General features: G+C 39.7%; 3 protein-coding genes and 1 long non-coding RNA gene across 5 annotated transcripts; all 4 read right to left on the minus strand.

Moving 5' to 3' along the window:
* Window positions 1–619: 619 nt before the first annotated feature.
* Window positions 620–24,208, minus strand: slc6a2 (solute carrier family 6 member 2). 2 transcript variants are annotated; one of them, XM_056400695.1, is made up of 15 exons: window positions 23,519–24,208; window positions 22,629–23,100; window positions 20,658–20,789; window positions 18,674–18,911; window positions 12,731–12,869; window positions 12,335–12,469; window positions 11,635–11,738; window positions 10,117–10,241; window positions 9,836–9,948; window positions 7,872–8,000; window positions 6,959–7,058; window positions 5,878–5,978; window positions 4,155–4,322; window positions 2,673–2,744; window positions 620–2,408 (listed from the first exon to the last, which is right to left on the minus strand). In XM_056400695.1, the coding sequence occupies exons 2-15, from the start codon at window positions 22,918–22,920 to the stop codon at window positions 2,385–2,387; spliced, it is 1,872 nt and encodes a 623-aa protein (XP_056256670.1). In that variant the 5' UTR covers window positions 22,921–23,100; window positions 23,519–24,208; the 3' UTR covers window positions 620–2,384. The 2 variants fall into 2 exon arrangements, with proteins under 2 accessions (XP_056256670.1, XP_056257455.1); XM_056401480.1 differs by having other exon boundaries at window positions 23,469–24,208.
* Window positions 24,209–29,437: 5,229 nt separating this feature from the next.
* Window positions 29,438–38,870, minus strand: lpcat2 (lysophosphatidylcholine acyltransferase 2). The gene is made up of 14 exons (XM_056381459.1): window positions 38,420–38,870; window positions 37,881–38,023; window positions 35,749–35,966; window positions 35,220–35,332; window positions 34,801–34,861; window positions 34,316–34,374; window positions 33,883–33,917; window positions 33,634–33,688; window positions 33,179–33,261; window positions 32,946–33,071; window positions 32,648–32,801; window positions 31,820–31,918; window positions 30,983–31,124; window positions 29,438–30,776 (listed from the first exon to the last, which is right to left on the minus strand). Exons 1-14 carry the CDS (start codon window positions 38,528–38,530, stop codon window positions 30,598–30,600), a joined length of 1,578 nt encoding a protein of 525 aa, XP_056237434.1. The 5' UTR covers window positions 38,531–38,870; the 3' UTR covers window positions 29,438–30,597.
* A 1,914-nt stretch (window positions 38,871–40,784) lies between these two features.
* On the minus strand, window positions 40,785–56,199 carry mmp2 (matrix metallopeptidase 2). The gene is made up of 13 exons (XM_056374192.1): window positions 55,838–56,199; window positions 55,421–55,647; window positions 54,270–54,418; window positions 53,278–53,406; window positions 52,349–52,522; window positions 51,452–51,625; window positions 50,519–50,692; window positions 49,657–49,812; window positions 49,382–49,508; window positions 45,423–45,559; window positions 44,651–44,810; window positions 44,271–44,380; window positions 40,785–42,456 (listed from the first exon to the last, which is right to left on the minus strand). The coding sequence occupies exons 1-13, from the start codon at window positions 55,991–55,993 to the stop codon at window positions 42,353–42,355; spliced, it is 1,977 nt and encodes a 658-aa protein (XP_056230167.1). The 5' UTR covers window positions 55,994–56,199; the 3' UTR covers window positions 40,785–42,352.
* Window positions 56,200–62,092: 5,893 nt separating this feature from the next.
* LOC130167730 (uncharacterized) lies at window positions 62,093–65,406 on the minus strand. Its single transcript, XR_008827324.1, has 2 exons — window positions 65,141–65,406; window positions 62,093–62,653 (listed from the first exon to the last, which is right to left on the minus strand). It is a non-coding gene; the product is annotated as an uncharacterized LOC130167730 (long non-coding RNA).
* Window positions 65,407–72,089: the final 6,683 nt, after the last annotated feature.

A 72,089-nucleotide genomic window follows, 5' to 3' on the forward strand; every position in this document is an offset into this window, starting at 1 on the left:
TAAAGGGGAGCACCACTGATTTTACACATCAAAGTGTGTTTGCAGCTCTTGGGTAGTATTACTATATGGAAAAAAGGTGTACAAAGCTGTTTGCGGCTCCAGAGGGAGCTGTGAAAAATCTGAAAAAAACTGCCTCAAGTGATCGGCTATGTCTCTTGAGGCAAAGTCAGTTGTGGCTGAAAACACAACTCTGAAAGTAGAAAATATCTGAGGGGGGGGTGGAGTTTAACAGAATTGAGCTCAACAGAAATCTGTAGCCTGCTCCTCATCTCTGCTTGACGCTAGCAGCTCAAGGTGACATTAGCTGCTACTATAATACACCCGAATCACCAGCCAAACTGTCAGCAGTTAGATTTGCATTGTGGGTAATGCAGGTGCCAGGTTTTGACAAGGGAGAAGAATATATGGAATAAAAAAAGTGGGCATCTCTGGCCTTGCTGCATCGATTGTGATCCTTCTTTTTTTGTTCACTGTCTATTAATATTTTGTTGTGTGTATAATATAAAGATCAAAGCAATGACATCTGCAAAGGTGATCACAAAATCAAGAAAAGACTGAAAGTCTCTGAAAAATGATGTAAAATCACAACATATGGCCTTCAAGTTTGTGTGTAGAAGAAATTCTTTATTATCATAGTGTGAATACTCCAGACTTCTTCATAGATAGTTGTCACTCACGTTCAACAGGACATTGGTATTGTACACAGTATTTTTGTAAACATAGTCCAGGAAAGCCCAGGTGTTTTTGTTCACATTGGTATGTGACAAAGTAACCCAGGGTTACACTGAAGAATATTTTTTCTAAATAGTTAATCTTAGCTATACATCAAACACGATGTTATGACTGTGGACAGTTACGTTTAAAATACTTTACATTCACGTTTTGTTATAAACAATTTGATAAATACAAGATTAGATATAACAAAAGAATATATTTATATATTTTTTATATCTTCTTACATACTCCACATATATTTGTTTTTTTCTTTGTGGCTTTATTCCTTTCAGTAAGGGTGTTCTGTTATGATTCAAGGTTAAAATTCAACTTCAACTTCATTCAAATAAATAAAAAAAAAGAGAGAAAACAGAAGAAGATAATTAAAAACATTCCCGAAGGAACATATTGGCACTACTATGGTGATGAAAAAGAGGAACATCACAAGATGTTGATGAGTTGTTGTCATGCACTTAACATAATAGTCAATATAGAGTGCAGTGAAAGAGGCATTTTACAGCTGTCACTCTTCCATGTGCTGTACTCTAACAGCAACACTGTATGGCTGGCAACAAAATCTGAATACACGCACACACGCACTCTCTCCCTCTCTCTCTCTCTCTCTCTCTCTCTTTCTGTCTCCAGAGGAAAAGCCACATATATTCCTTAGAAGCACTGAACAGACGGAAATTTGGAAAGTAAAAGCCACACAACAATAACACAAAACTGTTTGTAACAGTTACGCCATTTGTTTTGCTGAATTTTTCCCCCTTCATCTTAAGTGAGCAGCCAGACACCAACCAGGTTCAGGCTTAATCTTTCTTTTAGATCAAGGCCTGGCTGTGAGAGGTGAATGAAGCCTGCCTCAGTTTTTTTTTTTTTTTATTTTTATTTTAAAGCTTTGGAGTGATGCATGCATTATTCCCTTTTCTGTAACACAATGTGACACAAAAGCATTATATAAGGCCTGTTTTCTCTTTGCTCAGAAGCTTGACCTTGATGGTCTGTTGACTCCCAGCTCTCTGATTTGAATATCAAAGAACAAGGTCAAAGCCGAGCTTAGCCATCCACAGTCTGTGGTTTGATTTAGTGGGTTCCTGAGTCAACGCAGTTCTTTTATGTAAGAAACATGGAGTGTCTCGCTTGATAAGGCACTGACACAAATAAGCCACTCAGCCAACAGAGTGACAGCAGGTGACACTAATAATAAATAATCACAGGCTTAAAAATAAGCTTAAAAATGGAAATATCTTGGTCTCCTGTATAGTAACACACAGGGACAAGGGATTGTTTTGGTTTTTATTTTAGTTTCTATCCCTTCTAAGAGATAAATCTCACATCACAAACTATAAAAAATTAAATAGTATTATAATAACTAAAATAGTATATAAAAACCATAATGATGTCCATGGGCAAATAACAGTACATTTTCCCCATGGGATGCCCCTCCCTTATGAGCCAAAGCTGTAGAATTATTTTATAATGCTAAGGGGCATAACTCTGAAATCAAAGTGCTTGAAGCCGCTGTTGACAACAAAGGCCTTGGGTGGTAAATGCACAGGAGAGGGGACTGCAGAGAGAGGTTGAAGTCTGTTGCTCTCCTTGTGTGGCGGCACACAGGTCCAAACACCAGATGTGAGGATGGATGAGGGAATTCTTTGTATTTGTCATCAGATGGCCAACCAATGACTGAGCTGGAAAACAAAAGGAAGCCTTGAGTATGTTTTGTGACTTGATTTCAAATGTATTTTATTCCAGTTTTTTTTTTTTTTAAGAGAAGTTGTTATCATAAACACATACACCCAAAAGTATCATCACTGTCTTTTTGCCTACTCTTCAAATTAGCAGTAGTCAGTCACGGTGCACAAATCACTTCACATGTTAAAATCCAGATTCATTGTGGCCTCTCAGCCAGTTCAAATTACCACTGTTAGAAAAGATGAAAAATTTGCCCTTACTTTAAACTGCCGCACATTTCCTTCAGCCACCAAATGATGTTCATGTTCTGGAGTGATGCAATAGGCTATCCTCTGCAAAAACAAGTCATTATAACACATCACATTCTCAACACTTAGCTCACAACATTGTGCATAAATCTTAAAAAAAAATCTCAAAACTGTTTATGATACATTTATGATAGCTCAGGTTTTACAGGTTTTTAAGTTTTGTCATTATGTCCTTATCTTGCTGTAGGATGAATCCCTGACCAACCAGTCTGTCTGCCCTTGTTACCAGTCTTTTTCTCACCATGCTGATAGCAACGTACAGTACTACTTCCTGCAGTGCAGTGCTGTCCTGATAATGCATCAGAGGGTTTAGTGACACAGTTTGTTCCAACACTGCTTCTGTGCAGACAGAGGGTTTGTAAGTCATCGACAAAGGTTGGCACCTGTAGGAATTGTTTGGTTGGTTTATTTCCGTTGCTGCAGAAAAGCTGTAAGTTAATCCTGAAAAAGGCTCGTTCTATATGAAATTTACTTTTTCAGTTTTTGGTGACATAACTTTATTTTTCTCAGGCTGTTAACTACTTTTGTTTGAGGTTGTGCACTGGACTTTAGCTGTTTAAGTTACAATGAAAACAGAAAAAAATGGGCGTGTTCTTAAACTTTTGAGAAGTAGTGTACACTCTTTTCATTTCTTAATTAATAATAAATTGATTATCTTCTTAGATTACTTTTCACATGTGCATATTCTCAGGGGAGTCAAAGAGTCCACATACTACTTGAGATGGAAGAGGGAATGCAAACAGATGTAAGTAAAACAGTCAATTATGGACTTTATCTCAAATTAGTGACACCAATGCTTTTTGGAACCTGTGAGGAATTCCTATCAACAACTTTAGAGATGCAGCTAAAATTTGATTGGCAGCAACAGGACAAACTTGCGTCCTGAGAACCTGCAAAGAACCTTCAACCCTCAGTACCAATGGGTTGTGGGAGTTATTACAGTAGAGTGGAGCTGACACTTCACTCTGCTGAGTGATGAAAATAGCTCTCCGGTGCTTTGATGATTACGATCATAAACTCTCAATTTTTTTGAAGCACTCATTTCATTTCAAAGTGTTCTCACAGTGCCAGTGTCAGGAATGTTTGGTCCAAAATCAGATACTTGTTTTCAAGTTTTTTCAAAAAAAAAGAACAAACTGTAAGTCCTTTAGCCTGAACTGTACTGTTTACAGCTGATTACATTTTGCTACTGTTATGCAAGGTCCATTTCCACTGCGTGGCATCCTGTTGTATTTATACCATGTACCCTTGCAAAATGTTTTCACAAAGTGCTTGTGTCAGTTGTAATTGTTGTTACCATAATATCCTCCTCTTCAGTGATCGTCTTGACAGAAATTTAAGTTCATGACTTCTCAAATATCAATTAAATAGCTCTTAGAAAGCAGGTTAAATGTATTTTATCAACCTTTGTGACAAACGTGTGTGGATACTGACCTCTTTGAACGTTCCTGGTACGCTGAGGAATTTATAAATAGCGTAGAATGGTACAAAGAGCATAGAGGACATGGCCACGCCCCAGCCAACTACATTGGACCAGTTAGGGAAGGTGTATTCATCATACTTCAGGCCTGACGATGTCACAGTACTGGCTATTACCACAAACTGTGAAAGGGAGGAGAAAGGAAAGGGAAGAAAAAGAGAAACACACAGATTATGAGCGTGTTACATCTATTTGTGTTGCTGTTTGTAATGGTAGAAGTCATGATATTTAAAGCGAGAGAGAGATAGAGAGATAGAAAGAGAGAGAGACAGATAGAGAGAGAGAGAGAGAGCGACTGAGGGAACATGAAAAAAAGAGCAAAACAGACACAGTGAAACCCAGGCCAAGAACTGAAACATCTTTATCAGAACAGACACCCCCTATCAAAGTCCCTCTGTAATGTCTTTTAAAGTTTTTATTTATGAAACTGAATTGAGTTGGGCGTCTGTGTACAATGTAATAAACTCTTCCCCCTTTCTGTAACCTGATTCACCTGTTCTAGACTGAATTCATGACTGAACAACCTGCACTCTGTCCCTCAGAAACATCATTTCAATATCATGTATCATAGAGAGGTCAGTATCTCGCTCTTTTTTTCTGACTACCTAAGACCATAGCAGTCTACTTTGTACAGGAAAAATGTCAGCTTTGTTAAGGAGTTGCTGTTTGTTAGAAATGTTGATGCAAACATGTTTAGTCCTGTTTACGTAAATGTGGAGGGCAGAAGATAACGGTCAGTAATTAAATTCATTTGGTCTAGTTGAGTGTTAGAAGCAGCAGGACTTGTAAGGGCAGGACTTCAGATTTGTAGGGCCTTGTTTTTACCTGCCGGCAGACACAATGTCCAGCACAAAGCACTGCTTCATGTGCACATGGACAGTGAGAGCATAAGTACACTAGGTATTTTCAAGTGCACAACCATCCACGGATGAAAAAAGGCTGGATGAAGTGGAATATGATTGGTAAGGTGTGCTGTTGAATCATTATTTTCTCAATCACTTTACACATCTCCAATGTTGTTAACACGATGGTACATGATGAAAATGCTCACTTACTATAACAGAGACGACACATGTAGTTGTTGCTCTCCATTAAATTGTCAATTTTGGTTAAGGATGTATACAATATGGAACGATCATTTCCACCGTTGTCTAGAGAAGGATGCCGACAACCATTTGTATTAAAGGAAGCACGTGGCTTTCTGCACTCACCCCTGGACAAACAGTGGACTCTGCCATGTGCTTCCTCTAATGCATGTGGAGTCACAAGCCACTTATTTCACCGGCCAGTGAGAAATTTGCCGGGAGGCACACAAGGTTCAAACTATCCACCTCGTCCCACCTTCCCTCTGGGAAGAAGCCAGAAGGACCTCTGCTCATGATTCAAATATGGGCCTCTGTCTATTTCCCTGTGTGTCACCCAAACTATTAATTTAATGTACTTTAGCTCTTGATTCTGATGGGGGTGCAATTAAAATTCGGATTCTGTGTTAAATCTTACAGCTGAGTTGGCCAGCATTAAACTACAGCATGCTGGAGTAAGTGATTCCGTTATACAGCTTGCAAGCATTTATGAATGACAGATACAGTTTTTCCTGACAGCATTACACTACATTATTCCTGCCCAGGAAAGCATAGCCCTAAATATAGCTACTTCAATGTTCTTTATTCCTCTCACCAGAAGAAAAGCTGGGCTGACAAATTTCCAGCACAGCCTCCAGTAGAGACCTGGCTTGAATCCCATCATTCGCTCAATATCTTCGCTGAAGCGGTCCACACCTGGAGAGAGCATAAGTTACACAGCAAAGGTTACTGTGGGGAGTAAAGTTAAGACACATTCAACATTCAACCAGAGTAGGCTACAGCAAGTTCTTCATGCCAAGTATGCAGTCTCAGCGGACGGTAGGAGGGAACGCAACACATGATGGTCTACACCCTCGTAGTCCACAGATATTTTTTTCTCGTCTGACCTGGGCTGACTTAATGCATCGTGTTTTTCATCTATTAGCTTCATTATCTTATCAAGGTTCCCAATGCGGTTACCCATATTTATTGTTTTTTTTATCCGGTTGCACAATTTGCCCGCCATGGGATGATTTGCCCTTTTGACATAGGCCGCTTCTAAGTTTCTTCTCTTTGTTTCTCTGCGATTGAACCTTCCCCTTTCTGAGGAAGACAAGATTGACTAAGCTGGATAGTTTAGACACAATAGGTCTGCTATGTATTCCAGCATGCAGTTTTATTACGTGTCCTTTCGTTCATTTCCTTGGGCCTTTTTTTTTTTCTTTGCAACCTTTTTGTCTTGTAGTTGATCCTGCTCTGTACTGCATATGTGAGAGGACACAGAGATAAAGCTGACAAACTATTAAACATAACTCATCACAACTTGCTGTTTGTCCTGCAGAAGTGAAACTGAGTACACCACATAACTTACAATCACTAAACCTGATTCTCTGATCCTGGTGTTCATCATTTAGTAAGGTTTTTTATTAACTTGGCCCTCTGTCTTCTTTTTCCACCTTCAATATCCAACTACATCTGCAGACATAAGTGTCAGTGTTTTTTTCCTAAAGATTATATCAAGAGGGTGAGAATGGGTGAGGGTCTAAGATGTTTCAGTTAATTTCATTGTCATTTTGAATGTCATTACAAAAAAAAAGTAATGTAGCTAATGTCATTTAAAGTGGGAAAATATGTTCATAATATAAGTGTAGTAATTTTAAAGAAATAATTTAGTGCCAAAGTACTTAAGTTCTTACCATAAAACCATGAAACGCCAATGGCCTCGACCAACACACCAAACAGTATAGAAGTCCCTGCTGCATACTTATCTAACAAGGTCAGCACGTAGATCCCACCCTACAGAGAAGAAAAGAAACAGAGAGAATTTTGAATGTGTGTGTGTGGTGTATAAATCTTCACCCTTGAAGATAAGTGGACCTCTGTAAGTAGACAATAAGCCACGGTCTCTCAGACATAATATCTATATGCATGTTTGCACTTTGAAGAGTTGACCTCTGAGCGTAGACCAGCCTCACATGATTTGTATCCTGAGTGGTACACTCTGTATCTAGCATGGGAAAGGCATCATTCACTTTCTCAATCATTTTTATTGATTTGATTTAAGGGAAGAAAACCATGTGAATCACTAACATAATATCTTCCTGTCTTCCAGAGACTGTATTTATGTAATCGGTGAGCGTTTCTCCTTAGTGCTGAGACGATGTGAATGAATAGTGACTGCAGAGAAAAATAATCGTTAGCTCCCTGGACACAGCTTTAATTGAATTCCAATTATTTATCAGAGTGTGATGTAACGGCTTGTTTGAAAGAGTTCTTTGACATTTTTGAGCAATTTTTCTGTGATGACATAGTATCATGAGACTCTAGTACTTTAGTAGGTGGTGACATGCAGTTTAAATTTATTATGTTTTTACAGTGCATACTACCCCTACTTTAAGTATATTACTGATTTAATATATGTTAAAACAATATTTACTTTTGTCCAACAGCCAAGTTCGTACTGGTTCTTCAATGCACCATATTTGTACATATTCGCTATCGTGGCTGAGTGAGAGTGCAAAGCAAAATATTCTATTATGTTGAAAGTGGGACTTTAATCATGTACTTCATTCATGTATTGAGCATAACCTTACAGCACTTGATACTGACATTAGTAATGCAGAACAGGGCGACCAGGAAGGTTCCAAAGGCTGTGGCGAAGGTGAAGAGTTTCCTGTTTCTCTTGAGGATCTTGAAGTCATCCGTCAGGCCTGTGATGACTGCCTCCATGCCACCCATCTAATGGACAAAGACAGAGACATGACACTCAGAAACCCCTTTAGATCCTGAAATTAAAATCCAAATTGTGATCACTGCACTTTAAAGTATGCATAAGTATGCTGATACATACAGTACTGTATACTGAACCTATTTATTGAACTATACATAATATATGTATACTGTGTTATGCAGTCATAAATAACAAGGAGTATTAGTGAAAATAGTATTGAACATCACTCATTTAAAAACAGTGAACAGCTCAGATGAATTTTTGAAAGGCATGTCTAAAAACATTACTGCATATGTGCATTTAGAGACATTTAAAGTGAATGAAAATGTCATTTTTGATGTACAATAATTCAAAATTCAGAGTATGATTGGCATCTGTAAATGTAACTTTTTAATATCCAACAAAAGTTACAGTTAGATGGCTCATTTTGCAATCTCTTGCTTTCAATTTTGACAAATTGAATAGAACTTTATCATCCAGCCAGGGTGTCCTTGATCCTACCTCACCATAACAGTACAAGGATAATAATAGAAGATACGATACAATAAAGTACACATAACTAGCACATTAGCGTATGTCATACTGACATGGTCTTCATCTGATCTGCTTGACAAATGATTTGAAAGAATAAGTTAATTACTCCGGGACATTTGCTGACAGAGTTTGACTGCCCTTTGTTTATTTAGCATCTGAGTGAGTCTATTGTGAGGATGTTTGGTTAAATTACTGCTTACAGCTTTTGAAATGTCACAAAAGGCAGTTTTTGTTGCCACAGACAATGAAACATAGTTTACCCATGTTTACTTTTATTATTTAAATTCTACAACTTCCCCTCACCATGACATCATTCATTAAGAATCTAATTGGTTTACAGTTTTACACTCCACAGAGGTGCTGGATGAGGGTGTCCTCTCTCATCCACTTTATTATTTGGGCTCACTGAGCAGTTGGCAAACAATGTCTCAAATATGAAAGACACAGGTATTATCTTGTTGAATAAAACTTAATAAAGTCAGCCTGCATGTTTATTCATGTTAATGGTACTTATTTGTTACAGTTACAGACTATTTTAACATCATCCAGAACAATTAGAAAGACTGCTTCCAGGAGGGGAAGTATAAACAACGCTTGACATTGTTATTTAGTAGGCTTGATTCAGAAGACATTCTGCTACGTTATTTCCACGTCATAGCAGACTAATTGTTCACATTATAAATCATGGTAATCTCACATCATCAAAGCAAAATGGTGCTTTGATTAAATAATCTGTTTCTCAGAAACATACTTGGACAGTGAGTGTGCAATGAGCATTGTTTTCCAACAGATAATAAAGTTTAATGGGCAACCTAGTTACGAAGGTCTTATAACATGATACATGGATATCATTACTATCATTACCAAGGGGTCTTGACATACACAGTGTCTGGTCTGTTCTGTACATGCACAGTATATGTAGCACTGTTTCTCTTAGCTCTGATTCAAAACCAGGGCAAATCTAGCCTTGTTTAAGATGAAGAACTTTTTTCTAAAGATATTTTATCAATGTCTGAACCTTTGTACAAGCTGAAGCACTGTGCAAACCTATATCCAGTATTTTACAAGCATATGGTGTATGTGTGCATATATTTCATCAGTTAAATTGCATTTTATTCATGTATTTGTGCATTTATCCATGTACTACATGAAAACTTTTGAAATATTTACTTTTTGTGTATCTTATCATAATCTATCCACGTATAGAGCAGGGTCTCTGTCCAGTCCATCCAACTAAAAAGATTCCTACTTGTGGTTATAAGGATAAGATCTATCCTATATCACAGTCTTAACGGTTTTTGGGACTCACCGAGCTGTCAATGCCCAAAGTCAGCAACATGATGAAGAACACAATAGCCCAAAATGTTGAGCCAGGCAGTGTAGAAATCGCCTCAGGGTAGATGATAAACACCAATCCTGCCCCTGTACACACGCACACACACACACACAAAAACATGCATACACAAAAAGTTATGACTTTCCAAACAATATAGTATGTGTACAAGGCGGAAAATTGCATGCATGACCAAATATATAAATATAATATTCCCGTTTCATTTCATAGCAAGTGCGAAAGAAAAATATGCTTACCCTCTGTTGCCACATCTTCTATTCTCACCCCATGTTTGTAAGCCATGTATCCAAGCACAGAGAAGATGGCAAACCCTGAGAAGAAACTGGTGATGCAGTTCACAGTGCTGGTCAGGAGAGCGTCCCTGGAGAAAAGAAAATACGCAACAAGTTGCAAAGAAAGCATTACTCCCTTATGTATACATTTTCCATTTGTAGTTTTCTAAATTTGTGTTTTTATTTGTAGCTTGGCATGGGGTACACTAACTTACTACACTGTTTGTGTTACTATCATTGTTGCTTTATCATTGCCACTGCTAAAATCAGTGTTGCTGTTAATAGTAATTCAAGTGTGATAGTTGAAGTCAATTTTCCATTCTACTGGGTCACATAAGTAAAGTCAAAATGGGGCCATGTGTTACTTGATATCTTTTAAGTTTTCCCATGAGTTGATCTTCAGCCAGACACTGTATTTTAGAGGGGATATTCAGGTTAATGAGCGGCTTTTCTTCTCTGCTCCTGGTTGGTGGTTTGAGCGGTAATTAGTGTGTTATTCTGTGGCCACACACGTGTGGTTGTCTGACAGAATGATCAAGGTCAACTTGACCTCAGCCACCTCCTGAGCTGAGGAAGTAGAAACCTCTCACCAAAGCATTTTCCTCCCTCTGATCTTTCTCGTTTTAATGTATTGTGTGTACGCTGTGATAGAACCTTTTCAGTTTGTATTCAGTCCGGCTCTTCAGTCTGGTCAGGACATTACACACATCACAAGAGACTGTGCCTCACTTAAACCATATATATGACAAAAATAAACATTCATTACAGTAAAATTTGGTGATTATTTAAAATTTAGCTAAAATTTTTGCTCAATTTGTCTGTTGCAGATCTGTGTGGATATTCAAACAAATGTCTGTGTTTTTCTAAAGTCACCAGGTCTTCTTTGCTGCTGCCTTTTAACTGGTTCAGATTTCAATGCTTAATGCTTATGACATACAGCACAGCACTGATTCAGCTTTAGATTTAGCTTGGAAGCTTTTGTGATGTCCCTTTGCAGTATATTTCACCTGTTGGCAGATCATTTATTTATTTGATAAGAACCATTTCATTTCTTAGTTAGGGTATTGCACTTAGCTGCTGCAGAGATTTCGTGTAACCACAGCGAGATATGTTTTGTCTGCAATTTACAACCACAACAGGTTAAAGTGTTGTTTTGCTGCTAGCAGCTGCCACAAACAGCACTACTGCCACCTATTAATGTTGAAGAGATTAGCCAACCTCACGCCTGCTTTTTCTGAGGAAGAGCAGCACTATGACAAACCAGTCAACATACAGCCTTTGGCTATAATCTGGCAACCCTTCCTGGCCTGTACTTTATCTTTTCTGATAACACCTGGCCACTGGGGTCAGCTGGGCAGATTAGCATCACCTCTGCTGCTTCGTGATCCAGTTACATGTTGCAAACAGCCAACCGCCTAACAGCATCAGGATGTTATGTTTGCTGTGGGCTTCAAAAATCACAAATACAGAGCAAACTCTTACCTGTAGCAGTTGTTGTCAAATTTGTTATAACTGGCAAATGCAATGAGCACACCAAATCCTGCTCCTAGTGAGTAGAATATCTGGGTGGCAGCATCAATCCACACCTACAGCAAAGATAAAAGAGAAATAAGAAATCACTTCCAGGCTAAAATACCTCACAGACAGGGAGTGACCTAAATATAAATGTTGGTTTTCTTTATTTGTGAGTTATACTGTATATATATGTGTGTGTGTGTGTGTGTGTGTGTGTGTGTGTGTGTGTGTGTGTGTGTGTGTGTGTGTCTCAACCCTTAACACATGTAGATAATATCTTAAGTATGCATGTATACAGTACATTCATTCATGTCCTGCACATACATTTAGCATGGGAGGCACCAGTGGGAATCTAGCCTTTAACCCTCAGAGCTCGAGACGCTCCGCCCAATGAATTGCAGTTAACATAGAAAGAGGGCTTTCTAAATCTGTCAACTCTGACATAAATGTTACTTGTACAGCTTGTACATTGTAAGATAGATAACCTCAAAGTCTCTGAGGTTAACACAAAACCATAGGTCATCAAGTAACACAAAACTGTAGGTCTGTGCAGCATTAGCATACTCATACTCAAAGCAACAATCATTTCTTTTTTTATTTACTGGCGATCCCATATCAATCCATTCAAATATATCACCAACTCTGGATAACAAGCACAGTCTCTAACCTCTAGGTTGTTGAGCCGCTTGAAGTCAATGTGGAGGTAGGCCCTGATGCCGTCCATGGACCCTGGTAGAGTTATGCCTCGGATCAGCAACACAAAAAGGACCACGTAGGGCATAGTAGCTGTAATGTACACCACCTGAATAAACAAGCAGAACAGACACGAAAAAGGGGGAAAATACGTCAGTTTTTCATTGAACCTCTCTATCAATAACAACACTCCCCCTCTCTTACTGTCTGACTCCTAAATGTGAAAATGTGCAAATGTCTCTTTAGCTACAAATTCCTCTACAGATATTATAGTTGCCATAAAATAATTTAAGTTCTAAGTTTTATCAATTAAAAGAAGAAATAACTGAGAAAGCAGCAGATATTATTGTTTGGCTGTCCGGGCCTTTACCTTCCCTGAGGACTTGACACCTTTCCAAAGGCTGAAGTAGAGGATGAAGACCACCACAACCAGACACAAGGTCAACTCCCAGCGAGGCAGGCCCAAGTCCTGGATACCCTGACTCTCATGGAGATGCAGCACACCCCGTCTGTGTGTGTGGAGAAAAAAAATATGTATCATGATATCTAGGCCTTCTTTCATTTTGATAAAGGCCTACTGTATACTCTCATATCAGCTCGGTAGGATAAATCTGACCACATAATACCATTGTATTGTTAAAAGATAACAAAACTGTGCATCATGAGTCATAGCACTATAATAAATACTGATAATGAACATAAGTGGTCCAGCCAGGCATTTTAAGTCTTTCCAAGCAAATCGGTTTTAAATACTACAAGGCAGACATAACGTGATTTTCCTGTGGTATGGGATGTAATTTTTTTTGCTACATCCTAACATTTATACATGTCTTTGCCAAACAGGCCCACCCAGGTTCCACAGTGGCTGGGAGAACCTAAACAAAACGTCCCACATTCTACTCCCCAAGGTGAAGATGAGAGATGAAATATGGGACAGATGCTCTTAAAACATGACGTCACATCACCAGAGTTTATCACTGATAACAATGCATTTAAATGTTGTTCAATTCTAATTTAGATTAAATATCTTTTACCTAAAGTATGTGTATCCAGGTGAAAGCTAAGTGTCGCTGGATGAAACAATCTCTCACCCCACTACATACAGATGCTTTGAAACTGTCAATAATGACCTGTGGTATTGTTTGGCTATTATCCTCGAGCCCAGCACGTTCAAAGGTTCAAAAGTGTTTTATTATGACATAATGAAACAAGGGGAGATAAATGATGTCTCTTACTTCACTGGCTAAATATTGCTTCCAGGTTCAAGCTCATTCTTGAAATGTCTGCCCTGAGTAGTGGGAAGGAAGTGCACAACTTCAGTTTACAATAGTGGAGTAGGAGCGAAGTTCACACGTTACATACAATTGTTCTGGCCAAAAGCTGCCGTCAGTATGTCGTCCGGTCATCTGGTGACAGTAAAGGCTCCAGTTTACTTAACATAAATGATGCTCAGCTCATTTTAAGAGCACTGCCACAGAAAATGTACTTTATACAAGAGAGTACAGTATTTTTAGTAGTTATCAATCCCATACGTATATTAAGTGGTCAACTGGAGTCTGGACGAGGTTATCCTAGTTTAGATTAAGACTGGAAGCATGACGAAAAGCTATTCTGTCCAAATCAAAATAAAATACAGCTATATCCAGCATTATAACCATGATTAACAGAAAATTTTAAAATGACATGTTTACAAGAACGTATGTGCTGGAAATCTTTCTTCAGGAACTACAGCAGGGCAGTGTGACTGTGTGTAGCTTCCTCAAGTTTTATTGTCACGTGAGATTGTCAGGTTTCTGGTGCTGTCATGCCTGTACAGAGGCTAAAAAAGGTGCTGCACACAGATACACAAACTCACAAATTGTGATTGTTACATTTCTGTTTATGTGTTGGTTAAACAAGCAAGATAAGCAGTGTAAATAAGAGAGTTTGAGCGAGGTTAAACACTTAGGCCAAATAAGGCCATTAACTCCCAAAAATGAAACTAAAAAACTACATCAGGAAGTTCCTTTTGCACGTTTGTGTTCCCATTTAATCCAAGACTTGGTAAATTACACCAATACAAAGCAAAAGCTTTGTTTGAGAGGTCATTTTTTATGGTAGATCAGAAACTACTTCCCAAACTGATGTATCCATCGATATCACTTACAGTAGGAGAGTGGCATTTTCTGCTGATGATGATGCATCTTTGAGCCCATTACAGGTACTATATTATATATGTTTATTGCTCATATGTTTTGAACAGTAAAAATGACCAACACGGGCCATGGTTGGCCATCAGTAGTTGTGGCCAGCAGATCCTGGTTTCCATTTCCAAATCACTATCACAGTTTCAAATCTTTCTTTCTGTTATAATTGTTCACAAATACTGGGTAAGACGGTTTCAAGGCATAAACAATGCTACATGAAATGGCCTCACAAGGCCATAAGGCCACAGTAGATAAAAAGATCTGTCTGTTCAGGACTCATGATGGGCAAACATGAGTCCAACAACAAAGACAGACTATGTGATGTTTTAAATACTGTGATGTCCATCCAGAGTGGAGGAACACTTAGAGGGGGTTGTATTTTATTTGGATATCAACGCGTTGCAGTAAAACATTTAAAAGCACTTTTGTTCCCTTCACATTTGTCCAAAGACTTTCCTCAAGAAAGATTCAATTTAGTTGGCATGTGATGTTATGGGTGGATAAACAGCGGAACTGGATTAGGATCTGATACTCAGGTTGCTTACACAACAGCTCGACACAAAAAAAAAAAACCCTCAACAACACACAAACTGAAGTATGTCCAGACATACAACCCGAAGGGACCAAAGGATCTGTGAGAGTTGTCTTCAGCATTTATTTATCTTTTGGCTGATAATAAATTCAAAGCTATAAGGTCTTTGGGGAGGCAGATAGTGATGTGAACACATCAGTTTATTTGAAGAGAGAAACTTAGAGTCTGGTGTTTTGTTGTAATGCCCCAAGTCCTCTTTGTTCATCTGATAGTATTGATAGTGCACTGCCAGTAAATGCTCACCATAACATCAGCCCAGGTCCCTTTGGCCCTGTTACTCTAAACACATTTACTCTTTCTGTCACTCCACGAGCTGGTTATGCTGCTAACCTTACACTCAGCGCCGCCATTAGTTGGTCTTTTGTATGTTTGAGGCTGGCACACTATTGCCTGCATTCCGGTCTTAATGTTGGTTACAGGACGAGAAACAGGGCATGTGAAAAATAAATAAATAAGAAGGACTAAAGACCTGAGTATCAAAACACAGCTGAGGAGTTTTATCTAATTTCAACCTGATTTATTTAATTAATTACAAATGATTCTCTCCTTGTTGTTTTAAAAGTAATTATTTCAACAAATATGTTAAATTGCGTGTGAGAATGAAGTGAAAACAATCCTCTCAAGTGTCTATGTAATTAGATCTTTTAGTTTAAATGAGAGCTATTTATCAAGTCTAGTTATCCTTGACATGAAATCAGATGTGGTTGCTTCAGGCTAGCTTTAAAAGGAAGAAAGGATATGGATGTGTGCTAATGAAAAGAGTAGGTATTCTTGTCAGTGTCAATTTTTATTTTTCTTAAATTTGAAATGAGTTGATATGTTCATTTCAAGTTTGAGAAATTTGTACAACCTTTATGCTTTGGGTCATCAAAACTTTTAAATGAGTAAAGCTAAATAATCTGACAGTAAAGATAAAATAAAGACAAGTTTTTTTTGTTTTTTTTTCTATTCCTGAAAATTGACAGAGACTCGGCTGTACTTACATATCACAAGGGACGGAAATAACTGTGTACAGAATGAAGTTCGAACCCTGCTTATTTTCTCTGGTCACTCGCTGCTTGGAGTGGATGTGAGTGTTGGTTTCAGAAAGTTATTAAAATTGTCGGACACCAACCCTCTCGATTCCCGATTGTCGGGAAGGTGTTGGAGGAGAGGGGGTTTTCGTAGCTGCTCGGCCATCTCGCTGGCAGCTTTAACTGCTCCATGATTTGTATGCTTTCAAGCACTGAGACCTCATTCTGTAAAGTTAATTGACATGATGCTGTGATTTTAACGTTTAACATCTGTGAGGTTTCTTTCATCTCCTGTGGCTGCACAAGTTATCAAATTAATCACAAAGAAATGCCCAGATCATTTGTTTCCAGGTCAGTTTTTTGGCACGGTTTTGGCCGTCCTCACATGGCCCCTTCCACTCCACGTCTTGCAAACAAGCCCTGTCACATGAATTAAAATTCACTTTCATATCACCCACATCGTGTCAGTGGAGTTTTACACTGTGTTACTGTTAAATTCTTACATGTGATGTTAAAATCACACCAGCTTGTTGTTCTCAGCTATATTGATTTGGACTGTATTCATTTTTCAGTGCTACAAATACCAGCATGGTGTAAACTGGAACTTGTATTACATAACCTTTGGAGAATAAATTAAAGGGTGAAATCAGAATATGATTTATGTTTGAAGTTCATGAAAACATTTCTAAAAGTTACAAGCTGTGTCCCAAGTCCGAGGCCGCATCCTACTGGGGCTCGTTTTAAAGTTTTTGATTGCGTCACAGTGGCACAACTAGGCTCCTTCAAATGTGGCCGAAAGATGCAATGAGGGATCCAATAGGTGGAACCTATCCCAAGATTCATTGCACGCCAGTAATGAAAATGATATGGCAACAAATTACGCTGACAGAGAGCCTGATGTTGATACTTTTGAATATAAGCTAAGTGAACAGTTAACGCTACGACTGTAAGGGCCTTAAAACCTCAAGTTTTTGTAAAAAAAAAAAAAAAAAGTTACATGTTGCTGGGCGATATGAGTGGCGTTTTGTGAACAGTAAGGGCAGGTACAGCTGGTGATGCAAAGTGTAAATCCTCAGTGAGACTCCTTAGCTAGAATATAAGCTTAATAATAATACAGTAGGCTATATACTGGTTGGTGAGCCCAGACTCCACTAACTAGCAAAGCAAACCATCTCAGGTGTAAACCTACATAAGACTGAAAGAATTATAAGTTTACATACGTATAGATTTTGTCTTACTGTTGAATTTTGCTGCATACTACGGTCATGGTAGTTGAAGGACCTTGAGGGTTTGTGGATGTAAAACGGGCGTAAGAGGTCAAGCAAGAGAATTGTTGACTCAGTTGGCCGCACTCATGCTGTGCCTTGGCATTGCTCCTGCACTCAAAGCTAGCTGTAAGGAGGATTTATTGTCCCCTGCAGAGCCTAACCCCATGCAAGAGCTGTCTTGAAGTATCCTATTGTGTGTCTGTCTATGCACATCTATTGACTTTTTCCTATGATTTATTAAGTGTAGCCTAATAGTCCACCTGGAATATGTGCTGTTTTCACTGATCATGTCAACTCTTTGAACGATGTTGCATTACTTTTTTGAAAGTCTGTAGTAATTCATGTGACGGACCTTCTCATATTAAATTAAAGCATTTGTTACTTAGAATTGATCAAGTTTGAGGGGTTCCTGGGAGTTAAAAGGTATCCCTGGATACTGATTAAATAAACATACTGTACGAGCCACTGCAGCCCAGCAGAATGGAAGTGGAACTTTAGCGAGCTCGACTATTGGCCAAGTTGCATGCTAAATGTATTCAGTGCGTCATGCTTAGCATGTGTCCCTTGTATTGTCCAAGTCATTTCACAGACTTCCTCTGGGCTGCACAGTCAGTCTTCACAGAAGCTGGGGAAGAACTGGCTGTCTTTGAAGTATAAACAGACGGAGCTTTTTTCGTGCACTTCAAAGAGGATATTTGAACGTCTTATGTATACACCTTTTGTAGTGCAAACATTTGTGGCTGGATAATTTCGGAGTCCTCTGCTCACGTTTCAGTGACTGGGCAAGCTCTTCACGTGGACAGTGGTTCCATGGGTATATATATATACTGTACTACTATAGCCCATACAACATCAACAATACAAGAAAGCATCACCTCCATGTGATGCTGTTGTTGGGTGTCAACTGTATACAATAATAACTCAGCTACATTGTGTCAGTCACAGCTGCCAAAATGAAACAAACATCCACAAACAGGCAATGAACAAAATGTCCAAAGATCATCTTACAAAGACAGTGGCTACGTTTACTTTGATCTCTCTGCAATCATGATTAGTTTTAATCAGTATAGCATCTATCCATGTAACACTGAGCAAAATCACTGCATTGTGACATTTACTGGATGGATTGACTTTTGACTTTTGAATGATCTCAGTTTAGATTCAGCTGTCATGTCTTAATAACATCATTGCCAGAAAGTTGCATGGAAGCAACAGAAATTACTATCTGATAAATGACTATTTGAAAACACTTACTCATAGTACTCTGCTGCCGGGGTGATCTTGTACTTGGCGTAAGAAGTCCCATTGCCGAGGATGGATCCGTTGATGGCTTTGGGGTCAGTGCAGTTCTGACTGTTCCAGCTGTTGCCACATTTGAGCCACGGCAGCTCGTTGGTCATGGAGGAGAACAGGTAGTGGAGGGACCAGGCGATGATGACATTGTAGTAGAAGCCTACATACAGGGCTATGAGGATCACAGTGTAGCCCACACCTGAGGAACACAGGGTTATTAGTGAGGGGGAACGAACTATCTGTGCTACTGATTTTCAATCACATCAACAGCCAAGTGCAAATTCACTTGACACACACACTCTTTAGAGGTCGCTGTAGTTTATGTATTGTCAGCTGTTTATAGAAGTTTCATAATGTGAACTTAATGTTTCCACATCATTTGAAGAAATACATGCTGCATCCCAGTATGAAAATAACTGCACATAACCATAAAAAAAGCAGGTGCATTACACAAGAAATGGTAATGTAATCAACAAATCACAGATAGCAGGTGTGGTTTGCAAGGTTAAAGCAACTCATTGTGTAATAATAATTTCATCAACATTGATCCGAAGCTGCATCTCTGAGAACATCTCCCACTGCTAGCTGTGTTATATACACTGTTGCTCATAAAGTTGGAATAAAGTATTTTTTTCCTTTTTCCATGAAATGATTGTGACAATGTGATTTATTTCATTTCACCTGGGTAATTGGGACAAATAATGTAATCATTGCACCTGGTCAAAAGTGATTACTGATGCATTTAAATAGGAATAAACAGAGGATTGTGTCTGAAAACAAAATTATTCCAACTTTATGGGCGACAGTATATATATATATATATATATATATATATATACATATATATGTACAATTCTGTACAATTTTGTAAACATTGATTGGATAAACGGTTGTCATTTTTGCCTTATATCTGAGGCCTTGCGCACCTGGCATTGTCACTGTCACCATGAGGTTCATATATCATTCCCTCAGCAGTGTGGTGGAGGGTACACCATTGCACACACATCCAGTGGGCGTAAATGCATACTTTCCACGGTTTTTCTTGATATATTCTGAGATGTGTTGTTTTGTCTCCACTGGAATGTAATGTCCTTACTTGAAAACAGAGAAGTCCATAAACCCATCACCCACTCATTCTAGGCAGGAAGATAACAAACCCTCCTCAGCGCCAGAGCCAACAAAAGCAGTGACTGGTGCCGATTCAACAGTGCAGACAGAGGTGCTTATCTGACAGTATCAAATAATAATCTGCTGCATAAGAGACTACAAAGTAAGAAAAAGCCAGGTCTTATGTGCAATTTTAGTTTTAGAGAAACGTGTTGTTAGATTTACTAATCTCATGCTAGATAGAGGAGTTTAACAGCTTTTTGCAGGTTTGGCTTCGTAGTAAACTCCATATCAAAGCAGAAAAAGACCATGTTAATGCCCAGTTGCTATAATTAACCCAATGTAAGCCTCAGTTTAAATTTTGCACAACACAATTTTACGTCAGTCAGATTTTCTCTGTAATAAAGAATATTTTAGATGCTGTCACATTTTAGATTTCTGGTGAATATTAATGACTGGCTTGCAGTTCAATTGACTCCAACTGTGTTCCTCAGTGTGCTATGGACACTATCCTGATTTGGCTTTGTTTCACTCATTTGAAACTGACATTTGCACGGACATAGACAGGGGTATAAGGTTGCAGGTACAAGCAGAGGGAAATGCAGAGCGGAGATGTGACATAGAGATTAGCTAAAAGTGACAGTTGTGAAACTATGAGGGTGAAAGGACAAGAGCAAAGGGATGAAATGAAAGGGCAAGACACTGAAGAGAAGTAAAAAAATAAAAATAAAAAAAAATATGACAGAGCAGTAAGTAGCACAGTTTAAGAGGTTAGAGAGAGGCTGAAGTAAAACAGTCATGCAGGGTCCTGTGTGTGTGAGTGTGTGTCACAGTTCACCTTTAAAGACAGGGCATATTTTCCAAACTGTAGCTGCCCCTTCCCTGTTATACTGGCCCAAGGCAAGCTCCATGTAGAACAATGGCATCCCCGCAATGACCAAGAAAAGAATGTAGGGGATCAAAAAGGCCCCTGAAGAAAGACAGAAAGAAATAATTACATTACATTTACATTTTGAGTATTTGGCAGATAATTCCTTGCGAGCGTGACTTACATTTTTATTTCAATAAAAAGAAAAATGCTTAAGGATAGGTGCTCAATATGGAAATCAGTGCTTGATAAAACACAATACCAAAAAAAAAGTGGTGTTGGCAGGGGATTGACATTCTTGGAAAAACAACACACCATATAAGCAGGAAGGCTCACAGCTATTTTCATGCTGTGCCTCAGCAGCACATCCACCAACAAGGAAATGACCTCCCATAATTGAATTGTTCTTGACATTGTCCATCACAAATGACACATTATCTACAGTAATGAATACATTTTGCTGAGGGCCAATATGATTGACAGGCCAGCGGTGGAGTTGACCCTTTGGGGCACGGCAGCACAACATGTTGATTTTCACCTCGTGAATGGACACGCAGGCAAACAGAGGACAGAGCTCACCTTCTAGTGAGCACTCTGTTGTCATGAGTGTTGAAGGTAAAACAACACCGTTTACAACCGTCCTTTGTTGATTCAACCACACACACTGTACTTTTTTTTTTCTCTCTCTGTCTTACTACACTGCAGCTTCAGTGTTCAATAGTGTTGAAAACAATGCGAGTTGGCAATCTGTCACTCTCTTGTATTCAGACTTAGTGAGAAACCCCAGAGCTCACATACACGTTTTCAAGTGTTTACTTAGTTCAAGCAAATAAAACCTCACAGTATATTTAAAATCAAATATTTCAAACAGATTTCAATGAAAATAATGAAAATAATTTAAAAGTAGATGCTGAAACTTTTCATGAAGCGCCCGACAATGTGAAAGGTCAGGTGTCAGTTTTAAAGCTATAGTGGTTTTACACATCTACATACCTGTATGAATGCTTTACTGCTTTCTTATTAACTATTAACGAATTTCAAGAACTGAAAGTGGCACAACATTAAAGCCATTTTAAAATAATGTCATTGGTGTATAAAGAAAGTTTTTACCCTGTCTTTGAAGATAAAACAACCTGTTGGTAGTGATTCAGGTACACAAAACTGCATTACTTTCCCCGGCTCATTGCAGTGCACCTTCAGTTTCCTATACTAGTTATAAGGGTGTTTATCCTGTGTCCAGACCTGCAGAGTAACCATGAGCTGGGACACTAGTATTTTCAATGTGTATATATTTACAAATACATGTTGCAGAATATTTAAAATGTATGTTCAGCAACAAATTGTGGATTTGCCAGGAGATATTGACACATTTTTCTATCTGACTGCCTCACATGGTACAGTTAAGAAGTAGATGTTTTACACAGTATCTTTTTTCATGTGCATGAGTTGATGAAATGAGGTATTTCCTTCATCATGAAAGCTAAATGCACTTCCTCAACAATACACCTGGGACTATTAAAACGCCGATTCAAGGAGATTAAGGGAACTAAAATTAGAACAACAACACAGCAAAATAAGTGAAATCTAATCTAAATCTAATCAGAGACAACAATGCTGTGACATTTACTTTGTAAGACGGTTTCAACACACTTTGTGAAACATTTGAAGGTAAAAAAAAATAGAAACGCATCGGCACCTGACGCCTGATTAGAAGAAGACTGAACATCAATGAAGAAAAGAATACTACAAATTACTGTGGAGACTTAGTATAACCTGCAGTGTAGCTCCGCGACCCATTCATTCCTTGTATTTTTATTATACTACTACAAGGATTTAGTCCCTGAACCCGGTGGCACGCTATGACAAGTTTCGTGACCTCACTAAATGTTTAAGGATCCGTGTACTCGCATGTATCGATCAGAAATAACACGGTTTACTCACCTCCTCCATTTTTGTAGCACAAGTAAGGAAATCTCCAAACATTGGCCAGGTCCACCGCGAAGCCAATGACGGACAGGAGAAAGTCTATTTTCTTGCCCCAAGTTTCTCGTTCGTCCTCGGATCCGGGAGGACCTGCGTGGTGGCCAGGGGTGGGAATGATGGAGGAACTGGTGTACTGGACGCCATTCTGGTCCTTCACCAGTATCAGTTCTACCTCCTTTTTCTCCACATTGCACTGTTTCAGCGGGGCCACCGACGAGAGCTTGTGTTCTGGCAAGACCTGGATATTCATCTTCTCTGCGGTGCGTACGAAGCCCACGCTGGCCCGGTGCTCTCACGGCCCCCTGCGGGTTCTGGCGGAGCTGATGGTCTGAGTCGGTGAGCTTGAATAAGGACGGCAATCCCGCTGACAAAAACCGGATAAACGAGCGTTCTCCTCCGAAACTACAGCAGAGACCTCCGCGTGCATGAGCTGGAGAGGAGGGAAGAGAAACAGAGAGTTTGGAAAGGTTTGGTGTTTGTGCGTAAAGTTTCAAAACAGTTACGCACAGCGAAGAATACAGGTTAGGACTGACTGGGAATAGGTGACATTATCCCTCCTAGAGCAGACAGACCTAATGATTGTGAGCCACTAAAACAGGTAGAGCATTAAGACAAAACATTGTATCTGTAGTCTGATGCACAGCTGTAGCAGGTGTCAGGTGAAAGACACTTCAGAGCCAATTCCTCTCTACGTCACCGCGCGCACCGAGCGCATTGTGCGCTGAACAATCAAACAATTACCTAAAACGTTACTCATAAGAACAATGAGAAAGATACATTTTTATATGAATATGTCACCGTTGCTAAAGCAATTTAAAGCCGTGCATCTGAAAGGCTGTCCTCCGTACTTGGTAAATCTAGGGACACCTCTCCATGACCCGATGCTGCTGTTGTCCAGTTGCATCTGAGGGAAGACTGCCCATTCTGAAGGAACTATAAGACTCGCCTTCTCCAGCAGAGACGATATAAAATGCGAGCTTTTAAGTCGGTGACCTCTCTCTCTTCCACGTGATTTTTCATAATTGAACACTTTCTCTCCTGTTTGATGTTGACTTGGCATGATGAGCTCAAGTTCCCATAAAGTTGTGCATCTGCTTCTGACTTGACAGTGGAACAGACAGCCAGGAGTACAGTGGTTTTAAGATTAATCCATGTAGAGTTGTACATGATATGACCACTTACCTCCTCCATAAATCAAATACTGTAAAAAAAAAAAAACTTGATTTAAACTTTATAAGCTATGGACATGTTTATTTATTGGAAGAAGAGGTTTTTCTGTGTCATGAGGAGGGTAAAAAAGGACAGACCATGTCTTTGTGTCTCAGATTTGTGCTTGGATTTAACGTTTTTCAAGAGACATAAGATCCCTTTACCTTCAGCTTCACATGAGTATTTGAATTTCACTTACCACAAAACTTTTCTAATGTTTTAATTTAGACTTTATCTGTTTCTTCTCTGTACTAAACAGATTGAATTACAGTTTTCTAAGAAGCAGTAAAAGCATTGTGTTCCATGTGTAATTCAATTGTACAGCAGCTTTTGCCAGGGGCAATGATTTCTATTAGATATGGTTGATCAGTTCATCCCATTAAAGTCAATGAATGTCCTCTTTGCTCTCCAGTGCTTGTTTTTATAAAACCCTAATAGGGCTGGTTTTGGGCGTTTTTTTTTTTTTTTTTGTGAAGATTGAATAACTGCAGCGATGGTAAAGCAGAGGACCAGGTAACAAGGAAGGATAATGTGTTATTACTGATGTTTTCCCCTGAATTAGTTCTATTCCTTTGCACTTTATTTTGTATCGTCAGGTAAATTTGAATATGCTATTTCAGGTCACTTTGCCGAGCCAAGAATGAGCAAATCTTTCGTCTTTCATGATGTTGAGTGTATTTCTGAATCTGTACTCTAAACTGGGCTTCTTCAAACTTCAAGGCACGAGTAGCCTAATGTATAGAAGCATATGCAGTTTCATGGGAGCTGTCCCTAAGAAGCAACTTACAGTGCAGATGCGTATCACATGTTATATATTGAGAATGGATAATAGCAAAAAGGAACCGATGTTGATTCCATGGAGGTATACAGGACTGCTCAAGGCGGAATGATATCACCCTTCACCTTTTTCTTTGATCACCCTGGATCCCCTCTTCTGGCTGTGAACGGTTCCAAAGACTTCACCTCCTGCTCTGCCTGAAGGTTCGGACTCTCCCACGTCCACATTAGGATGAGAAGCTAATCAAAGAAGACACAGCCTCTCTGCAGTCACTGTATAACCCTCTGGATTTAACCCGAGCATTTAGTGGGGGTCACAGCAAAGATTCTGTTCTTTTCTGTCCTTATGACTCTCTATATGTCCGTAAAACATGCACTACTACTTCTTTACATTACCCTACTACATATTGCTCATATACGTACATGCACAGGCTCACGCCCCATTTTGATCTTTCACCCATCTGCTCTGAGTATATATATATATATATATATATATAATATATATATATATATTATATATATATATATATATATATATATATATATATATGACCTCACAGTTCCTGTCTCAGAAACAGCTACATCATAACATATAACTTCACAGTGCAAATAAGCCTGTGACATTTATCAGATCATTTTTGTCACAACTTACAGCGCATATGAGACTTTCCAGATCGTGCTGTATAATGTGTGAGCCAGGAGTGCTCGTTGATTCCATTATTTAAAGAGTGATGTTTTTACATCAAGGACTTTTATCCTCACAAATGAAAAAAAAAGAAAATGTGCATTTTCTTGTTTTGTCGTTCCATGGACTTAAAGTACCAGGTCATTACCACACGGTAATCAGGTCATGGTATTAGCAATGAGTGGGGTTTGTTTTGTTCTGCACCCCATTCTAAACTCTGTGGGTTTTAAATCTCTCGAGGCCTCATGAAAGGCAGAGTGTCATTAAGCTTCTCTCAGGGCTTTGCTAGTGTCTGCAAAGATTTAAGCACCTCAGCAATGTTAAGTCTTGTTCCCTACATGCCGTATGCATTCAGCGAGAAGAAATTACAGTCTGAGTGATACGTCCGGTTTCTCTGCAGCACAACGGCACATGTGGGAAATGCAGTGTATGATATTCCCACCAAAAAGGTGCAGGCCAGGAAAAGTGAACTCTTCAGCAGCACCTCATCATGTGCTTCAACCTACACCTGTACTCCAAAGCAAACATGTGAGAGAATGTGGTGCCATTGTCCTCAAAATGCTTGAAATAATAACCAGGTTTGTTGGCAGTCTCCTGCATCTATATATCTAAGAATTTTATCTCTCAGTGGGTCACACCCCTTCAATCCCCAAGTGTGTGATGAATGGAGAACACAATAGGGGGGTGCACGCAAGTTGAGTTGGAATGGAGGGTAGTAATTAGGGGGCACAAAAAGGGAGGCTTGACAGCACGAGGACTGGTGTTTGAAGAAAGGGCTGTGATTGATTGACAGGTCTGGCAGTAAGATTTAGACTGAGCTTCTCCTATAAGAGACACATTTTACATTTCCATAAGGACATTTTCTATTTTTCCCTTATATAACTGTTGCACAAGACATATTATTGTACAGTCATAAACACCGTAACACATCATACTTTCCCTCACTTGCGAACGAAGACTCTTGCAGATTGTAGAGAAATGAGCTTGAGTCTGTTTGGAATCTATAAATGCTCCCATACTTTATTTGGCCATTCTGACTGAAAATTAAAAGACAAAAGTCTTCATCACAACCTCACACTGACCCATCCTTCAATATTACACAGGAAAAGTCGTTGTCCGTCATCCAAAAAACCATCTGGAAAAGAATCAAACACAGAGATGTGAAACACCCAAACTACTGAGTAGGAAAACAAACCTGGGCGGCAGATACCGGTGCAGATACCGCAGTTAGACCACTGATGTTTCATACGTTTCCCCCAAACATTGCCCTCACCAGGACCTTCACTGTTCCTATAAACCATCACATGGGAAATGAGGAACAATCACTTTCCTGAGAGAATAATGGGAGAGAGAAAATCAACAAGGTGTCATCTGGTGCGATAAGGAAACGTAACAATGAGGTTTGGAGGAACTCCCCGAAGAGCTGAAGGAGACAGCTTTCCACGCTGAAGACTGCAGGAGTCAAGGGTGATGTGTGTGTTGTGTGGGTGTGCATTTGGGAGTGCAGGACCCACAACAACATGTGTAAAAATCCACACCATGCCAGTGTCTATAGGAGTGAACACCCATCAGAGTTAAATGAACTCGGTGCACTGAGCTTTTTCTTCTTCCATCCTCCCTCACAAAGGTATGACTGGACATCCCAACGTTTGCCAAAATACCCATTAGATCATGAATTATAGGGAAATGTCTATAAAATAATGTGCAATATGTCTTCAGTATTCAGTAGATGATTAATAGAACCATGACCAGCGTGTTATCTTGGGTTTTCAGTTAATGTAAGCACCACAGCTTATACATTTGTTTAAGTCATGTGTGAGGTGAGAATACCTTTTATTATACTACCTATGCACACTTCTCCAACCTGTAGTCACATGTTAACACACACTGTGCTGCATGTTTGAAGCTCTACAACCATGTTCGTCATGCAGGACAAAGGAGGGGTCTCCCAGGTATCCTGTTGTTCTAAGCAGGAAAAGCCCATTCTATAGGAACATAAAGACAACAAAACTTCGATTTCTTCCTCTTACATAACAGTTCAAAAACATCCTTGCGCTAATGAAGCCCACGCAGTCACTTGTAACTTTTTTGAAAATCCTCTGTTCTACTACTGCACCGATGACGAAGCAGTGCCGTCTTTTGGTTTTGTAGCAGAGCGGGTAAAACTTGAAGCTTGGATGAATCTGCATATAATGTATTTATAGAGATGTTAAAAATGTGTTCATACGCTCAGTGAGGAGTAGAATTACTTTGAGATAAAGATGAATTAAGAAGGTTGACACGATGGGTACAGAATCTACCCTTCATAAGTCAAATCAATCAGCACTATGCGATAGTAAAGCTTGTTAAATAAATGGCTTTCTGGATCTAAACTTGCGGAGTGGGGCTCAGACAGGACGTGTCCTCATTTCGCCGGAGAAAGCGGGGCCACCTGCTTAAATTGAGGCGCACAGCAGTGTCACATCAGTTTAACAGCGAGGCCTGTCGGTTCTGACCTTTCCTTCCTGCCTGGCACAGTGAGTCCCCCATCCGTGTGAGGCCTGTGTCCAACTTGGGTCCACAAACAGAGGCTGCTCACTCACTCAGGTCCTATGGAGACGAAATCAGATTACCAACACATATCTCCCACAATCTACTGCGACAGGATCACCCCCCAGGCAGGGCTGAAATGGATACAGCAATATACAACAGCCATGCAGCAGAAGGAGGAAGGATGGAGGAGTGTGGAGTTGAGGAGGAGAGCGGGAGCTGTGCGGGTAGGGGAGGAGTCACACTGTTGTAAGCGCAGCAAAAATGTGACTTAATTGATTCCATGCCATCTCATCAATTTTGATTAAAATGAAATGAGCCTCTGTACGTTTGAAAAGGTTAAAACAAATTGAAGGTGGAAATCACAGCTGGTAATCTCAGTTTTGTCTAACAGCGGGCTTTTAATGAAGCGAGCAGCTCTCCATCATTCATTTCAACCACCTCTGTGCATTTGGAGCAAGGCTGTTCTTTTTTTTTTTTTTTCTGTGTGTTTGTGTGCGTGTGAGCACTTTCACGCAAGTTGTAGCCCATTTAGAACAGCATATATTAGGTTTGCATTAGCATTATGGCCTCTTTACAGATGAACTGCTCTCCTGACAGCAGTTGAGCTGGAAAAAGCAAATTGCCCCAAATGGACTGATAACTCATGTGTTAGAAAAGGGTGAAACTGTGGAGATGAATGAAAACGTTTATTGGATGCACACTGATTTACATGACATTTAATACTCAGTTTGAGAAATTATATTCACATAGATAAACATGAGTATGCTTAGTCACATCAAGAACAAACATTACATGATAAAAAGTCCTTCAGAAAATGTTTTCATTTGTTCCCCAGTGGGTTTCATATGGCCAGTCTATATTGTTCTTTAATGATAGTTTGTGTGGTACATGATACTGTATCTGCTCATGATCCAGCCTCATTCCCACCTCAAAGTGGAAACAGGTTGTGTCACAGAAAGGTGAAATGAAGGAATGGAACACACACAATCCTGTAATGCAGACAAATTGAGCAATTAAAGCGTAAGTCATAATAACGCAATTATTTTCCTTAAGATATCATTCATGTCACGCCTCGCCTTCTGTTCCAGAGTTCACACGATTAAATGTAACGTTAATGATTCATTTCAAAAGGGATTCATAAGTTAAATCGGACAAAAACAAAACTTCAGTATACACAGAAAACCTACCTACAGTATTGCGTTTGCGTTACGTATTACATGTACACACACACACACACACACACACCTGTGATTTCTCCACCCTTTACCATTACATGCCACACCATTAAATCAGATTCTAACTCATCACTGTCGAGCCTTCACCTAAAAAAGATGGTCAGGCCAAAACAGGTTTAAAATTCAAACTGATACTCACAAGCAGACTACAAACACACACACACACAGACACACGCTATAAAGTTGGAATAGGTAACTGCTGGCACCTGGTGGTGGTTTAGAGAACCAGAGGTACAGCTGCAGCCCATTCACTGCACTCACTCATTATAAACAAAGTCCATGAAAGTCATTGCAAGTGGTGAATATAAAAAAAACAAGTCAGGCAAGAGTTAAAATTGTATTCTTGTTTTATTTTAAAAAGCGAACTTTGCAGAGCTAACAAAAAAGGAAAAAAAAAAAATCACATAATTGCAACCCACCCTGCTAAATAAATAACATTGGTGCTAGTTAATCTGAAAGGATACCCCACTGGAATATGTTGTGAAGAAGCACTGGTGCCTTTTTGCTCACAAATTGCCCTATTTTCATTGCTTGATTTGCTTTAGTAAACTTAAAGCTGCGCAGATACGCTGCTGTCTCAGCAAAACAATCTTCTGTAGAAATGCAAATAGATACACATGCAAAGCAAACCTCTGGCTAATTATACAGCCGTCTTACAAGGTCTGTGTCCCTGAGCGCTGGAAAAAAGTGTAACACACAGCATGTATGCTCTTGGTAGGCATAGCCTTAATACAGAACATCTGCATGTTGCCAGGTTAGAGAGATCTTAATAAAGCTTACTGTACACTAATTATACGCTAAAACAGAAGCACGAGGACTCTTTTGCTTTATATTTGAAAAGGTGTTGGTTTGGCAATTTCTCCACTCATTTACAGAAAACCACAAAGACAAAGGAGGTTCACAAAGCTACGATCCAAGCAAGGGGTAGCAAGCTCAGGCTACAGAGCATGGTGTATCACACAAACATGGTGTGGCAGTTTACGATAATCAGGAGAAAATATTTAAGTACATCATAAAACACTGTCACTAACATTAGAATTCTAAAGGCAGCAGGGTTCAGACAGTTGACTAAAACACTGATGAGTTTTCTGACAATTTCATGTCAACATTGACTAGATTTTCATTTATTTTAGTTTTTTTGTATTTTTTCCTAACCAAAGCACACAGACACGCGTGCGCACACACACACACACACACCACACACACACAAATCTTTACAGATGGAAATAGTCTGCAATTAGATATTTGTTGTGCAGTGATTGGGGAGTTGTTCTTTAAAATCTCTATAAGGCACTAAAATTGAAAATAGAAGCACTCTAAAACCCATGTCTGTACAAAGGCAAGCACATGACCTATAATATGGCTCTGCTGTAGCAAATGTCTTGAATTTGCTAAAAGTCGCTGGACACAGCCTTTTCCTTCTCAGTGCAGTGAATACAGTTTTCTGTCTGTCTGTGCAGTCAAGCAGGGTTTACAGTCGTCGTCCGTCTCAGTCATCTTTCTTGTCAGAGATGCTGTCTTCCTGTTTTTCTCCTGAACTGGTCTGACCAGCCAGTTCCAGATCACCTGGCCTCGACTCCTGGATTGCTTGATATCTCTGAAGCTCCAGGTAGGTGGTGAAGAGCTTTGCGTACTCCGGGTGGCTCATGGCAAAGCTTTGAAATTCACCTGAAGAATCACAGGCACAATGAAAAGCATGAGTAAGCAGTGCAACTTGGGATAAAGGAAGTAAAACTGATTAATGATAAAATACTGTATGCATTAATTTACTGCACATATTCCCGTTCCATAAAACCGTGGTGGATATACAAAATAAAAAAAGACCAAAATGTTGCTCAGCATTAGACGTTTGTCTTAAGGCGGCGTCTACTCACTGAAGGTGATGAAACCAGAGCCGTCAGCATCAATCTCCTTGAAGAGCTTGGCCATGTTTAGATCCGACACACCCAGAGCGGAGCGCAGCAGAGCAGTAAACTCCTCTCGGGTGATTTTCTCATCCTCATCTGTGTCAAACAGCTGCATGAGAGAGGACAGCAAGGGAGAAATTTGCATTTTGCCTTTCAGGTATTTGCACATTCAGGAAAAATAAAGGTTATTTAAGGTGTGCATGCGGGAAAGTCGGTGATAGAAAAAAAATAAAAAATAAAAAATAAAGCTTATGTAAAATTGGGTAAATTCATTTTTGCTTTTCAGTCATGTTACATAAACACTGTTTGAACTGTTTGTCCAAAACCACATTTGACCTTACGGCCAGCAGAATGACTCTGTGCTCTTCACAACAGACACACATTGTTAACTTGACATTATCCAAGCCTCTCTGAATGCTGCCTCTGTTCTTCCCACAGTAGTACTGCTACTGCCTGCTGTGCTCTAATATCAACTAAAGGTAGTGCTGGGTGACTTAGCTTAAATTCAGTGCTTTTTGAAATCTACTTATTTTTATTATAATATTAATATCGTTATGAAATCCTGTCTCAAAAAGATTAAGCACTAAAAAAAGAATCAGCAGGAAATGCATGAGTCAATGCAATCAGCATGATGACTGATAGTGCTGAAAACCTGCCTTGGATAATTCAGGCTGTTTTTTGGCTCAAGGAAAATGGATACCACCATATACACTTGTGTGTCTCTCTATAATTGTACATTAAAATACAGCACTGTATTTTCCTACCCAGTAGAAGAAGAGCTGTATCAGAACATTTCTGTCCTACCTGGAAAGCCATTCGAAGAACGTCTTCAGTGTTCGCTGGCCGACACAGGATGGTCACGCCTATAACGTACTCTCTGAAGTCGATGGTGCCATCTCTATTCTGATGGGGGTGAAAGCCACAGCAAAAAAAAAAAAATGCCTGAGTAACTGAATAAGCAGACTATTATGATGGATAGTACTTTACCCTTTGTGGTTTACAAATATAGAAACATAGTCTGATATCAACAGTTTTTAATATTAAAGGAAGTATGGTGAATTTAAATGGTTAAACACAGACACATAGATGGACACAAACATAGACAAAAGTATGAGTGATTTCTAAAAATGGCAACTCTCAATAACTGCAAGATTATGATGCATACATATTCTGAGAAAAGGGATTTCTTTTTTTGCTCATTGAACTGCATGTTAGAGGCTGTTTTTATGCTTTTAATCCTCCTCCCACTCAGAACTCTGACGGACATACCAGGGAATGAGGCCAAACTGCTTTGATCATAGTTTCCTCTTCAGGCAGTGAAAATCCTGAACAGAAAATATGATGCCTTCCCTATTTTACTTTTACTCTCATTGGTACACACAGGATATGCAGTGATGTCTTAAACATGTAATTCTGTGAGCCTAATATTAAGATTGTCACAAATTATGTTGTCAGCCATTGTATTTATGGTGTGTTTCCTACGTGTTGTGTCAGGGCCAATGTCTTACTGTATTCCAACACCCTGGCTGTGTGTCAACAAACAGTAACAGTATTTAATCCGTCATTTCTACTGGTATTATTCAGCAAACTATTAGGAAAGAAATTACTTTATTTACAGCACGTGTGTCTCACCCTGTCAAACAGTGCAAACAGCTCCTCGAGGGGTGGGGTGACAGGTAGCTTGAGGAATCCGGCAAACTCCTCAATGGTGATCCGTCCTCCCCTACAGGAGCTGGCCATGGCCGCAAAGCCCTCCAGCTCTTTTTTCACGTTGTCCCACTTCAGTCTAGGTGAAGGGTACAATGAGGAAGGTGTATGTCATACTGAACAATATATAAAAAATAAAAAAAAAACACTTCAACCTATATTTGCCTGTCTTAATTTCTCTGCCTGGTGACACAAACAGTGTATTTAAGTGAGATATTCTTACTGGAGTTTGCGGCTAATTTTGGTGAACTCAACCAGGCCGGCCTCCATGGGCAGAGTTAGCTCACCAGCTGAGATCATCAAGCGGCAGTCTTCATATGTGTGGTCTGTTACTGGAACTCCCAAAGCTCTGTAAGCAAACATTTTGCATGTGCAGTCTTTAATTCAAATACTTGTAATGGCTGTACTGCATGCTCTACAACAAAATGTGCACTTAAGGCCAGTGACTTTACTAACCTGGCCATAGTTTCTCGCACTCTGCTGGCAAACAGAGCTGGGCTTTTCCTTTCCTCTTCTGTGGGGATATGCGGCGGCAAGAACTGGAAAAAAAAACAGCAACCAGATAAAAAAAAAAAAAAAAAAAAATGGTCACAGGAAAGGTCAAGCAGAAAGCAATCTCCTAAACCTTTCCGTGGAAACAGAATCCCTTCCTGCAGAAAACACACCTCCCACCTTCAGTTGATATAGTACTTTTGAATACAGTTTCATAAAATCCAAATATTTCAGCAGCGATAGCAGAGAGTGGCACCGATACCACCAGTAAAGCTGCAGTAATTTTAAAAGATTTCAAACAAGGTGCTGTGTAAAACCCTGGAATGAACATCAAGTTGCACACAACCATTTCCTGACATATCAATAAGAAAGCAGAAACAATTTTAGTCATTTTATTAAGAAAACAGGAAGCCTGTTACCTCTATCTCTACGGTGGTGTACAGCTGGCACAGCGTTAGAAGCAGCAGTGTCTTCCTGCAAATAATACAAGCAAGGCAAGGTCTGTTACACGTATTGATTCACTAATACCAACAGTTGTTCCAGTACAAGGCAATTATGTTACTGTGTTCAGATAGGGTACTGTCTGAGAAAAAGGAGGCATCGACATACAAACATACATTCTACAGGTGAAACCACTCAGGATGCACAACAGTAGAAAGCATACTCACGAGCTGTAACCCTGCCAAGTCCAAGTCACTGTATCCTGGAAAAAAAAAAGGGGGAATACATAATGCTTCATAACACATTAAGAGTGGGATGAGACAGTTACATGTTAGCTGGTGGGTGTGTGATACAGTTAAGCTTCTAGTGTTGCCATTAGTCCGTCTCTGTGAATGACTGCATTCAAAAGTCTGTCGGTGGAATTAAACAAATGAAACAGCAAATATAAGAGGAGGATAACAATACCTAAATTTACTCAGATTAGGTTTAAAGACAATCTGTGCGTTTTGCCCGGAAGGAAATTAAACTCATGGTTGATTAGTGTGTATATCCTCATTCACATATGGCTCTGCCTCTATATATGTATCTTTTGTGTAAACTTTTAGAGTGCAGTGGGGCACCAAAATATATCAATGTTATATGACAATCACAGTCACTCACCAGTTTGTTGGGATACCTTATCAGCACAGGCTGCACGGGGACTGCTGGGATAAAGGCACCTAGAGGTGGTGAGAAAAAACATGAAGACTGTAATCTCTCGTTTCAAGTGAATGAAAGCTGAATAGGTGTAGAACTGTGTGATTTTATAAAATTGATATCCCCGTTGTCTCGCATCACTCAACCAGTTTTGTGGACTTCCATTAACAACCAGTCAAAGCACAAACCACATCACATGGTGAATGAATGGAACTGTGCAGTATCAAGTGTTCTTTCATTTGTGTAGCCCCTTTTGCTCAGTGGATCAGATATGTGAAGTGGAAATTAGTTAAATTTGCTATAAAAAACAGATGAATCTGTTAGTAAATGGTTGTTTGTTTGTTTTTTGATTTCTTCATCTGTCTGTTATCATTTTCCTTGTCTTGAGTATGCTTTGTTGCAAAATAATACTACCTACATTTGCATTACATTAGACTTTTAGGTCTTACCTTGTTTGAAAGTGATAAGACATGAGCGATTTGTACATGTTCCCTCTGGAAATATCAAAACCTGAGGAATAAAACATCATTAGTAAATCTTAAAATCACATGCTGTATAACTTTTCTCAAGTAGGCAATGATAATCTAAAGCCACCAGTATGCAAAGCAAGTTTCTGAAAAACTCTAATTGACATTGTATGCATATTAGTATCAAAGTCACAGTAAAGTATTAATAGTATTAAAGAAGAGGCATTTTCATAGAATGTGGGACTCAAAAACTGACAAAGGAAACTGTGAAGACAAACCAGCATCTTGAGTAATGGCTCTTTGGTTTTCTTAGCTGACAAGCTCAATGTTTTCTTAGCAACTATACAGAAGACAACACTGACAGTATATGTGGATTTTTTCTTTGGTGTGTTGTAACAGACCTGAGGCCAGCGGCCTCCTGACTTGGCTCTGCTGTCAATCTCTTGGATTGTATTCTTCCGTGAATCTGGGTCCTTTCTGGACACGAGCACTGGCTGGAGACAGCGCACAAACCCTTCAGAGAGAGCAAAACACATACTATATGTGAATGTAGTGTACACACTTAGATAATTAAACCATACATTGGCTTTTGTCATATTTTTCACTTATTACTCGTACAGGTCTTGGTTAATTGCATGATGTTGTTAGCATTCAACAGAGCAAGACCATTTTGTTAAACAGTCGTTTACTGATGATATCATCATTATGTGTGTTATTAAATAAAAAGCTCTGTGGGGGTTTCAAGTTTCACACCTCTGTATTTTCACACACACACACACACACACACACACACACACACACACAACACACACACACACACACACACACACACACACACACACAAGGTTGAGAGAACAAGAAAGTACATATAAACACTTAAGTGCCAACTTCCCTGTACTGAAACAACATAGCAACTAAAAAACATCTCACTGCCAAAGATGGGTGTAGCCAGGTTCTCAACACGGGAGACGGTAGAGGGCAGGCCTGCAATAATGCACACAATCCCATCGAAAAAGGTGGAGTGGGGGGCAACAGCCAGGATGGGGGCCTCACTGCTGTTGACCTGCTTGCCCTTGACCACCACTCTGAAGCCCATGCAGAAATAGTAAGTTCTCCCCAAGGCAGCCATTATCCTCTGACACATGAACCTGGGAATGACCGCAACATTTTAGATTATTGAATGAGGTATTATTAAATTAGAAATGCATAAAATCCAAATGAATACTTCTGGCTGAATATTTATTTTAGATATATCTCCTGCATGTCTCTTTAGGCCCTCTTTGTTGATCGTAATCACTTCAGCACTATTATGTGCCAGGGGCCGAAATGTCAGTGTTTTTGCTTGTTTTTTTTAAAAAATGGACTGAATGAATGTTTGAGTAACAGGAAAGGTTGCACCATTTTGTACTTTTCTGTAACCCTAAAATTGCAAAGAATTTTCCCGCTAGCAGTTACTTCCTTATAATCTAGAGTAAGGGTAGGAAGTCACACTATACTGTGAACCTACAAACCAATGCATATTTAAAGCTACATCAATCTGTTTGCTGAATGTGGCAGGAAGCTTAATAACAGGAAGTTCAACAACATCTTGTCATACTGTCATCTCACAAAATTATAGTGAACAAGATATTGCCTGCCTAAATATGCAGAAGGCTCAGAGCAACATGGACTTGCATTTGGAGTTTTTCACCACATGTCTAGAACAAGTCTAAAATGTACTGGTCTTTATGCCCATCTACCAGAAAACTATTTATCATTTACAAATTTGGTAGTTGATTTTTAGGGAGTTTCACTTTGACTTTATTTGGAGTCATTTGATTCATTCTTACCATCACAAATATTACTTAATTGAGTGACTATTTCAACAGAACAAACAAACACTAATCTTATTGTGAAATTTTACTATTTATTAATCAGATTAAAACCGAAACCAGAGTGCTTTAACCACCAGGCCGTTAACAGGAAAGCAATAAATGGGTGAACTATATGACCATATATGAAGATAAGCTTACCCCTGTTTCTGTTACCTACAGCATGCTTGGTCATACTCACATAAAAAAGCTGTGAGGTCTAAGGTCACAAGAACTTTCCTGTCAACTGCAGAACTGTGCATTATGTTCGTGTGTGCTGCACCTACTATCTGCACAACTCAACAGTTAAAAATGCTGCACTCTGTTTGATACTCACAGGTGAAATACTGCAATCCAGCCACAAGAAACTTTACATATATGGATATATGCCGATATATAAAGTATGACATGTTAACTACTTTAAATCGATACAGTGTCTATTATGTCCCATTGGATTGCCCATTCCAATACTGATAAAAAATAGACATTCAATGATGAAAGGTTTGTTGGTATATAAAGAGATGAATCACTTTTTTAGTTTTCGGTTCCCCTTAAGGCCCCTCACAGGAACTGAGCTGAAGTAATGCTTATGGTGCAGATAGGATCTAGAGAAGCATGATTTGGCAGAAGTGCGAGCAGCTGCACATTCTTCAAGTTGTGTCAGGAACCATTATTTTGAGAATATGCTGCCTTTGCTGTGCTTTACTGTCTACTTTAATATAGTGAAACTCGATATGTTTTAACTAAATCTTAATGTATTTCTTCAACAATAGCTAATGTTTAATTGCACTGAATGGGATGATTTAGGCCTACATGCAATAAAAAAACAAAACAGGTTCTGGGGCCAACGCCTTCTTTATGTGTGAAGTTTAAAATACAGTGACAAAATGATGGTCACATGTTATAACTGGTTGAAGTAGGTAAAACAAAACTGATGTCCTAGCCTGGGTAATTTTCCAATTTTAAGCCAAATTCAATGTATTTGAGAAACCAAGTAAAAAAAAAAAAAAAAAAATTCAATGTAATGTGTACGTAAACCAAACTGATGGCAAGAAGGCGCAGCGAGATACACTTTGTGCTATGTTTTTAAATGATTTGATTTTTCTAAGCAATTATGTGTGTCTGATATCCAAAAGGCCATGGCCTTTGATGGCAGTCTGGGACTCTGTGGGAGGTGGTGGTGCAATGGGATGATGTATGTATCCTTGTTACCTTCTCCAGCCTTTCATTGGCTCCACAGCTCCTTTCAGAGGATGCTTGAAGGTTATTATGACAGACACTGGCCATGTCACCATGAGAACCAGAGACAACAGGATGGCGCGAACAGGGACCAGGAAGATTCCCAGGAGGACACACTGCATGGAGAGATGTACATAGATATACACCATTAATTAGAGTAGGCCTATACCATGAAGGGAAGACTGCTGTCAGAGTCAACTACACCCTGGCTTTTGACATTCCACAGAACAGAAATATGCAGCTGTGTGGAAATCCACAGCACTGGACAGCTTTCTAGAAAGCACACAACGGCTCTCATTGTTTGTGCTGCATATAACGAGGCATTACAAGCCGATTGTCAAAGCCCCGTTGGAGAAGATTATAGGCCCTGGCTACACAGCAGCCTGTGGGTGTAATCTCGCACATCAGATGAAAACACCGCGGTGTGCCCGCTGCCGTGTTTCTATAAGCGATGGCTACATTCTTCAAACGCTTGCATTTACACGAGCATTACGCTTAAATACCATACTCACTTTAATTATAGTAGCTTTGGTTAGTTTTGTGTCCTGTACAAACGGGTTGATGACCGCAGGCAGGAGCAGAGATTGCTGCCGCGGCAGGGTGAACACTCGTTGTGGAGGCATTGCAGTCCAGGGAGCGAAGACACAGGCAAATGTTGTAGTACAGGCGCCGTTATGTTATCATCTCACTTCCTCAACGGGGGCTCTTCTCTCTCATTTCATTTCTACCTTAATCAAACGATCACACTGGCGAGCTCAGACACACACATACACACACACACAGGCGTCGAGAGCGGAACCGGACTCAAGCGTTTGAAGCTCCACCTACAACGTGGTTTAAACCAGGGGTCGAGTCCGATCGGTGTGTTGTTTTAGCCCCGACGACAAATTTCCACCAGTTTCTACAATCTGTGAAGCCTCCTTATGAATGTTTGAAGGATGCTGTCATTCCGTTAGACGTATCTGCAATACGTGTATATAAAAATATATACTAATAAATGTAACAAAGGAAAGGAGGAGGCGAAATTGTGTCACTGACCACACAGGAAACACAGAGAGACTGTATAAAACCGTGCAGAACATACATAGGTCCTAAAATACTAGGAATGATGCACAATTATCCAATGAGCGCTGATATCGAGGGTATTGTGATGCATTAACGTGTTTGTTTACAAGCTCTCATAAATGTCCAAAAGATGGCGCTGTTTTATAAAAGAAAAATCTCATTTGGTCATACCCTGCAAATGAAACCACTGGCTCTTCACCATAAGAAATATTAGAGAAAGTGCCACTCTGTTTTGACAACATCAGTATTCATGATCAAGCAAAAAGTGGTTTCCTTTAAAGTGATATTTGTGATCATCGTCCTACTTTCGTGATCTTTTGTGATCTTTTGTGGTCCTTCCTGTAAATTAGTAAGAGAAGGACACCAGAAACGAATTGAGGCCTTAAAGATGAACTTTACAAATTACAAAGTTGGAGGAAGCATATGTTGTCGATTTCAATCAGACCTACCAAGCATTTTTGTTTGACAAACATTGTCCTACTAAAAAGTGCTGCATGAAAGATACATATAAAGGAAAGCCCTGGATGACTACAGGTCTGCAAGGGGTGTGCAAAAAGAAAAACAAGTTACTTTATAAGACATTTTTAGATCCTGAGATCCAGTGAAAGTGAAGAAAAATACAAGTTGCATAAGAATAAAATGATTTCCATTATATAAGAAAGAATATAACAACAAAATATTCAAAGATAAAAATAACATTCAGTGGACTTGGAAAGTAATTAGTCATATTATTCAGAATAGATGTTATGAATCTGAATTTCCAAATTCTGTTTTGAATAGCTCTGATGCTAAAGTGGACAATTCAAAGAGCATTGTTGATGATTTTGATTTTTTAGGGCAATATCAGTTATATGGTCCTTTGTGGGGTAAATGAAACAGATATAAATGAAGCAGTAAGACAATTTAAAAACAAAAGTTCAACTGATATTATTTCATTGATATGGTAATTATTAAGGAAGTCTTTGACTCTATTGTAAGACCTCTGATCTATGTAATCATTTAGCAAAGGTCACCTGTGGAGTACCCCAGGGATTGGTTGTTTGTTTCTTGATACTTTAATACTTTATGGTATTTGTAATGATACTCATTTGTTAGGATTTGTTAATTTTGCAGACAATACAAATTTATTTTCCCTTGGGTAAAAATGAAAAGAACGTTTGCTGTTGAAAGGGAGCTGTCAAATCATCCAAAAAATGTTAAAAGTTTTCACTGGCTCCATCAGTGTCATTCGTAGGGCCGATCCCAGTGGATAAGTCCAAGTCTTCATTTCTTTCCCAGTCCGGCTGTGGAGCCAATACTGGTCTGGCTTTACCGAGATGAAGAGCCTTACAAGCTGCTAAATGGCTCCAGCTTGTCTCAGGACTGGCTTTTCTTCTCTTCCACGTGTGTGTAACTTGATGACTACATAATGTTACATGTCTGTTTTCCCTAGTGACCGGCTATTGAAGGCTTTAAAACGTTAGCTAACTTGCTACAGATATTATGAATGTGTTTGGAAAATGTTGCTATCGCTAGTTAGCTTACTGGCAGCATTGCTGTGGAACATATCATGGAGCATGTGCTTTGGTCTGAGATGCTGCTGATCTATTGCCACATCTAGTGGCAGTGATGATCGTTTATGCAACCTTTAAATTGACAAGAATGTTGCATTTTGCTTCTGCCTGAGCCTGTTCAGTCACTACCTAATACATAGACTGGTGATTTGTTTATACTGTCTGTATTGTTTATACTTATTGTATTATGTGTGATGACTTAATAAAATACTAACTAACTAACTAACTTAGCTGGATGGAAAGAGCATGTACTCAAGTACAGTTTTGAAATAATTTTAATACCATTTCATTCTCATTCTACATTTTAGGATGAAATATTGTATTTTTAACTCCATTACATTATACATATATTTTACTACTAGTAGTTACTTCGCAAATTCAGATTTTCCATACAAAAGATATGATCTGTTTATAAAATATCATGTGTTGTTATAGATTGAATTATCCTATATAACTTACAGGGGCTGTTCTATCTACATGACAAGTACTTTTACTTTTGTATGTTGTATGTAAGTATGTTGTGCTGATAATACACACTTATTACTTCAATGCAGGATGTTTACTTGTAACAAAATACTTTTACATTGTGGTTTTGCTACTTTTGCTGAAAGAAAATGATCTGAAACATTTTTCCACCACAGTTATTTGGTTGCCTCACAAGCTTGATTGTGAACGCTCGTAACTGTGTCAACCCACAAGGCTGCAAACTATATGGAGCTCCTCCTCTGTTTATCACTGATCCACATTATATTGACCATCTTTCATCTTTATTGATGACAGTAACAAAGTGCACAAGCATTAAAAACAACACAAAACACAATGACTGTATTGCTAAAACCCAAGAAAGAAAAGAGAATATAAAAAAAGATTATTAAACAATACTACTGCGGTACTCTTGTCATGATTCCATCATGCAGCAAACCTATACAGCCTCTAGAGGCAACCTGTGCCTTTAATCTTTCTGTACCATTAGTGAAGGGAAATGCAACATGGAGTTGCCATGGCAATAATTTGGTCTCCATATTGTGTAGTTCCCTTGTATAGTCCTATAAAAAGTGCTAACCAAATGAAGAATAATGTGTGCCTGCGAATACTACTACTGACATTCAGAGAATACTAAGTAGTCCCATCAGACATAGTTACACTGAATATAAGTTGTGTATATATATATGTATATTTAGGACTATATGCAAGAAGCAATCTCTAAAGCACCATTTTCGGTCAGACACATTGTGCAAATTCATTTTTTCAAATGTATTGCTCAACAATGACAAAATTAATTAATTAAAACTGATACATTTATAAAACTGCACCTAGTACACTGGACATAGAAGTGATTCTAAGCCAACACGAATTCCTCATATGGTGTAAAACAACCTTTCAGAATCAAATTTGCATAAAACGGCAATATCTCACAGCACAGTATAGCACTGCGTTCAATGCAGTGTGGACATACCTGATGTCTGAGTTTAAAAAAAACAAACCAAAAAACTATAAAACAATTAAAAACAGGGGGTACATATTGTAATAAATCTGCATCAGCATAACAAATACAATGTCAATATCACACAGTAATATAGCAAATATCCAGTTGCCTATGTTCAGCCTGTGTAGAAGGTCCCATGGTGCCTTTCTGCAAAGCTGGAGGCTTGTTATACAGGCTGGAAGGGACATGTCTCCCACAGAAGCGTGCATAGTTGCCAGGATAAAAACTTACAACAGTGTGCACTGCGGCGACCTCAAGTTGTGTACAATACTATAGCAATGTCCTCATGAGGCCAGACATCATTACAGGAATTAGCAAGTTGCGAGACATTTTGGAAATGCTCAACAACCGAGCCAGTCCTTTGTGATTTCGCCCAACTTGACAATCTTCAAGCTGCTGTCTTCCAGTTTGAAATAGTGGTTGCCTTTGAAGAAGTAGCTGTAATCTGTTAAAAAAATCAAGCAGAATACACAGTGAGTTGAAAATACTTGCTTGAGTTAAGTCTTCGCAGCATAAAAAATTGTTTCGTTTTTTGTAAAACAAGGAAAAAACTACCAGTAAAATAATCAAGCTAATAAAAGCATATAGACTAACAGTGCAATCAGTCTCGATCAGGCCTTGGGCCTCTCTCTCTCTGAATTATGCTAATCAGGAAGCATACAGAGGCACCTCTGTGGAAGGGAACAGACTTTCTTTATAGAAATTTGTTTGTTCACTGTGTGGGGAAGGGGCTATGTGATGCCTACAGTGCCGTGTGTATGTTAGGAGAGCAGTAATGGAAAAATCCCTGGTTGCTTGCCATCGACAAAAATCTACATACCACCTCTAACCCCAAGGATACATGGCTGACAGTGACAGTCTCAGAGGAAGTTTACCAGTATCATTGCCTAAAATTCACAGCCACAGACTGGATGTCTTGTACTGCAATGCCCTGTTCACTAGCAAGCAAAGCAAACATAACCTGTCATGTGTTATTCACTCACAGCAAATTCAAGAATTGAGCAAGAGATATAAAGCAACTGCTCTCCCACTGACTGTCTCCTTTTATCAACATTAGACCACAGATGACTCCCTAACTCCAGAACTCCTCCCTTTGGCCTGTTTTACTTTATCTTCTCTGCAAAGTCAGTTCCTCTAAACAGTTCACTTCTGGCTAGATGGCATCATCACTGCTTGCTGAGTTCTGGTATATGAACATTTTTATTGACAGAGGCACAGTGCCAGACTCGCTGATAGAGCTGATTGGATTTGTCTTCAATCTTACCAGAAGGAAAGCCAGTCTGCAGAGAACTAGCACACCGCACAGGTCACTTTCAAGCCAAAAGACTACAAAAACCACAAAAACTCTACTTAAAGACACAAACAAAGGTGTAGGCCCAGGACGCCTTTTGCCGTCTTGTCTCCATTCTTTGATTTACAACCAGAACAGTGACCATCTTTGGTTTACTTTTATACAATTCTTGTCATCTCCCCTTGAGATTAGTATATTTATGTAGCGTGTCATGGTGTAAAAGGTTAGTTTATGTTTGTGGTCTTCATGTTGTCACAAAGTGATGTGGTCACTGGTTCATTCTAGCTACATTAGTGACACTGCTCTAGGGATGGCTATCGGTTGGTCCACTATGTGGTCCAACTGAAATATCTCCACAGCTATTGGTTGTATTGCCATGAAATTTTGAACAGACATTCATGGTCACAAGTGGATGAATCCTAATGACTTACTATTCCTTGACTGTTTCTCTAGTGCCACTGTGAAGTTGACCTTTTTGGTTTTTAGTGAAATATCAGATCCATCAACTACTGATGGAACTGAAGTTTGGTGCAGATGTCCACAGCTCCAGATGATGAATCCTAATAATGATCCCATGACTTTTCCTCTAGCATTACCAGCAAGTTGAATTTTTCACTTTTCCAGTGAAATGTTTTCACATCTACTAAGTGGACGAACACAACATTTTGCACAGACATGCATGATTCTCAGAGGATGAATTGTAATAACTTTGGTGATCCTCTTACATTTCTTGTGGTGTCTCAATGAGGTCAAACTCCATCCTCAACTGTATTCTTTGTGTACTACTAATAATCAAATGTTAGAATGCTTAGTTAAAAAAAAGTTAAACTAAGATGATGCAAATAGTAAACATTATACCCTCTATGTGTCATTGTCATTGTGAGTCTTCTAGCAACTCCTGCTTCTAGCTTATGGCAAAAGTTTCCTTATCCACTCACAAGCTATATAAAAAGAAAGATTTTTTTTACCAATGCCATTAAGACTGAAGGCAGAGTCTATGCCATCTGGGATGCCATTCCAGGAATCGGCAATAAGTTTGGGGAAGCCAGGGTCCATCTTCTTCTTATCTTCATCATATCTGTACACACGTAACAGTAAAAGTGCATCCTTTAATAAACATACTCATACTTTCCCATGGAAATGAAACCTTCCAAACCAGTCATCATGAATCCCCATGTTGTGCAAGGGCAGACAGAGCTGTTGTGGTTTACAGTACAGTTTAGTCACACCAAACACTAACTAGATCCAGACGTAGCCAAGCACTGCAATAAGAAGTAATGACAGCAACAGCACAAGTTAGGGTGTGTCAGACAAGGGTTTGAGGCTCATAAATGGTTGCAAACGTTACCTCCAGAATTTGTCCCCAGCAAATAGGTAAGTCTTTCTATTCTTCCTAAAGTTGAATGCAGCGTCGATTTGCTGCAGGTCTGTGGGAAGGTCAAGGCTGGAGAGCCTCTTGGGGTAACCTCTCTCCAACTGATCTGCTTTGTAGACCCACATCTCGTTGCCTGGGAGAAAAAAGTAGAAAAGAAAGACATGTGTTATGCTGATGGAACTTTTTTTAACACAGGAATGTTAAACAAGATTTTATCCCATCTTCCTATAAATCTATTCACCAACTATATCATATCATGAGTGTGAGATCATGCATTAACCATCCAGGGTAGTAACTCTCCCCGTATAGCCAAACCAACTCCGCTGCTAATGTCTTCAAAGCTGACAAATATATTATGTAAACCTCATCAGTATTCAGGAAGATTGTCATATTAGTAAAATGCAAGGAACGCATCATAAACCACTAATAACTATGGTGGAATATCTCAAGTGTCCCGAGAGTGCACACACTGCACACTGCACACAAGAGTGCCCAGCCAACATTCCTGCTTCTCCTAATGTTTCAGTTCGTAGAAGTGCTTGACCGTTAAGGGAAAAGCATCCAAATGGTAAAAAAATAAAAAAGTGAAGACACCTCTGCATTACTCATAGAAGTGGAACTCTCCGTTTCTGAGATCACCAAAGAAGCACAGGGATAATATGCACAGTTCATGTAATATGACATCAACATTGAGCAAGGATTAGATCAGCTGTTTTTTCACAGTAACTTGTCTACTCCAGCATACCTGCAAAGAAGACTGTTTTTTCCTCCAATGGGTTTTCATAGGCAGCATCTATCTTGACAGGCAGGTCGGGCCAGTAGGTGGCCACTAGCATAGGGCCGTTGGGCTTGCTTCTGAAGTTGACTGATCTGAACAGGAACCTGGCACACAGAGAATGAGCGGGTGAGCGATTGTAAGGTAGATGAGCCGGGGGTGAAATGAGAGTGAGTTTGAAAGAGGGGCAGTGGGGGTTGATGAGGAGGTGGGGAGAGTCTGTGTGTGTGTGTGTGAGAGAGAGAGAGAGGGGGTTTTAGTGCAAGTGCTTCACTGACTGAGCCAGCCACAATGGCCTGATTCATGAGCATCTGGTTCTCGTTAGGACTAAGGCTGCCGACGCCAGCGGAACAAGACCCATCTTGCCCGGATTTCCAATACACAGCTGCACAACAACGGCAGCTCCCCAAACTCTTTTCCACTGACCTATTTTTTAAAAAGAAAAAGAATCTACCAATTGCAAAGATGAGCTGTGATAATGACAAATTGAAGATGAGACTAAAACCTTATATACAGAACTTGAATAGCATGCATACATACCACATGCACATAGTTGTTTATTCACTTGTCAGAATGAAATCCAATCTGAACGAATCATCTATAAATTGCATTATTTTATCTGTGTTCTTGTGGATCGGTTTACAAAATTTATGCCATGTACCAACAATTTCCCTAAGGCTTTAATTTTGTATCATATCTCTAACACCGTCCTTTCCTCCCTCTGTGTTTTCATCTTGCATCCATTCAATAAAAAGTGTCTGGTTAAGAGGACAGATTTAAAGAATAGAAAGAGGTTTTTCCAAAGCACTGGTAATGTTTTTCCATTTTTTGTTATACCCAGGCAGCCACTGGTTTCCAGTTTTCTTTCGTACAGTATAATTATATAACTGCTGAGACTTCAAACCTTGTAGTAGTAATCTATTCTTCCTGTATGTGTTGTTATCAAAGTAATGTTATACCTGTGTGCTGACACAAGTTGATGTTAAACATCTGCACTGCATTGCAATGCAACAATCATGTAATTTAGACAGAAATATCAGCAGCCACGATAGCACTTTAATTGATTCTACATCACAGACAAGTTTAAACTTTAAAAACTCTAAATCATAAGATGCCTTAGAGAATGTCTGTGCGTTAAATATGTGATTTGCTGTAAATGGACTAAGACTGGCAAACACACTGTATTTACCTAAAGGTCCAACGACAAAACCTTCATGTGTTATCTCCTTGCTGTCGGGTGGTACTTGAAAAGATGTTCTCAGTACTCTATACTAGATTTAGATTGCCCATGTATGCACAAGCGATTCACAGGAAAACAATGCATGCATGTAATTCACTGTCCACACCAATAGAGCATTTCCTACTGCTGCAGCTTCACATTAAAAGTGTCTAACTGGCAAAAAAAGTTTCTTTTATTTTGAAACAGCAAACAAAACCCAACATCAAACAATGGTCATTTTTGGAAAATTTTGTCAGCGGCTATATACTGTAACTCCAACTCCTTTGCAAGACGACCTACTTTCCTGTGACCTGCTGTTGTGTGGAAAAATACTGGCATCATGTGCAGCATTAAATCAGATTGTGGTTGAAATTATTCTTGCCTGACAAACATGAGTTTGGTTGTGTTGTAAGAGAATACACCAGATTCTCTTCTGATGTATTTCTAACAAAGTGGCTGCTGAGCGAATGTTTGCTTTAGTGTTCAACTGCAATATCTGTTACCATCGACACCACGTGTTTTGTCAGATTTGGCAGGACTGAAATCTTAAGGATGACAACTACTGTTGAATACAAATAGACCCACACATTATGACTTAGGGTCATAACACTGCAGAAAATGCTGTTTACAATCAACCTCTAGCTGTGGCTACATGCTAGGATACAAGCACATGAGCATGTGTTGCCTATGTGAATATCTGTTCTGTAAAATTACGGTCATAAATACACAAGGAACCTAAATAGTGGGTTGACCAAACTATCTCTGTGAGACGGACAGTATAATTGGCTTCTCCTTAAGCCCCCAGACAGACAGACAGACACACTTAAATGCTGAGCTCAGGGAATGCTACAAGCATTGCTCATTCCATCATGTCAAGATTTGTCCTACACTATAAACATGCCACGCCAGGAGAAAAGAGGGAATCCAACTTGTACAATAGAAGAATCAAGTGAGCATTAGTCCAGGAGCCCAGAGGGCACTGCTCCTTCCCTCTGAAGCTAGCTTATTGCAAAACTCTACAGCTTACAAGCCTGACATGGTCCTTCAGGCATCTCATTAAGTCGCTGTGAAGGTCAAAGCAACAGGCCCATACTAAAACTTTACTAATCTCACACTTTGGAGAGTTATACTCTACTGTACAGTTCCATTCCACATACTCTCTCACTTCAGTGCCTTGAGAGAACTCTGTCCTCAAATTTTCTCCCTCCCATATGAGAGGCATATCAGATTAATAATTGCTCAAAATTTCATACAGTACAAAGCCTTATGATTACGGACGAGAGCCAACAAAGACAGTGAGCTGCTGAACAAACCATTGCAAAGGATAATGATAGTTTAAACATCTGTTGAAATAGGCCAAGCTGCAGAAAACCAAATAGCAGCCGAGTCCCATCATTCACATAGAACAGGGTACACAATGAATATCACATCTACTGATACCCCAAAATATATTTAGACATTATGAAAAATACAATATGGCAAAATATGGCAGGAAATATTGCGATATTCGCCTAAGCCTAGGGGACAGCACAGACGATGAACAGGTAAGTTTATCTTTCTTTTTCATAGTTATAACTCAGTCTGAAGCATCAAAGAGAATTAAGTCTCGAACCAGCTTGATTTCCAAAAACTGGGCCAAAGTTTCATGGTCCACAGAGCACCATGTGAGTTCATGTGCTGCTCTGTCGATCACTGCGAATGTGTGGAAAAGAAGCACAGAAAGGTGAAAAGTAATTCTGTATTAAAGCAGGATTTGTGAGCAGGATTGTGGCTTGTTTCTCCCAGTTTCTAAGTCCAGGTTCTCGGGGGAGGAAGACCAGGCTAACTGAAAGACTACACTCTTTGGTACGGACGTCTGCTGGCCTGTTTACTTTGGACAGTTTTCCAAAACGGCCATGAGAGATATACAACTCTGAACCTTGAAATTGCAAGGAGTTGATAATATACAGCACATCTATAAATTTTAAACATCATAACTAACAAGGGACGCTATTTGTGTTTTCTATCAGTTCCTTTTCCCACATTATTGTTTTTGTTCTAAGTGAACTTCATGAGACTTTGACTGTAATAAACTTCAGCTGTTTTAGAGAATGCCCACCTTTGTACGGGAAAATGAACTGACTCACAATGACTGTTGACCAAACCACAGCACTTCATGAAACTCCTCTTCTACACAGGGTCAGCCAGTAGACACAGTAATCTTACAAGTCTTTGGATTTACTGGCGCCGGTGGAGGAGAGAACTGTAGACTGTGTTTATGACTGATGACCGTTTTGGTTGTCACTGCATGCATGGAGGAATAGCTTGTTTTTCCCTCTTACTAATTGTCACATCATGAAACAAGCATCTAACCCGCAATCTTCAAGTGACACAAGACTGCAAGATGAGAAACAATAATTAACAGGAAACCTCATGTCAAACTGCTCATTGTTTGTGGGGAAATGATTATGAAATCCAACTTATGTAGACTGCCTTATTGCACTTACACAAGTCATAAAGCCAGAAGTAGGCTATTGGGTTTTGTTTTTTCATTCTTCCCATTGATCACAGACAGGAAATTCAGCCAGACTTTGGCAGCACTTGCAAGTTTCGAGAGAGCAAAACATGGAGCTAATGAAAACATTGCAGCTAGCACATTCAAACAATGCACACTTGGTGAAGTCTAGTTCAGCTCAAAACAATATTAGGATTTCCTGTCTGATGTGATTACCTGTCCTTGAAGAAGAAGGTCTCTCCTCTGATTTGTGCTATAGCATCAAAGATAACTGGCTCCTTACAGATGTCCATTGGAGTGACTGGACCCTGAGTTGGAGGCAGAGGCTTGTCTGTCGGCACACCTGATTTTAAGAGATTTACCAGAATAATTACACACTTGCAGTACATTAATCTGTCCTGGCTTCTGATAAGGAAAATACACTTTTTTTGTTCTCTGATTAGACTTAATCCCTGTCCGGGAAACTAGCCACAAATGACATTTCATCTCACCGTAGAGCTCCTGGATGCCTTTGATGTCATCCTGAGAAAGTCTAAAGTCTTTAGTGAAGGTGTAAATTGGGGCCATCAATGCTCCGGGGTCCTGAGAATGCTCCAAGCCAAGGGCATGACCAAACTCATGGGCTGCAACCAGGAACAAACTGTAGCCTAAAAAACATGTGAAAAAATGAACATAGAGAATCTTCACATCAGAAACACATCAGTGCGTTTGAAGGTGGATAAAGTTGGATTACGTTAGTATGATGAATTATTCTTTAAAGGGACTATTTGTAAGTTTTCTCTGCAGCTGAAAGTGTTTTTTTGTAATCGCTTGACAAGAGGTTTGGGCATAGACAAGACAAAAGGTTACAATTTGCACTCTGAGCAGTGCTACGTCTTCAGGGCAGACTTGAGGCTACAGTGAGTCGCTATCGAAAAGTGACAAGACAGGCTAGCAGGTTAGTGTGCTAACTTCAGTGAAAGAAAAGATGTGATACAGACAAGATTTAATGTTAGCATTGCTTTCCACCGCTGGAAACAGCTCTTGGCGAGTAAAGAAATTAAGTTGGACTCTGAACCTGCAATGTGTCTTCCAGACTGGTAAGTAAATAGCCATTAACGCTGGTTGTGTAGCATAGCAAAACCTACAAATAGCTCCTTTAAACATGTACAGAATAAATAAAATCACAATCCCCTCGATTCTGACTGACAGACAGTTGTCTGAACTACTGAGGGCAATTAATAGATAGTTTTTGTAATTATCTAAACTGATTGGCACACAGTCATTTGTCCTTTGTGGCAAAGCCACTTGGCTGCTATTCTCACAACTACAGCAAGAAATGCCCACAAATACTACTGGCCCATGCCTTCATACCTTGGTCAGGACAGAAACCCCATTTGCGGTCATCATCATAGCTCTTGGTGGTGGCGCACCACATTTTGCCGTCGCTGCGTCCAGATGCGGTGCAGGAATCATAGGTGTCTCCCAGGAAGGTGAAAGGGAAGACACAAGGGCTTCCTTCTGCGTTTCCTCCCACCGTTGACATAGCTGGAGGAGGGGGGGGGAGTAAAAGTGAAATGTGCAGTGACCTCAGTTCATCTCACTGTCTTATGAACTCATTCATATGCCAATTGTTTTTCTCCAGAGCACTTTGGTTTGTATTATATTGTGAAATCAAGGCAGATGATGTTGAAAACAACATCATGAAAGCAGCTGGCACAACACACACAACATCAATAACTAATCCACCTGGAACAAAACCAAGAAGCACCCACCCAAATTGATTTGCTTTCAGAGAGATCATTTTCAATTTGGCAAGACTGGTTTTATGCTGTTTTAAAGAAAAATCATTTCTTATTCAGCACAAGCTATCACACAAGGCATTACAACAAAGCTACATTCCTAATCAATTAGAACCAGATGAAAGCCCCAGTGGCTGTACCTCTCTCTGTCTATCTTACTGTCTCTCCCTCCCTACTACACTACCTCAAACCTAAAACCATTCCCTCTGACAGAATGGAAAATAAGCCCTGCCACTGCACATTAAAATACTTTCACAGTCATTCAGCAGACCACGAGCAAGACCGAAAACCCCAACTGGAGCATTCCAGCACAGAGAATAAACACAGACAGTAAAATGTACTATATGCATCTATGCAAGCACATAAAATGAAGACAATGTATACAGCAGTATACACGCCTACACTATGTCAGCATCTTTATGACAGTAAAGGAAATTGGCTGCATCCTAGTTGACTCTGTGACGAGAGTAGTCTGACATAACAGACAGTGTATGACACCACCCACCTGTTTCAGGACAGAACCCGAAGGATTTGTCACGGTCATAGTCGTCAGTAGTGGCACACCAGCGGTAACCGTCATCTCTGCCCTGAGTGGTGCATCCATCATACTTCTCCCCCTGAAAGGTGAAGGGGAACTTACATGGAGAGCCTTCTGCATTTCCACCCATGGTGAATAGTACTGTAGAACAAAGGTTAACAAAGGTAAATGTAGTTAATTGCCTTTAAAGAATTAGCTCCAGTTCCTACGTGACCATTGCTACTACAACCCATACAATTTAAAGAAGATAAACTATAATTAAGAAAGTATGTGGAATGGAAATTTTTTTACCTCAATACAAAAGCTTAACAGAACAGACGGCTGCAGAATAAACAGTTCTCAGTTGTGTTCTCATCATATAAAACAACTTAGTACATGTGTACTTTGGCAGTTTGTTGTAATGGGCATGTGATCATGTTAGTACCATGGACAGCAACATAACACAGATAAACAAAATGTTTGACAAAGCCCAGTGTTCTAAAGTGGGGCAGTAACTTGGAAAAGAAATATTCCATATTCCACTCCAAACAAAAAAAAAACAAAAAAAACAACAGTTTCCTGGCATATGGTCCAACCTACTTTCTTTCTGTCCAAAATCAGCAGAGCAGCTTTGAATATAGCAATAATCTGATATGAAGTAGTACTTTGCCTCTATAGAAAACACTTACCAAACTACTTCATGTTTTTGTGGTTCAGTAATATACAAGTAGGACACGACAACAATGCTACTATGGTCTAATGGGGCCACAAAAGTGTAGTCTATGTAAACCAAGGAAGAATATGTTAAGAAACACTGCAATGCCATTTTATTCATATTACTGTATATTACGTCAAAAATAAAGGGGAACCACATAACAAACTTACATTCATGAGGGCAGAATCCATATTTGCCATCTTCATCAAAGTTGTAAGTGGTGGAGCACCACAGGAAGCCATCGTCACGGCCCTGGGACGTACAGCTGTTGTACTCAGTGCCCATGAACAGGAAGGGGAATTTACAGAACTCTCCATCAGCATTGCCAAACTTCGCCTTCACCACTGTTAAAAAGATAAAGGATCATGCCGATGCCTGTTGATGCTTAACCACATTTACTGTAATTCCTTAATACACTGCATTACTGTCATCCATATAAAGGTGAGATGGTGTTCAGTATGAGAGGCTACCTGCTCAAGCACGTTCAAAGTTCCTGCAAGTAAAATTTGATATTGTTTTGAACTAAATGGAAAGACGTTGCTTCCTAGACTATGAGAAGACATTTAAGAAGTAATGGTCACTAGTTCAAAAGCAAGGTACTGTATAAGCATTATAAGCAACAGTATAAACATTGTAAAAGCACTGATATAATAAGAAAATAGTCCATTCACACAAGTGATAAATTCAGACAAGAGGATCTGAATAATGGGAAATACATAAAACTATCTGGGCCAATGTGCGCTAATAGAAATGCAGGCAACAGAGAGTTTTTTTCTATTCAGCTTCCAGATGGCTGAGATTTACCATACTGAGAGCCAGAAAGTTCAGACAAAGTTAAGACAATCAAAACAAAGTATCTGAAAGTCAAATTAGTGTTATCAATGTCAAAATTAGGGTCCTGTCATCTCAACTGACACGTACTTAAGCTGTTAATCAAATTCACATCACCCCTACTCGAAAGCTTCCTTTAATTTGTTTTTAAAAAGACTGAACTCCATCTATCTTACTGATACTAATTATATTGCTACAGCTGAAGTGGGAAATAGTGGAGCCTTTGCGATACACTTCTTTGTTTTTGTAAATGGTGTTTCTCCATTACCTTGGCCGTCTCCCAGTGTCCACTGCTCATCGTCATCGAAGTGGGAGTCTCCCCCAATTCCCGGCCCTGGAGCGAAGGCATGAGCCAAGAGGCCATCTTTGCCGTCAAATGGGTAACCATCTCCATGCTCTGTTAATGACATCATTCAAGATTAACCAATCAACATAAATATCAAAAGTGATTTTCTTATTCCAACAGGCAACACATGATATAGAGCTATTAGCTTGCCAGTCAGTCAGTAAGTGGCATGAGAGGAAATGCGTGATGTGACATTAGTGTGTATTCTTTATTTTTTATTTTATGAAATGTTTCTTAATATATTTTTTTTGCTAAAACAACAGTTCAAATCTTCTGTGGTGGCTGGTTTTTGTTTGTGTTCCACGATCGCGGCTGAATTCCTTCTCAACAGGGTCAGCTATGGCTAGACAGAGTGATATTATAACTGTGTGTAAATATCAAGTGGTTGTTTTAATCACAATGACTGGATTTGACAGTGTTGTAACCACAGTTTCCGAACGTATTGGTTGGCAGGGTGGATAGTCACTGTAATAACGTGTGTTACTGCTCCAACACCATTAGTCAACAAGGCAGTGAACTTCTGTTCAACTGTTTCTAAACTTGGTCTCTATTTTCCGCTTGGAAGTGGAAGGCAACTTCACTTAATCATAAGTTGGTTATTAAAGTGGTTAAGTAATTCTTGTGGAGAAAATCTTTGAATTTATCATTCCTGTGCCCCATTCAGACCCCATTAAGTGTCTCTGAGATCTGAAAGAACTTTTAAAAGTATTCACTATTGTTTCCCACATCCCAAGAGGTTATAATAAACTGTGTTTTTTGAGGCCACGTGGGGTCAATTTGCTATAAAATAAACTTTATTTGTTGACGATATTTCAGTTGCAGGCATGCAGTCTCATTGCAGTTGTCTTTTAAGTATGGCACTTAACAAATATCGCAAGGATCCATATGCTGTCTTATCTATATACGTGTCATACCATTGCGGCCAAAATTAATCATGATGTCTGCCTCCCCATCCATGATGCGGGAGAATGAGAGTGGGGTGACATCACTCCATACTTTGAAGGCTCTGAAGAAAGCATCATTTATGACTTCCTCATCCAGATCAAGACTGTATCCCAGAATTCTAGGGAGTAAACACAAAGTTAGTTTCACTCTAAACCAAGACAAGCAAAGGATAATGAAGACAAAACTCATCATAGTAACAAAAGGCCAATGTAATCACGATAGTCCTGCAGTGTCGCATTTTGAAAGGTACATAAACCTATCACTTTCTCTTCTTAAGATCATGGAAAAGAATCCAGCTAAAGCCAGCCAATAACAGTATATGAGTCATCTGGTGAAAATGCTTCCTGAAACAATGTTCAGCCACAAACCCTGTTATATGCCTGTCTACACAGTCCTTTTTCCTAAAAACAGTCTAAGATCTCTTAGTTGTTATTGTCTTTGGCTCGCAGTCTTCCTTACAAACACACAGGCAGACGGGCTGGAATGATCAGGGCACACAAAACCGCTGATATAAATAAACCAATTCCACATTGTTGTAAACCTCAAACAGAACGAAAACAAAAGACCTGACACATACTGTGTAGGAATGCTGGTGTTAGCAAGACACAAGATGCAAGCGCTTCACGACTGGGTGGATGGGAGTGGGGTGGACTGGGGGTTGCGGAGAGGGTGGGGGAGGTCAGCTGGGGCCAAGCTGTGGCCCATCTCTCAAAGTAAACAGACTCTTAACTGGCCTTGAATTTATACTGTTCATCAAACACTGTTTCGGGAATACTAACTGGTGGATTGTTAGTGTCATTGAGTGACTCAGACATATTCTAAGAAGTATTTTTCAACTCTTATGGTTTGACTTATGGGTAACAGTTGGGTGGGGTCAAGTTATTTTACCTTTCTGTGACATCATATATAATGTCCTGATGTGGTACATGAAATGCATCTACAGTATTGGGTCCCTTGGTAATGTTATTACCTTTTTTTGAGTCATAAAGTTAAAATTACTTGAGTACAAAATGAATTGGGACCCACTCCCATCACAAAATGGCCCTTGCAGGAATTCACTTAAAGTGCAGGTTAATCTAATCCTTCTTCAGAAATGTGCAGGTAATGGTATTTCTCTGACCTGTATGTGATGTCTTTCTTCTGCCACATGGGTTTCCTGTGGAAGAAGTTGTAATTGGCCACATCTGGGACGCCACAGCGGGGCTTTTTCATGATCTCCACAGTTTTGGCATCAATCTCTCCAGTTTCTTGCAGAGAAAAGAACTTTTGCATTTTCTTCAGTGTATCCTTGAGCACCATAAGGTTACATCTGTCTTGTGGGCATCCATAAAACTTATTCAGATAGTGCTAAAAGAGAAAAAAAACACATATTAAAACAGTTTAACTCTCTTGGAGTAAATTAGTCCAATGAATAAATAAATAATACACAAACTATTCCCCAGCAGTCACTTTTTGTGCTTCAGGAATCAGAACTCCTCATTCACAGCTGGCTAACCCACTTAGGCGTAGTTTTAGGAATAACAACCAATAAACTTACCAGAGCAACTTCTTTGTCTGTTTTGGGAGTAGTATCGTCTCCAGGAAACCTGATAATAGGCGAAGGGGCAGCGTATGTTGCTTGAAAGACGATGAACTGAACCAAAAACAATTTGAGACCAACCCGACGACAACTAAATATCGTCGGAAAACCCATTTCCCCAGGTTAACAATACTATCTTAAATGTGGTTAATGCCGTTCACTCCGGGTTGCGATCCTTCCAGCCCGTCAGCTTGTGTTGCCTCTGCCCCTCTGGAGGATTTTTTTTCTCCTTAACGGGACATCCTGCACCTCGGCTCTATGAACTTTCTCAGTTCTGCTTGCACATGCACTTTTTCCCGACGCTTTCTGCGCAGTCTCCAGGTTGGGAAAGAGGAGCGGGGGATAACTTCATGCTTACTCATACAGTTGGATTTCTGACTCGCTCTTGTTTTTAATGGAAACCTCATATGGAGTTTTGAGTCGGATAGCTGAGGATTAAAGGGGAATGGCGTCCTGATATGACAGACTGACTGATGCTATCTGATATACACAAAACCTGCATATTTAGTGACCTCATCAAATGATTCAATTAGGCCTAATAAAAAACTAATTCCCCCCTATTCCTTTAATCAGTTCATCACATGACATAACTGTCATCAAGAATTAGCGATGAAATCCAACTTTAATTTGATGCTGCGCTGTGTGTTTTTCCATAACTCACAGATATAGAAAATAAAACGACAGCCTTCAAACCTGTGTTTTTGTGTCATATGCACACCACTGGTTACATATGTCTTAATAATAACTAGAAGTGGGTGTTCCCTGTATCTTGCACATCTGTTTATTTCAGTGTTCCTGCCTCACCCTTTAGTAGGCCTACTACAGAGGCCTACTATTTCCGATCAGGAAAACATTTTTTTTTTCTCCTGCAGGCACATATGGTCCTAAAATCATAGGGACGCTCACTTCATTTTGCTTTCAATTGCATTTAGGCGAAGAAATTGACGAAATTTTGCTCAGTATTCATACTAAAAATGAATCCATCTGTTTTTCCAGCTGGGCTCCGGTATCCTAAGAGGGGAAAAAAACAGGATAATTATTACCGACTTGTGTTTTACAGACACGAAACTACATTTTTAATGTAAATGTCATATGTTATATTGTATCACATGACCAGGACCACAGCGACACCCAGCTGTAGACAGGCTAGAGGGTATTTAAAGTGCTGTGTTGACATCTGGTGGCAGGACGTGAAAACTCACCTCGGTATCAGGTCGAAAAGAGCCCAGTGCATCATGTAACCATAAAGCCTGGTAACACTCACTTATCCTGGTCTTATTTTAGTTCTAGGTTGTTTTTTGTTGGTTTGTTTGTTTTTTTTAAAACCACAATTTAAATAAAGTTAGGTATTAAAAAAAAAACAACAACAACTATTTACTTATACATACACCAAAATGATGCAGGTGCAAGTAATGTCTGAGATAATTTATTAAACTTAAGAGATTTCTGTTACTTAACTTTTGCACACATAGCTTGGAAAATGAAAGGTCTCACTGTAAATGAAAAAGTGTTCCGAGGCGTAAATATTTGTAGATGAAATATTGCCAAAATCATCCCAGTGCGCTGGAAGTTGGGCTTCCAGGTGCATTTCCAAAATGCTCTGTAAATGCAGTGAGCATCTCCTCTCTCATTAGCTAACCTAAACCAAACTCATCTTCATTTCATATTAAACCTATGTTAAACAGATGTTTTAAATTGCTTTTTCCACTGTCCTTACCTCACCCTGGGGAGGTGTGTTAATGTCGCTGCGAAGTAATTATCATGTGCAGCATGAAACCATGTTGCAGATCACTGACTCACAGTTTCAGTGTTCAGTGAAAGAGGTTCCTACTGATTCAGGTCACTCTGTGCTTGTGACTCACTGCTGCTGAACTAGAGACAAATTTAAGACAAACTGTATAAAGTAAGCTGAGGTTGCACCGACGAGCCATCAGCATTACTGCCCTCTGGTGGCTGACATGAGCCTAACCCCTCTGTCTGTTCGGAGGCCCATGGAGTCAGTCTTCTTTACGGAGTTGTTGTATACGGCATAGATTTAGGATTTACTCTAACTCTCTTTGACATGTCTTTGTTTCCACTCATACTGGTTTACTCTGAACAGCATATGAGGACTATGTGGACTCTTTAATAGAGAGAGCTGAAGGACTTTTTTTACAAAGAGATCTGACAGATGGATAGCTCACAAACAGGATTTTGTGGTATATCTAGCAAAGCAATTTCCCTTCCCTTTAGCCAGAGTACAGTTAATTTTTCATAGCCGGGGCTGCTGCTGGTGGTTGCAGAGTGAATTTAACATCCATTTGCCAACAATATCCAGGACCTGTCACTTTGGAGCAGGAGCTTTATTTCATGCACTGATACATGCTGCCATCTCCTCTAACTGACACACTCGCAGTGATCCCTCGCAGAGCCGGGGAACAGAATGGCTACCTATTAAATGTACATGGGCCTGCCTCTCCAAATAGAAAATGCTGAGATGTGAAAAGTTGAGCCACAGCTACAGTAATTGAATGCCTTTGCGCATATGAATGCAATTTTGCAGTCAAAAGTGGCATAAAGAGATTGGGATGATAAGGTTTGATTTGCATGTAAATTGTTTTCTTTTTTTTGCCTTCTTTTGAATGCTTAAGCTTCGTCTAGATTGGAACACCTCACAATGAGCGTGTGTGTGTGTGTGTGTGTGTGTGTGTTTTGTGTGTGTGTGTGATTTGATGAAAAACTGTTGGCTTAAAAAAAGTGTCTTGTTGCTGTTGATTGCAAGTGCATCTCTACCATTTGTATTTATTTGTTGCTGAGATAGCTGGTTTAAACACAATCATGGTTTTATGGAATGCTTTACACCAGTGTAGCTGATTTGTACTTCAACATTTACACTGCAGCATAAAAGTCATACATGTTACCTTCATTATAAACAATTTCGTTTTTTAGTTTGAATGACAGAATGCTACAAATGCAACTTAATGCAAAGCTGCAATATGCTCGCTCTGCTTCTACACCATACAAACTCCTGTAATTAATTATGAGGACAAGTGGCTTCCTCCAGCATGCCAGCGTGGCCTCCTCTTGCGACTGGGAATGGGACATTCTGGACATAAGGGCCAGTCGTATCATGGCTCTCCAGCTGGCTGTGGATCTTCAGGCCCACTTGATTGACCCCGGTCCAGCTGAACAGACCGCGGCCCTGGATGTTACCCTCTTCCCTCACCCTGGTCCTCTGGCTCTTGCAAGGACCCAGACAGATTCTCTGATGGGTCATCAAACCAAACTGCCTGTATGGCTGGCTAGCACCAAGGTCATGAATGACAAATATCACAGTCCCACTGCTCTCTTCTCACTCCAACTCAGAGCTGCTCAGAGTGCTTGGGAGGATAAAGTGTGTAATGTTCAGTGCTGTTTGGTTCAGACATGAGTGCATAGTTAGCCTGGGTGTGTAGTTAATTCTGACACTGAGTGGTTTAGAATCAGTCTATTGGCATTGTTTGTTTTATGTGCTTTGCAGGAGTAATTAAGCAATGGTTGCTGAGTAAATGAATGCAGCAACAGCCCTGTCAATAAATCTGTTTCAAGATAACTTAATTTGGCTAAGCACTGTGTTACAGAATAGTGTGACACATATTATATCACTCGGTTTGAAACATTCTGATGATGAATTATTGAACATAAATCCATTATCTTGAACATATTTTATTTATGAATGCACCAAGACACTGGAGGACTTTAACACTGCAGTGTAATTATTGTTCCACATTGTGTCACCACTCTTCTCTCAGATGCAGCTGCCAGAGCAAACCGCAATGAATCAAAGATTTGCGACTTTTGATTGACATTTTGTGTGAGCACAAGGCCCAAAGCGACATTAGCCGAATTGCTTTATTTAATGCTTTTTCCCTCATTCTGTTTCTGTTTTAGCACGCCTTGTAAACACTGATGCAATAATGCATTCCATTATACAGAGGAGAGGAGATGAGTGTCTCTCGTGGCTCCTCTCCATCTCAATAATAGGTCAACAGCTGTATTTAAAAAATTAATCACATTCTTGGCAGTTGCAAAGGTTAGCCGCAACGCTCTGAGATGCAATATTGGAGGCTCAGATCAGCGGCAAATCTCGGCGGAGATGAGGAAGAGTTGCCTTTGATGAGTACAGCATGTAAATGATTTGTGTGTGTTTATAGGACACGGGGCTGGCCCTGCCTCACTCCAAGACAGCGGTGTCGGCACCACTCTGTGGCAGAGGCTGGCAACAGCAGATGGAAATAAGCAAGAGAGGGGAGGGCTGACCCCGCTACAGCACTTCACAGTTTGTACTCTCTTTGAGGAGAATGTTTGTCTTTTTCCTCTCACATCTCTGTCTCGCTGCTCAATTCTTTATTTCTTATAGTCTGGATCCCATGTTCTCATTTTTTTTGCTTTGTTTCTTGTATGTCGACTTATATAGAATCTGATTTAAGCGTCATAGAAACTCTCTGTGATGCAATATTATCAGAGATTGCTCCCTTTTTAAAACATTTTTTTACACCAAATCGCTAATCTTCCCCCACATATCCCAGGACTCTTACGTTTAATGTGAGTTACGAGTTGTAGTTATCACAACTCAGGACAACTAAACAGCTTGTTTGTTAATCCCGTGTTTCCTGGTGGAGACATTATCAGACTGTGCATGTGATCTTTTAAGAAATTCAAATATTGATGCCTTTCTCACATCAAAGACAAATTACTCTCAAAGATATCTTGAGGTATGAGGACACACAGATGAAATATGCATGTCTACCTTGGATTGCTTTTAGTAATTCTGAAATATTCAAAGTGGTATTTTTGGAGTGCCATGGCTCTTGCTTATTGTGCGCAGGCTGACACTTGGGGATGAATTTTTCAGCAGTGATCTGATTTGGCCGTCACAGTAAATGGATAGCCTTGATGAGTCAAAAACATCGCTACTTGGATTGTTGGATGAAAATGAAATACTGCATGATGAAAGTGAATGAAAGGAGTGTTGAAACGCTGTCGTCTGTCTGGTGCTCTTGACAGTTCTGAGACCTGTGCCGCAGATTAGCTATTATGTTGTTTGCACATGTCGGCTTCGGAAACTTCTGTACGTCTCCTAGTCGCTTTTAGCATATGAATGAGTAAACCCTGAGATAATTACTACTTTACACCACTGTTGATCCTTCACTGGGACAATTTATCTGAACATTTTGGCTCATAATCTTGGGGTCCCACCACAGCCATAGTTCATACATTAACACCAGTTTCGTATGCTAATGGTGGGTTTTTCCCCCTTGGAGTGTAATTAGGAATGAAAAAACAATCAGAAGATAAGTAATCGTCCATTAAAAGAGAATGAGAATAGTGTTTCCAAAACAACAGAGGCCCTTTGGGAAATCAGATTCACTATCATTTCCTTTCACTCATTAAAAGAAGAAGACGGCCAGGCCTGGCAACATCCTGCCTCCTTCAGCTTTAAAGCTGCCTCGCCTCCTTTTGACGTATTTCTTTGCCATGCAGTGTAAATTCAAAGTCTTTCACTGTCATAAATACCTCAGTTTTTGGAAGATGCTGCACAGTCAGCTGAGGCCTGGAGTGACTTGTCCCTCAGGGCTGTGCAAAACACCCAGGTAAAGCAGCTTTAATATGATTAGTGCACACAAACAGGCAAACAGACTGAATTTGATTTAATTTGATGTGTATCTTTATGCATGCCTACTTTACGTAAAAAAGCAAATTTCAACAGCTGGACTTCATCTTTTTTCCTTTTGCTTTTTTCCTCGAAATTCAAACATCAGTCACATTTGAAGTTCCTCAAACAAATCCCCACAGTTACCCTACCAAACCTTCCAGCTTCCTGGAAGATAACTGGAATGCCTTTAAAACTCAATAGGTCATTCATTATTATGGTTTGACCCACCGTCACAAATTCCAGACAAAAGTGAATTTCCTATTCCCTGTCAATAACAAGCTCAATGTCACCTCTGAGGGTGAGGGAGCATGATTCAATAAAGTTTTCTTGTCCTTTTTTTTTTTTTTTTTGACCCCGTGTTACTTTGTTAGTAAGAGAGAGTTGAATTACAAGGTTTCTTTTTCCTCTTGCAAGCACCCCACAGACTTCCCTGAAACCCACTAGACTGATTATCCTTTATAAACCTCTGATAACAAGGCTTCACCAGAGGAAATATATCAGTTTTACTGCCACATAAACAAATAAAAATACAAAAGACGATTGATTTAGGTTGTTTATAAAGACAGTGATGTGATTACTTTACCACACACTTAGATTTGTAGCCTTCAAAACTCAGGTTATGGCCTGTGCAACACATTAAGTGAATGTTTGTGACACCTTATGATGTTTTTGTTGGGAGTAGTTGATAAAAGTAATGGAATTCTTAATGCATCACCAAAAATACACCCCTTTTCTGTATTCACAAAAAAATTAAAAGCATTTTCTTGAACTAGTTTGTCCAGTGTATAGAGTATGTTGCATGAAAACAGCTTTGTTGTGTGATGTGGCAGTGGAGGTGTGTTGATGCATGAGCCAGTATTCTGCCTGCGGAAGCTGTGCCTCCTCCTATTGCTTCTACCTGTGATCTGAGTCCTGATGTAGGGCCATGTCCGCAGCCCATAGGCCCCCTGTGTTTTAAGTACCGGATAGCACGCACGCCTCCGCCGTCCATGTTTGCAGGATATTGAAAAAGACCTTTGTCAGGAAGCTGAGGCCCACTGGCCTTTGGGGAGCAGTGATCGTGCTGCTCCAGATCACCATATCACCTTTCCGTCTTCATCCTAATAAACAACAAAGTCAGAGGCCTGAATGGTCACACTCATGCAACAGGCACGTTTTCTTTAAAAAAAATTACACTTTAAAACAATTAGCAAAAGACGAGTAATCTCCTGGCCTCTCATTTTCCATCGGAGAGTATTTATTGCTGTATAAAATAAAATATAACACATGGCAGGTGGTAACTTATCTTCCTGAGTGCATTGTGTTTGCAGCATTGAAATGTGACTAGAAATGAATCAATGCACAAGGTAGCCCTGTTACCATTACTATGCAAACCAGATAGATGGCTTACATTTAATTTATATAATATTCCCCGAAGAATCATTTTTATTACTGGGGTTCTTGGTAAGAATATTTGGCCTATAAAGAAATTAACTTTGTCTCTTTGCTAAGTACACCAATGCATCAAGCCATTATCTCAGTGATAGATGAATCATATTCAATATTATGCAAGACAAATGTATTCATATTGCATATTTTTCTAATTTTTCCTGTCTGACCATCTGTGTGTGTTACGTCTTACCAAGATTAATCTGCTGATCCTATTGGGATAGAGGGCAGGTGTTTTTTTTCCCCCTAACACACAATAGTAAGTAGGAGCTGATATCAAAGCATAATCCACCACATTATATTTTAGATCTTTGTAATGTATCAGGGACAGTGATTTCCACAACTGGGCCATATTGAGACATGATTTATTCTGTTTTTTTATTTCATGTGTGTTTGTTAGGAATAAGCAAAAACCATGCTATATGTTGAGAATTGTGAATAATAGTGGCATATGAAATAGTTATTTTGTCCTAGGATCAGTGTGCTAAATCATTTAAGCAGAATGACCCTTGACTGGATTAGAGGGAAGAGGGTGAACCAGGAGGATATTGGGACCTGTTTGGCTGGAGAGGCAAAAGGCAAAGGTCACCCTCCAACAAGGTCACTGTTGACCCAAAGTCCATTTATCCACAGTTACAAAGATCCGATGATTATTTCCCCAGGAAATTGTAGCATTTGATCTCACCTACACCTCTTTCTTTACTGAAGTGGCTCTGGGTTTGGTGTGATTGAAGGCAGATGATGATTTACACAGACAACACTCACCTAGCACGTTGTTCGGCCTGTTATAGCCACTGTCTTACACGTGCCCTCCTAAATTCACTAACGTAGAACACTTGTCTTTCCCAAGGTGTTAGACAGGATGAGTGGATGCACAGACAGATTGCAAACTATTGTTAATGATCAGCCTGTCAGGCAGAATCTGTATTACTTAATCTCCTGGTCCTGCTGTACATGATCAAAGCAATGTAAATGCAATGGGGTATTGATTTCTACAGCATCTCTTGCACTTATATTACTCCTTTTACTGCTACTCACAGTTTCCATCCACATCTCTAATCCCAGAACTATTGTCATTAAAACAACCTGGAACAAGAAAGGATGGTCTTTTCTATGATTTAGTTAATGTTGAAAGCAGGTTTTTTTTTGCTTCATGTAACAAAATACAAGCAATGATAGCTCATTTGATGTGATTCTATAATCACTTTCTTTTTTTTTATTCTGTATGTCTCATTGTGGATATAAAACTTGTCAACTGAAGATCGGGGGATTAAAGAAGATACAGAGCTGTAACAGATGGTTTGCTCTGATGTGTCCTAAATGCTAATCCTGTCAACATTTCACATAGCCAGCTGTGACTGATACAGCATGACATATTGTACAAGTTATACTCTCTGTGATGTTGGTGCTTTTTAAAACCCTGTCTTCACAAACGATGGGCTGTCCCCAAAAAACAGGACAGGAGCGTGAACTGTAATTGAAGCTGTTTTGATCAAGAAGTCTGTCTGAATTCGGTTAAAATCCTTGTTACTGCTCATAAAGAATGTTACTGGACAGCAATGAAATTCATTCTTGATATGTGAGCAGTCACAGTGAACTCTCTGTCACAATGAGACATGGTGATTAAGACAGCCAGTGGGAGATGAAAATGAATTCCTCCAGCTCTGAAGAGGTGTTGTATGGAATTGTCACAGGTCACCTTCCAGGCGTCTGCCGTTTGCAAAGTAATTCATCCAACATATTATCCCAGTAATGATAAATTTCAAGCCTTATGAATTGGGATGTTTCCTCACACAAGACTTTAAATGATATTTAGGTAAAAGGTAAAAGTAAAAGTATCATTTGCACACTTCTGCTGCAGATTTGAGATTGTATTTAATCTCAATAAGCAATTTGTGACACACAGAGACACACAGTGAAGTCCTGGTAGGTCTTTGTCTTTTAAATAATACAATACTAAAACCGTTGTCTAATTCAGTTTCCTTCATAATTTTCTTTCTTTAAATTTAACCAGTTAAAATGTGACTAAGACCAGACCGTAAAACCTGCAATATTCGTTTTTTTTAATCTCTTGTGGGCAGCAGAAACAACACCACTGACATATTACGAGATTTTAAATTGATGTGGTACACTTGTCAGCAAACAATTTATTTACTCACCAAGCAGATATTGAGAAGTTATATGTTTCTAGCCACCTGGCTCTCCTTTTAGCTTTGGTTGGGTTTCCACTAACTCCTGAGGGAAATATCTAGCTAATTAGTTGCTAAACGGTCCACCATGTTCATGAGCTAGTAGCTAACTTGATCTGTCAACTTGTTTGGTGCTGGGCAGGTGCTGAGATGGAGCTCTTCCCCGGAAATGTCCCTGTCGAAAACATACCGGAGAGAAACACCGGCGGCACGGCAGACAGGCAGACGTCTAGCGCATGCACTTGTATTGTTGTTTTGGCCAACAGAGGGGGCTGCTGCTAGCTATAGCAACTTCAGAAATTAAGCTAAAACCATCAAAATAGAGTCATCCAATCAGATTTTCTCTTTCTCTTGTCTCTAGGCAGAGAAAAAGGTTAGCTGGGTCACTCATTGGTTAGGAGTTCATAACCTGGCAGTAAACTAACATAAACAAACATACCTAAAAATCCCCCAGCCGGAAATTGAAAAAAAAGAAATGTTTTCACGTCTGAGGAAGTCAAGAAGAAGAAGTTGCCTTGCTGTCTGCAATGGACTTCACAAGACAATATTCACAACATGGAATGTTTGGCTGATAAACCGTTTTGATTCTTCTAATTGGTGGAGCCTCAGGAATATAAAAAATGGAGGAACAGATGGACTGTTGGACTTAATAATCTTTTCTAAGGTAGGGATTCTCCATATTTCATCTTCTTGGTGGTTTGTGATGCTGTTAAATCTGAATGAATTATAGTTTGCACTCATGAATTTTGTAAAGTGAACTGAACGGTTGAATTGCGGAGAATCTATCCAAGCTAACGATGTTTAGCATGTTAAAGTTTAAAAGTTTAAAGTTTGAACTTTAAGCATGTTGCTAGGCTGTTTTGCACAAGCTTTACAGTAGTTGCCAGTGACTAGGTGGGTTTTAAGAGGGCTTAGTCGTTTTCACTTCAGAAATCCGGTTTTAGGTAGTGTACAGTAGAGTTTTAGGATTTTTTGTGCTAAAAAACACCCTCTTGCTGTGGCCAGAAATAATGAGCCTGAGAGTTGGGAGATAAAAGAGTTTGTCTCGATGAGACTCCTTCCAAAGTAATAATTATTGCCACTTAAACTTCCCATCCAGGGATTTAAAAACTAAAATGATATGCTATATGTAAATCCATGACAACCACTTTTAACATTTGTCAAGTTTTCACATGTGTAATCACTTTGAAGATATATTGCGTCTGAAGAACTGTAAATTTGTCAAATACAGTAGTGTGCTGTGTGTCCAGAATGAACACATTGGGGCGGGGCTGATTGTGCAAGTGTGAAATATTATTAATTTTCCATTTTTGTATGGATGCAAAATACTATGGGGCTGGTGTATTGTCTCATATTTGCAAGTATTAAGGTTCACATCAAAAGTAAGCTACTTTTTGTTTACCTTACAGTAGGCTGATCATGTTATTCATGAAAGTGTTTTGCTTTAGTAAGTTCAAACAAAACCAGCAAAGATTGTTGAAGACTAGTAAAAGCACCTACCATGTAACATTGCTGTTTATTGGTCCCATATGATTGTAGGCCTGAAATCTTTTTAGCGATGCTGTCTCCTTAACTTACAGCCAAATAGTGGCTGTGCTTGTGTGTGGATGGCACCCTTCAGTTTTCTAATTGATGACTACTGGGTGCAGTCCGACGGAAGCAGACTGCAGGCAAACACACGAGAGGAAACCACTGCCAAGACAGCTTTTCTATCAGATTGCTCTTTGAACTTCAGGCTTATGAGCTGCTGACAAACTCAGACTCTGCATGGTGGTGTACTGCAGAGCCCCTTGCCTTCCTTCCTCTGCTCAATCCCTGAGACCTTGTGGAATCTACAAAGTCAACATTAGAGTCTAAGGAAGGGAAATATCCTGCTGTTTTCCTCTCACAAATGTGTGCAATCTCTTGCGCTATGTGATTCCAACGTAACTCTAAATGGAAACAGTGTTGTTTCTTTTCTTTCACGCAACCACCTAGCAGCAGAACAGTGTGTCAGACCACTTTACCCTGGATAATTTCAGACATGAGAGGCCCGTTTCAGCCCTCCCTTTTGCCCCCCTTTGTCTGTGTGGCCTGGCCTTCATTAGGCTGACTTATTGGTTGCACATGGACTGTGTGTTATCCTCACGCAAAAGGTGCTGAGGAAATTGCTGAGTCTTCTGTCATAAGACAGGTCCTGAAGGCGATTTCCTTGGCTTGCTTTGCACGCGTGGCCTGGCGTCAGCCCGGTGGCAAGGGGAATAATGAGGCTTAGAGTGAGCAGGGCCTTAAGCCTGGCAGGTCCTCATGCCTCACTGAAAACTGATATCTACATTGGGCCGGACACAGAGCCCTGAGGGATCTCTGATGCAGTCCTAAGGGGGATTAGCTTTGCTACCCTTCACCTTGTATGCTTCCTTTCTTAATTCACTAAACTAATAGTGTGCTCACACATCAGAGAGGGAAAAAAATAAGATTAATAATCACAGAAAGTGGCTGCTGTAAAGATTAGATGTGTTGTGGCTACTTCATGTGATTAATAGGCCTGGTGATGGAATTCAGCATAGGCTTAATGGGCTCATGCAGCCCATCTGATATGCTATGTATGCACATGTAATCTATGTGTCTGCATGCAGGAATGCAGAATTTTGGTTTTCATCTTGAAATTATACATAAAAGAAGAAAAAGACGTAGGACAAAAGGTGAATACATACATATATATATATATTGGAAGAAAATGTGATTCATGCATCATGACACAGAACCGATCTGAAAAATATTGCTGTGATGAACATAACAAGGTACAGATTTAAACAGACATACACACACATACTATTATTATGTGTTTATATGTCTTGCTATGTGTGTGCTCTTGTGCCCTGGGTGAAGATGAAAAGTTTTTTGGACTTGTAACCCCTCTTCCCCTGCCGGTAATCACCCCAGAGCCCTGTAATCCCTGGCGCATGCAGATGCCGCCGGGGGAATATTACTGTTCATAATATTAATCTGCTCTCAAATTCCTTTCTGTTACCAAGATGAGGGACCTCGTGCACCATGTTCTTTTGGGTATTAAGTGTGCTACAAGAGATTCATCGAGAGGTAGATTCTGACTCGTCAGGGATCAAGCCCAGCCTGAGGTCGTATCGCTGCTTTAAGGAACACCCGCAAGCACGCAAAACCCATCTCCATATTCTCATAAACAGCCTGACATGAAAGACGCTGTGCCTCAGCAGGGACTCAAATCCTCACCCAGCCCACATGAATCATGTCAGCCTGATCCAGAGGAGGGTTAAAGCCTCTTTAAGGTGCTCGGTCCCTGGCTGTGATACCTGACTTAGCAGCAGGTAAAACCCCCGTGCCACAGGGCTGAGGAGGGCTGCATTGTCTCCATCAGCTGATCAAAGGCACGACAGCTCGCCACCACCGTGCACTCCTAAAACCACAGGAACAGAAATGAATAGGAACCTGCCAGATGGATTTGAACCCCTTTCCCATTCAGCTGCTGTTCATCATCCTGTACCTGGAATTTGGCATTGTAATATTTGTTGTACATAGCTTAGCGCCAGGGTGGATTTGTGGCTTTTCAAAGGGACTCAGCATAACAGTGTAATCATACTAAGCCTATGGGAATTTATTATTAAACAAATGCAAGGCTAATGACTACAATTATTTTAATCACAGAGTAACTGTCTTTGAGGTGTGGAGACTTAGTGCTTAGTTATTATGAGCTATTAGGCACTCTGATGACACTTTACCCAAATGACAATTTTCTCAGCTTCTCTCATTTTTATTCTGATGACGTACTGCACTGATATATATTTTATTTATCTATTTTTACAAGAAACCTGATGAGTTCAGGAGTTGAGAAACCAGTCTTGCAGATGAAAGCCTCACCCTGTCCTTAACTGGCTCTCTGTGTTTATTAGTTAATGTTTCTTTTTTTTTTTTTCATCTCCCTCATGACTTGTGCATGTACTTGCCTGAGATGTCTGAGCGGGTGTGGAATTGGATGCAGTCCACTGTGTCACTGGGACTATTTATGCAATCAGGAAGCGAGCAGGCAGAGGTGAGGTGGTGCCAGTGGCGTGTGAAATCTGCGGGCAGGATTGACACTTGGATGACGGATACCTGTAAAATACATTCACGCCTGTGAGAGGGAAGGATTATTTGTCTAGTGTTACACAAAACACTCGGCGACACTACTGATGGATTCCATCCTCCCCCCACGGTATAAGAGGAGGAACCCGGTCTGAAGTTAGGCTGAGGTAAAATGAAGAGAAAGGCCTCCACCGCTGCATTCAGATCATTTTGATGTCTGGGAAATGCACATTCAATTATAAAGGCAGCACTGCTTGTTGTTTGTTCAGTTCCACCCAAACTGAGAACTTGTAATGGAAAGTCGTTCTCTTGAAACAGTGAGCATTTACATGCAAGGTCTTTATGTTCTGCCTTCACAGGAGATTGGATGGAAATCTACATTATTTCTACATTATGTGTCTCCATGTCTGATCTTGTAGAGAGGAACAAAGAAAGATGGAGGAATTTGTAATGCAGCATATTGATCGGTGTTAGCTGCTGTCTCTGTATCGTTCTCCTGTAAGTGGTGTGGCGTGTTATGACCCTTAGCTTCCCTCTATAGGGGTATTAGTCACCATTAGCTGTTCTAAGGTCACCTTGCAATGAGCCGACTGTCCCTGTGGAGGTGACTCTGTCAGAGTGTCACTTGGCATATGTAGACTTGTATCTTAACCTTGACCAAAGAAAATGTATTTTCCGGTAGTTAAAGATTTCCAATGGGGCCTGAGACTATAAGGCCTCAGGGATTTCACTGTCCAACCCCCTCTGCTTATCCTGCTGCCCACCCTGTTAGCTATCAGTATAAATGCAGACCACCAGTCATGCATTAAGTGCATAATTATTCCATTTCCAAGATAAATCTGGTGTGTAGTGTCATATCCATCATGGCTGTCACCTCCTACATGGAGAGTAGGGCACTAAATGAAAGTCTTTTTGCTCATATGCACTTCTATATAGTCATCAATTTTGAGCAGTCTATTCATTGTTTGGTTTGACAGACGTGAGCTAATAATGAATGATCAAGCAATGCCCCTCAAACAAGAAAAGCGAGCATAAGCATACACAGGCAGTGAGGAAGAGGAGGGAGGTGGGGGCGGGGTGTCATTCCACAACACAGAGCTAGACAGGCAGTCCTCTTCTGCATTAGCCCTTATTTTTTCAAGGTTGCTGTTTTGGCAATGGGGACAATGTCAGAAATTTGTCGTGATCAATATTTGTGAGTATGTCTGATCAAGAGATGGACCAATAAACAAGTGTTAACAAAGGGCCTAGGCCATACCAACGCGGGTTTAAGGCGTGTATACACTGGGATATGATGTGAAAACAGTGGTTCAGTCCTCAGATGGTGCCCAAAGAGGAGCTCTGATCCTTGTCCCCGCCTTGTTTCACAAAAAATAACACTGCTTGTCCACTCAGGACAGACATGGAAAAGAGATTTAGTCCTTGACCGTGGGATGATGTTTACTTTTCCCTTTTATTATCTGTTATTCCGTTTAACACGGGTTTAGGCATGTCACTGCAGATATAAAGCTGAAGTAAGGCTTCTGGGCTGATTGGAAGTAAAGCAGGTTATGTGATGTCCATAATGAGAATATTTAGGCAATATTGGGGTTATTTTGAAAGGCTTAGCTGAGGACAGCAATCCAAATACCACTGGTTTCATACTTCTTCTCCGGATTTGAAGACATGCTACAATGTGTCATTCGAGTATTGAGAATAAAAAAAACTACTTCCTCTCACAGTGTATAAAAATGATTTAATCCTCATTTGTTGTCGAAAGTAAACGTGATATGAAGGTATCATAAATTACAGTGGTATTCATATGTTTTTTTTTTTTTTTTGACTGAAGTGGGAGATTTACCTGCTTTGATTCAATGACAGCTGAAAACATCGCCATGTGTATCTGATATTAGAAATCTGACACTCTTTGTTGGCTAATATTAGTTTCTCACAAAGGAGGCATTACAGATTTATCTAGCGTCCTTGAGGGGATGTATGTGCCGGGAATTCTGGTTGATTTAGTTTAGAATAACGTTGGCTACCCTACAGAATTTCACAATAGATAGTCCAAATGCTGCTTCAGGCTCCCCCAAACTGAACTGAGAAGATATTTCAAATGTTACATGCTTGACTGCCCCTGTTGCATTTACAATAATTGATTCTTTTCAATGATTTTAAAATGCCGAGGCCCCTGCTGGCAATGCATGTTTAAAGGAGTGCAGGCATGTCACGCATGGCTTACTTCCACAGATATGCTGCTTCCTTGTAATTCAATCCAGCCTTTCTACACCTAACCAAGGTGATTAACTCCCTTGGACACAAGTGCTGCTGGACTTCCTCCCCTGGCTTATGCCCATTATCACATTATTTATGTAATCTCATGCATAATGGCAATGTCTGTACATATATACTCTCGTTTTTTTTTTTTTTTTTATCTGACTTGGCTTTGAACATGTGGATGTCATTGGTTTGTTGTATTTTGTGTGGTTTGCTGTTGACAATACTAGACAAAATGGTGTAAAAATGCAGCTTCCTCGTATTTGGTCAGAACTGTGTTAAGACATAAAGCATATTTACTTAAATATGCTTTTTTTTATAAACTGTACTAACTTTACTCTTGTTGCGTTTTAACATTCTGACTATGTATTGCTGCTCAGGCTGCAGTATATAATTGGTCTAACCTCTGGGCTAAATTATATAAACCACTGTTGCACTTACTGCACTCAAGAAACAGCCAACTAGATGGCAAAAGCAAAAATAGTTAGCTGGGGACATAGCCATAGCTAGCCTCAGACAAAGCTAAAACTAGATTTGGGTTAGGCTACTTGTTAATCTTTTTACCTTTACAGTTAATAAAATATAC

The sequence above is a fragment of the Seriola aureovittata genome, chromosome 1, assembly GCF_021018895.1.
Source record: "Seriola aureovittata isolate HTS-2021-v1 ecotype China chromosome 1, ASM2101889v1, whole genome shotgun sequence".
Lineage (NCBI taxonomy): Eukaryota > Metazoa > Chordata > Actinopteri > Carangiformes > Carangidae > Seriola > Seriola aureovittata.

Bases quoted from the DNA above. Each gene is read 5' to 3' on its own strand.
- slc6a2 (XM_056400695.1), bottom strand. From the start codon at position 22,920: ATGAATATCCAGGTCTTGCCAGAACACAAGCTCTCGTCGGTGGCCCCG. The intron at 10,242-11,634 runs GTAAGAGTTTGC...TCTTTTCTCCAG, and splicing joins TTTGACAACAACTGCTACAG to GGACGCTCTCCTGACCAGCA. The intron at 9,949-10,116 runs GTAAGCATATTT...GCGTGTGTACAG, and splicing joins AGAAGATGTGGCAACAGAGG to GGGCAGGATTGGTGTTTATC.
- lpcat2 (XM_056381459.1), bottom strand. From the start codon at position 38,530: ATGCCTCCACAACGAGTGTTCACCCTGCCGCGGCAGCAATCTCTGCTC. The intron at 38,024-38,419 runs GTGAGTATGGTA...CTCTCCATGCAG, and splicing joins CCAAAGCTACTATAATTAAA to TGTGTCCTCCTGGGAATCTT. The intron at 35,967-37,880 runs GTAACAAGGATA...GGTCATTCCCAG, and splicing joins CCAATGAAAGGCTGGAGAAG to GTTCATGTGTCAGAGGATAA.
- mmp2 (XM_056374192.1), bottom strand. From the start codon at position 55,993: ATGGGTTTTCCGACGATATTTAGTTGTCGTCGGGTTGGTCTCAAATTG. The intron at 53,407-54,269 runs GTATGACACGTA...TGTCATTAACAG, and splicing joins GATTAATTTTGGCCGCAATG to AGCATGGAGATGGTTACCCA. The intron at 42,457-44,270 runs GTAAAAAAAATC...TTTTTTTAACAG, and splicing joins CTTCAGTCTTAATGGCATTG to ATTACAGCTACTTCTTCAAA.